Source organism: Bradysia coprophila, chromosome X (assembly GCF_014529535.1).
Source record: "Bradysia coprophila strain Holo2 chromosome X, BU_Bcop_v1, whole genome shotgun sequence".
Lineage (NCBI taxonomy): Eukaryota > Metazoa > Arthropoda > Insecta > Diptera > Sciaridae > Bradysia > Bradysia coprophila.
In genome coordinates this window covers 9,614,310-9,680,413 of record NC_050737.1, presented here as the reverse complement: position 1 = coordinate 9,680,413, position 66,104 = coordinate 9,614,310, and the positions used below count along the sequence as shown (strand labels likewise).

The 66,104-nt window shown below is 34.6% G+C and overlaps 4 protein-coding genes across 9 annotated transcripts in view; 3 read left to right on the top strand and 1 right to left on the bottom strand.

Annotated features, from left to right (window-relative positions):
- Nucleotides 1–2,828: 2,828 nt before the first annotated feature.
- LOC119080329 (serine protease inhibitor dipetalogastin-like) lies at nt 2,829–17,149 on the top strand. Its single transcript, XM_037188620.1, has 6 exons — nt 2,829–2,853; nt 5,995–6,132; nt 15,939–16,097; nt 16,163–16,531; nt 16,647–16,805; nt 16,883–17,149. The coding sequence occupies exons 1-6, from the start codon at nt 2,844–2,846 to the stop codon at nt 16,924–16,926; spliced, it is 879 nt and encodes a 292-aa protein (XP_037044515.1). The 5' UTR covers nt 2,829–2,843; the 3' UTR covers nt 16,927–17,149.
- Nucleotides 17,150–38,563: 21,414 nt separating this feature from the next.
- Nucleotides 38,564–60,888, bottom strand: LOC119080714 (transmembrane protein 47). Of its 3 annotated transcripts, XM_037189202.1 has the most exons (7): nt 60,533–60,888; nt 57,934–58,129; nt 57,755–57,830; nt 41,877–42,063; nt 41,629–41,778; nt 41,442–41,504; nt 38,564–39,552 (listed from the first exon to the last, which is right to left on the bottom strand). In XM_037189202.1, exons 3-7 carry the CDS (start codon nt 57,803–57,805, stop codon nt 39,392–39,394), a joined length of 612 nt encoding a protein of 203 aa, XP_037045097.1. In that variant the 5' UTR covers nt 57,806–57,830; nt 57,934–58,129; nt 60,533–60,888; the 3' UTR covers nt 38,564–39,391. The 3 variants fall into 3 exon arrangements, with proteins under 3 accessions (XP_037045097.1, XP_037045089.1, XP_037045106.1); XM_037189194.1 differs by lacking the exon at nt 57,934–58,129 and having other exon boundaries at nt 60,533–60,869; XM_037189211.1 differs by lacking the exons at nt 57,755–57,830; nt 57,934–58,129; nt 60,533–60,888 and adding an exon at nt 49,878–50,599.
- Nucleotides 60,889–61,954: 1,066 nt separating this feature from the next.
- LOC119080946 (single-stranded DNA-binding protein, mitochondrial-like) lies at nt 61,955–62,859 on the top strand. Of its 2 annotated transcripts, none has more exons than XM_037189577.1 (4): nt 61,955–62,120; nt 62,245–62,344; nt 62,398–62,506; nt 62,563–62,859. In XM_037189577.1, the coding sequence occupies exons 1-4, from the start codon at nt 62,103–62,105 to the stop codon at nt 62,774–62,776; spliced, it is 441 nt and encodes a 146-aa protein (XP_037045472.1). In that variant the 5' UTR covers nt 61,955–62,102; the 3' UTR covers nt 62,777–62,859. The 2 variants fall into 2 exon arrangements, with proteins under 2 accessions (XP_037045472.1, XP_037045479.1); XM_037189584.1 differs by having other exon boundaries at nt 61,956–62,120; nt 62,269–62,344.
- A 2,332-nt stretch (nt 62,860–65,191) lies between these two features.
- LOC119080488 (zinc finger protein 420) overlaps nt 65,192–66,104 on the top strand; it is a 5,360-nt gene continuing 4,447 nt past the window's right edge. The window contains exon 1 of one of the 3 annotated variants that reach the window (XM_037188902.1): nt 65,192–65,477. The gene's annotated coding sequence lies outside the window, so the exon portion shown is untranslated. Of the gene's footprint in view, nt 65,478–65,665; nt 65,807–66,104 lie in introns of those variants that run through there. The other 2 variants (XM_037188885.1, XM_037188894.1) reach the window with 2 other exon arrangements.

The window sequence follows — 66,104 nt, the reverse complement described above, 5'->3', positions numbered from 1 at the left end:
AGCGATGTAATATATATTATGCACCTGTTGCCAAGATTGATATTTTGACGTTTAGGACATTATTGCCCTAGCCGAAGGCGTGGGCCATAATGCCTACACGTCAAAATAACAGTCTGGCAATAGGTGCATATCATATTTTATCTGTCGAGAACAGAATATCGAGATAAACAAAAACCCGCTAGAGGGATAAGTCAAGATTATCGTTCTAGACAGATAATATATATTACACACTTGTCACGAAGAAGTCGAGGCTTGCCGAGACTGATAGTGACAAGTGTGTACTCTATTTTATTACATAAGCGAAAACGAGACAACACGTAGACTTTAAGTGTAACGTTTGAATTAAACTACTAGTCTAAGTAATTTTGACATCCGAACACCGCGCGTGTGTGATAAAATCCATTACATAATCGACTTCGCCTCGAATCAACAAACTTCACATTTTAAAAACTCTCAAAATCTATCTGACAAAATCCTTGACATTATGTCGAAAGAACTCTAGGAAATTAATTTTTTTAACCATAGTTCCAACCGTCGACTATATTGATTTAAACTATTCGAATTTTGAACGTTTTATTAAAAAAAAGTTTCGAAGCTTAGTTCAATATTTTATGGCCTGCCCCATGCGAAAGCTAATATTTGCCCACTGCGAAAATGATCCATCACAAGAAGAATATTTTCGGGTCATTTTACATGAATTCCGAGGTGCATTCCCTTGTCATATCAGATATGAGCAGGTCGGGGTTTTTTCAAAAATCAACCGACCAGAGTAAACTAATTTTGTGGAAAATACTTAAAAACAACTTTATAAGATGTTTCTTCTGGGTTCAAAAGTGAAAAAAAACCTAAAAAATTTTGACGGCAAGTTTATTACGATATTGCCAAATCTATTACTTCACCTAGTTTATTTACATCCAATCTTTTGTTTCATTAGTTTTGACACATATGTTTTACTATGTGGCGGAACACTAGACTCCATTGTTTATTTTTGTCATCAATGTTGATAACAGCTATAAGTCGATTTGTTCAATCTTTCTTCTCTTCTCTTCTTGCAGCATTGAGTTATGTATTTAGCTTTCAAACACATAAATCTCATAAACGATCACGAATTTAACTCAAAGTAATAATTCTCTCGTGTATGCTGAATGGTAACAACATGCACCATTTTTCTGAATGCGTGTATGACCTCCTTCCCTCTTAGATTCACTCCGAAAATAGGGACAACGTTTTGCTGTAAAAATGAACCTCTACCGTCAGCTTCAATTGAATAACGAACGACGGATTCTTGAGAAATGGTAAAAGCAAAAATGTTGACGCCCTCTTAACTTAAAAAAATAGACTAATGTGCCGTCCAATATATCTAAAAAGAGTATTAATATGTTCGTTTACAGATATTTTAACAATTGAGAAAATTTTACACAAAAATCCCTCTGATTAATTGGAAAACTGTACAGATTCATAAAAGGACGTCTCACCTTTTCAACGTACAATTTTTATGGAATGTGAGTTGCCGGAGCTACTACCGGCTCCCTAAAAAAATATTCACATTTTTAACACATTTACGAATCTAGCGTAAACTGAATTCCAGCAAACTCGACGTTGATCACGAACTCACAACAGAAAAAAAATACAAATTTTATGCTCGTTATATAAGCATCAGAGTTTTCCCCAACGATGCTAACCATCAAAGATTTCCATTGTTATTAAGCGAACTTTATGGAATTTGATTTTATTTTAGATCCATGATCGCTTGAAGGAATCTAATCTTTTATGGTTGGCATGAATATAGCCGATGTATGTGCATAAAACGTACATGCCGTAAAAAGAGAAGAGAAGATAGGAAAGTTCAGTCCTCAGTTCCTATTATATGTTGGTTTTTTTTTCTCTGCGCGCACATGGTAGCAATTTGTTAATTAAAGATTGATTGTACATAATTACAATAATAATGTTTCTTGAGAGATAGGTCAAAGAATTGAAAAATAACAACAACAGCAATCGACGTATGTTCAGTACATGTTATTATTACACAGTATGTAGAACAAGATTTTTTTAAAACTTTTATTTCTAATTTGGCAACTGTCCATAGTTTAAGCAATTTTAATTAACAAAATCAATCAATCGAACTGACCTAATAGATATTCAAAATATCGCGACGTGAGTAATAACGATGAATAAGTTTATGTAACAGAAATTTTCGATATTTAAACATCGGTCTTGTTGTATCGGCATATGCCATTTCTACGCAAAGGGTATATTTACATCAAACCGATCGCATTAATTTCATAAATAAATCTAATTAATCAACGCGAAGGAATGCCATGCCATATTTTTATAATAATATTTGTGCATAAAATATCGCCAAAATGAATTTGCAAATGAAGCGATACCATCGCTCAGTCTTATTATATCGTTCATTTATAAACGCTTTGTGATAATGATTATGATTGGGAAGCACCGTAAAACAACAATAAGAAAACAAAAAAAAAATGTTCGCATTCGACACACGCACGCATCACAAAAATACGTACACATGGAGCATATCCATACAATGTTATAATGTTGTGGGTAGCAAATCTGGTTGCTGATTGATCAAAAATATGCTTATTGTAGAGATTGGTGTATGAACTTGAATTGATTTTTTTTTTAAACGGAAGAGAACTTATTTTGATGACGTGAACCGGCTATAAAACTTTGCATTTTAATGAATGAAAATTTATCAAGAAAGCAAAAATATTTTGATCTTCTTTTTTTATAAATTAACATTTTTACGCGCTTCTTATTTAACAAACACGGCCCGGTTCGGTGGGTGTTCGTCGTTGTATGTAAACAGTGAACTTTCGCACATGGTTAAGAGTGTGACGATGCTGTATTGTTTGTGTGCTATCTTCGTTTTGTGTTGTTGTTGTTGTATAATGTTGTTTGTTAAGTAGCAATAAATTTTTGTTTTTAAACTGAAATGATTTATTGTTAATGTGTAGTCAATTATTACGTACTCGACCGAGTTGTTCCAATTAATGAATGGATTTTAGACAGCATCTTCTACTTCTAACAGAGTTTGTTAATCTATCAGGGAACACATTAACACTTTCACGTTTTGTTCAACATCTGAAGTGGGATACATTTCTTCATCGTTCTGATTACATTTTGATAAAGAAGATTTTTTATTTATTCAAATGCCAAGGTGAAAACTATAAATTCCATGTCACATTGCAACGCATTTTTCGAAATGATGATAAGAATATTTAATTAATTCAAATGAATTTCATAATAAAATTTAGTTGATGGAATTGCATTTTACGAAACTTTTTTTTTTTGCTTCACTTCGGATTATTGTCCCTCATTTGATTAATGCAAAGACTCTATAACATTTGTATCGGTTCCCTAAGTATTAATGATCTATTTAAAACATAGTAGCAAAAATATGCTTTATTGTGCAAGCGAAAGTACATAAATAGTAAACGCAACGACTATTTCATTATAAATCATAATATGCATGCCATCACGCACATCGGAAAACAATAGCAGCGGTGACAGAATTAATGTCAGATTAAATACCTGAAGAAGTGCATTTGGTACATTGCGCGTACACAATAAAATTGTAAAACATTGATACACCCATCCCATTCCATCAATTAGACGTTTAGCAATTACAGACCTTTGCGTTTTAGAAACCGAAAAGGGCAAATCTGGTTCCACCCTTGTTAAATGAACCGTGGGAACCACAACCATTTCTAAATCGAACTATTGTCATTCCGAAGCTGCGGGAATGGACCATAAAAACCCTTTATTACATTTCGTTTAACTTGAAGTGTACTGGTGAAATTCCAGTTGAGCTGAATGTGAAAGTATTTAATTTGTACAGCCATGCACATTGCACATTTAGAATAACTAAATTTATTATTTCTCCATTTTCTCTCATTTCTCCAAAGCGAGTGTATGGAGCAGAGTGTAGAGCCGAAAAATAAACGCCGGCGGCGTCTAGCCGTCCGAAAAAGCGGTGGCGGCGGCGGCTAAGTACGGCTTAGCCGTTAAAAAAGTTCAGGCGGCGACTGGGCCTAGCCGCCGACCAAAAAGGTCGGCTGGCGGCGGCTGGATGTCAAATTTTTGTAATTTTCACGAATTTTTGCGATTTTTTACGAATTTTCTAGCTTTTTACGAATTTTCGCTCTGTTCACAAGTTTTCGCGGTTTTAACGAATTTTTGCGCTTTTCATGAAATTTCACATCTGTTACGATTTTCATAAAATTTGGGATTTTCACAAACAAATGACCATGTCCATAGACAAGATTTTCTACAAATTCTTGAAAATTTTCTTAAATTTCTCAATTTGCTTGAAATGTCGTTTTGAAGAAAAAATAAAAAAAATACGAAAATCAAAGTAAAAATATCTTAAAGATAGGCATCGCAAGGGACATTAAAAGTACGGGTGTATTCTCAAGTAACGGTATTGTCCCAAAAAATTAATTTAATTTTGTTGGTTTGTGTCATCTTTTTGTCTTTTATGGATAAAATATGCACGAGCCGCCGAGTTAGCCGACCTAAACCTCTGGCGGCGGCGGCGGGTCGTTTTGGGCCTAGCCGCCGTTTTTTGGCGGCTGAAATTTGGCGGCTCTCCAGTCTGGTATGGAGAAATTAGCGAATTATAAGAGAAATGAAAGAATCATAAAACTTACTGACATTCTTAACACGTTGCCGGTTATTGCGACTCGTCAACCGGACACACCGGAAAGTGCTAAGGGAGTGCTAAGGTGACTGTTGATTTTTAGAAATTTATTTTGATTTTTCACCATGAAGCCGTGATGGCTTATTTTTGGTCAAATGGAGAAAAATGTAGATCTGATTGTGGTGGTCATATGATGGTAATTCTAAATGTGCAGGCTGTATATGGTGCTACTCTTTCATCAAAAAGAAACAAGCTAAGCACGTCCCTGTTTGCACTAAATGCATCACGCTAGAATGAATTATCATATAGTTTCGTAGCGCTTCAAGCTTTATCCTTTTTCATATGAAACTTTAGATTATTTGCAATTTTTAGCATTTTTTTGCATTGATCTCAAATTCCCTCAAATTTTGTCCTATTTCCTAGAGGTCGTCGGGACCCTAACAAAGAACCCCTTTTTGCTGAAATTGGACTACTAGACTATTATACTATTTGTTCCTTGAAACTTTCGCTCATATTTATCATTTTTATAGCCCTTTATGGTGAGCTGCAGCGCAAAAAAATTGTAAAATTTTATTTAAAGGTCTCGATGAGTTATAGACCTTTCCAACGAGCTTGCCCATGATAAAATCGGTAAAAATTTTCATGTTTTGAAAGAAATGAGAATAGTCGATTTTAGGAAATTTCCTATGAAGTCCTTACTAACTTCCTACACCTCACTTCATATCTCCTGAACGAGTGGTCCAAATGGCACCTAATTTATTCCTATTTCCTAGTGTTATTTTACAATTCAATTCAAAGCTCAATTGAAATGCTGTAGAGGCAAGAACTTAAGGATAGGACTTTTTTTATTGTCTGTGGGAAAGTTAGAAACTTACGCAAACTTCTCACTAGTCAAAATATTAATGTCTACACAAGGACTGAGAAATTATTTCCTGTGTGTCATCGTCTCAGCTACAACTCTCATATCGACAAATTTAATAAGAAAGAACACCATTTTACACTCTTAATTGTATGTTTATTGTATGTGTTCAAAATACCTGGACTGAATCACCATTTCACATTTCATGAGTAAGAAAGTGGCGGTGTCCAGACCAAAGTCTACGATTTGTTGTAATTACCAAAGACATTTTGAAGACATATGAAGTAACTTACACTTCAGATGCGATATAAAAATCTCATTGACAGACAGATTGGATATTTTCTGACATAAATAATGATTTAAGACATCAACACTTAACATCCAATCATATTATTAAATTTAGCAACAAATTAAATTTTTAGATTTTTCGAATGAACAAAATCGATAAATTTGTTTTTTTCTTTTTATATAGACGCATCCATCGGTTACACAACAGCTGTTAAATGTGTTCTTAATCCATATTATAATCCAATATGCGGCACAGATCACAAAACGTACGGAAATAAAGATTTATTAAATTGCTACAATCGACAACGACCACGACAACGACGTAAGTATGAACTTTGTTGTTGTTGGTATTTTTTTGAGAGGAAATTAATGGGCTAAATGTTACACGAAACGCAATCATTCATCATTTCAATTACTTTGTATGATAAAATTAATTAAATATTTCAGCATTGCAGGCCATCACATTAATACGAATACCGATAACATTAAATATTAATCAATCCGACCTAATTATAAAGTGTAATTAACTAATGATATTATGCGTTACTATATATTTGCTTGAAATTCTTAAATGATAATATTCACTTTAATCTCAGGTGTTTTTTTTCAAGTTCCTTGTTTAAATAACCAATAAAATGGATATCTGAATCGGTTTTTTTGAATTATAAATTAATTTTATGGATTGATCATAGCTATTTTTGATAGAATTAACCACATTAGCGTTTTCGTGGTACGAGTAGTAACTTCAAAGGAACACACTAATGCCTTATAGAAGATTCGTGTAGTTATCATATTTAGTTGTCTACCAAGGTAGAAAATCGACGTCTAGTGCGATAAAATATCGGCATACCTACCGTGGTAGATACAATGTTTGCAATTCAAGACTACACAAAAATCTTGTACCGAAATGGTGTTTCCACGCGATGTATTGTTGTCGATGCGAACAAAAAAACATTAAAAACAACTAGAAACGGAGGCACTTCAATCTATTGTTATTTTAGAGAAACAGATAAAACGTGACGGAAAAATAAGGGAATTTTCAGGAATTTATATCTCCTAAAATATGGGACTTGAGCGCATCCCAATCAAGGCTGTACACTGTCAGTAGGCATGGGCGATAATGATTATCGATAATTATCGATTGTCGATAATCGATAATCGTCGACTTTTTTATCGAAAATTATCAAAAAAATATCGACAATCGATAATTATTGATATTTTGATAATTATCAAGATATCGACAATTCGATATATAGATATTTCGGTCCGAAAATCCGATATTTATCGACATATCGGTATATTGTCATGAATTTTCAGATGAATATCAAAATATCAATATTTTGATATTTATCGAATTTCGATATTTTGATAATTACAGTGAACGACATCTCAAATGTCTCACTGTCATTTTTTTCAGAGAATGTCATTGTGAATTTGCAATGACACAATAAAATTCTCAGAAAAATTTGATAGTGAGACATTTGAGATGTCGTTCACTGTATCGATAATTATTAAATTATCGTTAACGATATGATCAATCGAATATCGATAATTTCTTTCGATTGATATTATCGATAATTTTGAACGTCTCCCATCCCTAACTGTCAGAGAAGTCACACAGATACAGATACTCGGGTGCCACACTACACTTTTCTTACAAAGGATTATCCTCCTGTGAAATCATCAGAAGAAGCGAGTTCCCCCATATCTAATGAAACGGTGATCTTGAGCCTTGATACCAATGATCATTGAGGGATTTGAGTCCTCGATATTTTGCAATATTTTAGCAATTGAATAATTAAAAACTCCACGAAACGGGTTGGCATGTTTCGCTTGGATACATCTCGAAAGTCGTAATGAAGTTCTATATTTTCATATATTTTATACGACACATGGGTTGCAATGAAACCGCCTCACTTAATAATCTCGATTAGAAGGAATTTCACTTTGGGGCTGTCGAAAAAAAACATTTTCATACCGAAATCGCACACGAAAAGTATAATCTCTTCAGAACCATACAAACAGATGGAAACGTACCGTGCAACACCCGGTTTGATGGACGTGAATGAGAGAAAATATTATTTATTAAATTGATCAATAAAACGTTTAAAGCCAAAATACACAAACCGTGTAAAACAATCACGGTGTTCGTATCTTAATTTGCATTTAATTAATAGCAAACTATAAAGAAACAAAACTATAATTGCAGTGCATTACAAATGTTATAAAGTCGTGTTTTTTTCAGTTATATTATGCACTGGAAATGTATGTGTACCAGGTATGAGTATACCCATAACAATGTTCAATTTGCACACGCAGTCTTGGAGCGCACGGCGAAAATGTTGTGAAAAATTTACTTGAGCAAACATAAACAAATATTTTTGAGATAATTAATGATGAATATTGTGTGTACTTGTTAAATTTACACAATTACCGTATGAGTCTCTTTAAGATAATTTTTCATGCAGTCAGGTCTGTTCGTGGATGGCAATGATATATTCGTTTTATTGCACGTTGCGATAAAATCTCGTGTCAATTTCTATCGTTTAATTCGATTTTATTCCTTTTCGTCACACACATAAAAGCACGTAGAGCCGATGCATAATGTTGGAATGAAAATTGTTCCTAGCTCCCTTCAAGCACTGTGAGGTCAGCATCCAGCACAGTGGTAACGGTAATCGGGAAAAGATTTGCATCAATTTATATTGTTTATCGCTGTGCTAATTGTATGTGCCCTCTAACCAATAATGTCTGACCTTATTTTAATGCTGCACGAATGCACCATTTCAAATGAATTACGAATCTGTAAGTCAGTCAAGCAATAGAAAATTTTATTTTTATTTTTTTAGTCTAAAATGACTTGTACATTTCAAATGTGAACCGTTTCTGAAGAATATGCGGATAAGTTAGTGGAGTGCGTAAGAAATTTGGCAGAGAGGTTCCGATTCAATAACTGCTATCAAACATTTTAGGTGTTTTAGTGTAGGCTTAATCCCTTTGGAAATATTAGATGTTAACGATACGATCATTGAATCTGTTACTCCTTCTGTTTAATGTTCAATGTTCTATTACTTCATTTGTTTTAGCATACTTTTTGCCACATAATAACACGTTAACGGGAGTATATTGCTATCTTCTGTCCGTGCTGTCAATAACAACTGTTTCTAAGATGTTGAATTTCAGAAATGTTGCCTATGAGGGATTCTTTTGAAAAACAGCCTACCGAAATCGGACGCATTTTCTATTGGAATTTTTTATATGTGCCTAGAAAGGACTTCGACCCTAGAAGCCAAAACCACTTTCAAAAAAATTCTTCGAAGTTTGTGTGGCTGGTCAAAGGTGAGCAAAAACCGAAAAATTGCAATTTTCTTACAAAAATTGCTCCAGTTACACGAGCCGTACAGGGTCGTGTGGGGTGTCATTAGAAAGGTAATCACATGTACTATTGAGCCGAATAGGGTCTTATTGGGTTTAGAATTCATCCACACTGAAATATGTGCAGATAAAGTTTTTAACCGAAGACGTACACTGTTCTTACTGAAATTTCTCGAGGTACACAAAATGTAATGGTGGTGTGGGGTATCATTTGAAAGGTAATTTTATGTGCTTTTGAGCCAAATAGAGACTAATGTGGTTTGGATGCATCTATGATGAAATATGGACACTTAAACATTTCAACTTCTTTTTCATCGCATATGTATCCAAACCACATAAAACTCTAATTGGCTCAAAAGCTCATAAAATTACCTTTCAAATGATACCCCACACGACCATGTACATTTTGTGTACCTCAAGAAATTTCAGTAAGAACAGAGTACGTCTTCGGTTAAAAACTTTATCTGCACATATTTCAGTGTGGATGAATTTTAAACCCAATAAGACCCTATTCGGCTCAATAGTACATGTGATTACCTTTCTAATGACACCCCACACGACCCTGTACGGCTCGTGTAACTGGAGCAATTTTTGTAAGAAAATTGCAACTTTTCGGTTTTTGCTCACCTTTGACCAGCCACACAAACTTCGAAGAATTTTTTTGAAAGTGGTTTTGGCTTCTAGGGTCTAAGTCCTTTCTAGGCACATATACAAAATTCCAATAGAAAATGCGTCCGATTTCGGTAGGCTGTTTTTCAAAAGAATCCCTCCTATACGTTCTGCTTCGATAACTGTTACGTTTAACATTTTAGGCGTTTTAGTCTTAGCTTAATTCACAATTTTTTTACTCTTTTAAAACTGCAGTTGTACGCTATATAATCATTGAATCTGTTACTTCTTCTGCAGTATCGTTCACCGTTCTATTACTTCATTTGTTTTAGTGTAAATTTTGTTGTGTATCAACATTTTAACCAAAGATCATCGCTTATTTCTGGGTACAAATTAGGTTGTTACAAGAATTTTAGTCATAAGATGCGTAAGATCAGTGGCTTACTTCAAATTTATCCGAAGTGTACAGTACAATGTCAAATCATAATCAAATACGGCCACCATCAAGCCAAGTAACGAAAGTAGTAGCGGCTTTTGCCCCACAAGGGATATCTTATGAATCTAATGTATTGCGAGTTCGGAAGTACAATCTATTCTACCGATACAATGTCCGATCGATGTGATCACAATACATAAAGGTGCATTTGAGTGATTCGATGAATACAAAACCAATAAAACTGAAATTCCATTTATAATTGAATTTAGAGGCGTATCCGTGTGTGACGTGTATAGAACAATACTTGCAGTTATAACAATGGCAATAGAACAATAATTCAAAAATTAATTGAGGCCTGTGAGATTTATTGTCTCTCATGGTAATCTGTTCAATCAACAGTCGAGGACAAAAAAGACGCTTAAACAAATCGAACAATCTCCGTTTTGAATTTTGTCCTTCGATGTATCATAATTATTTTCAATTTAATATTTGTGTGAAGTAGAATCTCTGAGACATCTTATAATCATCATCTCAAGAGTGATTGTCGTGACTAAAGTCATTACGACATAAAAAAAGAACACTTTTGCTATTCAATTTTCCATTCGAAAATGATGCGACATTGGCGTTGTGTTCTATTTTTCATATATACGAACGGACCGATCCTTAATTATTATCCAACTCAACATCCTGCTATTCTTAATTATTTACAGTTGTTACATATGCAGAACATTAAAAATCTAAACATTTCTGGAACTTCCGTACTAAATAACAAAAAATCTATAAAATGATGACGACTGCAAATGAGTGAATATACAAAAGAAACGCTTTGAGGAAAATAACAAAAAAAAATAATTTTTCGTTGAAGAATGCGATTTTGTTTACGTTTTATACCAAAAAAAAATGTTTACATTTTGTATGTAAAATAATATAATCTGTTTGGAATAGCTAACGTTGAGAACATTCGGATATTTCGTAAGGAATTTGAAGGTTATTACGATATTCTCGTATAAATTGGGTAAATTGAATCAGATCAAAAAGCGAACTAGAAAAAAAAATTGAAAAAAGAAAAAGTAACCACGAAAATTGAAAGATTCTAAGAATATTTTTTTTCCCAAATGTAAACCTTTTAGTCGCAACGGTTGACCATCCATAAACATCAAAACCGTATAATGTTAATCGAAATAATAAAAAAAAAATAGCATCTCGTTCCTATTGGCAAATCGTACGAAAACGACTGATTGAAACTCAACTGAGCTAATTTAATAAACTGAAACAATCAGAAACAACAGATTTATAACAGTGTAATCAGCAACTTATCTTCAACCCATAATTTACAATTTTGTACAGAAACAAATCACATGGTAAACATGATTCGCAATTTAAGAGTAATGATACCCTGGGGGTACGGTTTTTTTTTATTACATTGCATATTACATGGCATGCATTTTTATTGGGGGGGCATTTCATGTGTAAAGGTCAAATTTGGACATTATGATTTTCACGTTCGGTTGTTACGGTTTTAGCATCCATTCTCAGACAAATTCATTTAGCGAAGGGGCGTAATGTTGTTCAAGAAAATTTGGGAAAATGTGGAGCTATTTACTTTCACCAATTTATAAAATTCAATGAGTACCTTTCAGGAACGGCCAGTGGGCTAGTCATCAGGTGTCGACAATAATGACAAAAATTAGTAATAAGCTCTGGCTTTGTTAATTTATGTTAAAAATAATAAAGTAGCAGATTTTCAAAACAAAACAAATGAAGTAACCGATTTAAAGAGCTTATCGCGTTACGCTTGCCTTAACAGGATCATATGCATGAATCAATGAAATCAACGCAATGCAACCGATCGGAGATTTATTGAATTTTTCACATTTTTTACATTGTCAAAATTTGTATGGCACACTGTCCAGTTCAGGACCCTATTTTAGAGTACCACTCATGCTTGAAGTGCGTTGATGAAATGCTTATCGCTTACGCTAGCAATGAACTGCTGAATGAACATAAAAATGGTGTGCTAAGGAACCCCTGTATCGGCAATTTGTTCTGAGACAACTTAATCTCAATTTGTATTAGTTCTATATACGGTCTACACGGTGTTATGCATTACCAACGCCTCTAAATAAAAACGAGCTCAAACATGAATTCGAAATGGAAATAAAATATGAGAACGCGATCATAACAAAGATGTAGAGACGAAGATCTCGAACCATGGAATACGAGTGAAGAACTAATAAAAAAAAACGTTATGTTTACATAGCTCAGCTGATCGAAGCTGATCACAACAATATTTTATTTTAAATTGAAATATAACTTTGCGATTAAAAAAAAACGATAATTTTCTTGACAATTAGAAAAGTCCGCCTCGAGCGACATTTTTCGTTTGTTTACATTTTCTATGTTAAATGCCTGTAATTATGGTAATATGATTAGGTCTAATCGGTGTGTCGTAATAATAATATTGCATGATCTATAACGATATTCGCATACTTTTAATAATTATCTTTTTTTTACTTCTTCTCCTCTCTCTCTCTCTCTTCATTTTTTTTTGCTGTGCAAAAATCCAGCTCGGATTAACTGAACAGATTATGAAGTCATTTCAATGTAATGTAAGCTTGATAAAGTGATTTTTCCAGCCCATTAAGATGTGATGTGTGTTTTGAGGAAAAATTCTTTTACACATAACCGAGTTGGAACAATGTTATTATATATCTGTTTAAATTATCAATGCAACAATTTTACGGGCTTGACGTGATTGAATACCGTCAAGTTATTTTTCATTTAATTTTCTGTATTAATTTAAGATTAGGTAATGAAATTGTTGGCAAGTTCAGAATGGTGCTGCGTTAATTTGAAAATATTACATCGTTAATTATATAAAGCAGGACAGAGCGCCATTAGCGTTTATTATATCGGCTTCTAATTTATTAATTATAAATTGGATTTTAAATTGGTTTTATGCTTTAGATGAGTATGGAATTCGGTGAGAATCTATGGGGAAGCGGAGTGCATCACTAATTTTGGAATTGAAATAAATTTTATTGAGTTGAAAATCGTACAAATGCGTTGCAACGATTGATAGTTTCGATGATAACATTGAATTAATATTTAATTGTAAGCCCTCATTCTACGGGGCACTGCCAAAATATCTAAGCTATATATGTTGCTGTATACGTTATGTATTAGAGCAGTTGGAATTTCTATCTGGTTTCAAATATAACAAATTATCAATATCTCTTGATTACTGCCCAGCATCCTGAATGGACCGGGACCCACAACCAGAGTTATTGCAATATGTCAAAGAAACCTACTTTGTTTTAACATTCTTATTTTGATGGAGTGTGGAATAATTTCCCTAGAGTGTTAGGAGTAAATTCTTCTCAATCACTGCACCCCCAGATAAAGGATCATTATTTTATTCGTATAAGCTATTGGCAGGCCATTTCACCTGCAAATAGTCTTTGTAAAAGGAAAAATACTATTGGCAGGCGCCTGTGTAAAAGAGAAAATGATATTGGCACACTCCTGCCAATAGCCTCCGTAAAAGGGAAAACACTATTCGCAGGCGCCTGCCAATAGCATCTTAAGTAAAATTTTTGGCTATTGGCAGTCGCCTGCGAATAGTCACTACGTATTTTATTGACAAGTGCGTCGATAGTACATTGTGCTTCGATATTTTTATTTTTCACGAATGTGCCTTTTGCAGGTCGAGCCGAAGCCGGTGGATGTTAGCGCACAAATTTTAAATTACAATCTCCTAACCTTTATGTAGTACATTTTACTCGCATCAACCACTGAAAATGTGTGTTGACGCTAGTGTCCGTGAAGTAAAACGATTTTCCGTGTACCAAAGTAGTAACTTTATTTTTTGTGTGATCACAGTCCTTGCTTTAAGCTCGGCTTCAGCCCACACACTCAATTCAATCAAAATTTCCTAATAAGGACGTAATATGCTATGTGGTAGAATTGATTTTCATATAAATATTTTACAGCCATCGGGCTGCAATAGTAGATTCCAACATAGACACCTTGTGTGTATTGGGGTATGTTGAAGCATCTTTTACTGTAATAGGCGAGAGTGTGTTGGTATATTTTCCCTCACACCAATGAACAGTCAAGCTTTTGTCTAAATAATCATATCAGTTTTGCCTCGGATCGACATACTGCACCTGGAAAGATGTACTTTTCATCTCTAGTTATGTAAATAACTAGTGTGCTTTGTTGAGACTATATGAAGACAATCATTTTCCAAAACTCTTAATTATGTCTCCGCTTCACTACTACTGACCTTACGGCCTTACACTCACAAAACCCGCATTTATTGCGAACCGTTCATGCGTTCATTTCATTCTTTTAAGTAGAAGTTTTTTTTTTGACCACCCTATTGTGTTTGATTTTATTTCGATAAAATTGAGTTTCCCTCCGGTAATGTGATAATTGCGTATTGACAGAGACCATTACCACATCACAGCAATTAGCCAATGTAATTATACTTCGTGTATGTATTTACAATCAAAAGATTGAAATGTACGAACAAATATAGATTTAGTACTGGCGCCAAACAATTATAATTTCTTTAAATGGTCTTTTATTGGGATTCACTGTATTTATGTTCTGCAAATATTGACTGTAACGTTCATATCACCTAGGTACATGCTAAAAGATTAAATTCCTTTAAAAAATATGATATTTACTGTTTTCATTTAGATCCATAAATATACCGCATATAAAAGTAAATTTCATGCTTCTCTTGTGCAATATGGTATTGTATACGAAACAAACTGTGACGGCGTAATCCGATGATGACTTCAACACTTATTATATTTGATAAGATGTTGGCATAGTCAAAATATATAATCCAAACTATTTGGGGCTAATACATGAATGATGCTTACCATTTAAGGGTTCTTCCTACAATTTTGAAGTCACACTCGGAACAGGTTGATTTTGACCTGACGTGAAACAGTCGATCTGAAAGATTCAGGCCATGCTCAGGTTTCTCATTAAAATTACCTGAACCTGAGTTGACGCGGACCTGACCTGATTTACAGTTGACGTGACATGACCTGATCTAATCTGACTAGACTTGAGGTAAAGGTTTATTAGAAATTTGAAAGTAAAATGGAAAATGTTTCACTGATAACCTGCCAGGTATAGATTTTAGGTTAATTTAGGTCAGGTTAGGAGCTGATTCCGGGCCTTAATTTTAATCCAGTAGCTGTTGCTGAATTGAGTTGTGAAATTGAGAACCTTATGTTATGGGTGGTAGTTCGTCGCATCAATTTCATGGTTTGTAAGACCTTAGTAAGTTACTAAGGTCTCACAAACTATGAACGCAACGAACTAACTTAACAATAAATAGAGACGTCATTTATGAACGTCCCCCACGGTGCGCTTGAGACAAGTCTAAATAAAACAGAGAGGTAACTCGGATGTTTGAACAGGAAATTGTTTTTGGGACCAAGACAAAACGTTTTTGTTCTGGCACATTGGAATGTTGGCGGGAAAATTTTGTAGTATTGATGAAAATGGTGTTTTCCTTACATTTTCCAGAACTTCAAGAAATTTTTTTTAATAAATTTTCGATGTAGATGCGACTTTTATTTTTTCCTGTTAAACAACATTATTTTAAGCAAAAAAATTTCTTCTACTGTACGTTAGAAAAGATTGAACTTTTTTTTAAATCTATTTAATCTATTACATTTCAGAGGTCCGACCTATGTATCATCGAGAATGTGAACCACTGATCTGTCCCAGCTATCAAGATTTACAAGGAATGTGGCGAAGTTCTGTTCCAGTTTGTGCAAACAACGGATACACGTACGGCCACATCCATCAAGTTCGGTGTTTGAAAGATTTTATGCCAAGTATTTTAGTTGACATCAATTTTTGTGTTGGAAATTTTTTGTTATTTTTTTTATACAAATCTTAGACCTACAGGTACTACATGAGGGTGGTTGTACTTTATACGAAGTGCGCAAGGCACTCGGCCTGAATGTGAAAAAGAAGGCATGTGCCGAGAAGCGAATTACATTCGAACAAAATGCCATTTGTACAACGCATAATGTCACTTACGCAAATCCGTTCAAAGCGCTGTGTGCTATGCGTCCGAGATTACGTGAGAAAATCGGCGGTGTTTGTGGTTGTCCATTTCAGCGAAGCTGTGAAAAGGCACATGAACTGCAACAGTCGTTACGTTCGGCACCGATTCATGAGCGAACGAAGTTTGTGGTATGCGGAAGCGATTGGAGAACATACAGATCACAGCACCATTTGGAATGCACAAGGCGATACAATAGTTGTATGTTGTCAGCCAATCCCATTCTTGTTTTATGATTTTATATTTTTTTTGCATTTATTGTTATTGATATGCAAAGTGTAACAAACACTTTTAATGAAATAAATGTCCAATTTAGATTTGTATATGATTCATCGAGGACGGTGTAAGCAGCTCGAAGAACCTTGTCCTGAAAAATTGAAATTCATCAAAGCTCCGACACCAGTATGTGGTTCTGATGACAAATCGTATGTGTCATATGAAGCACTAATTTGTGCACAATTTAGAATCAGTAAAGGTTGGTGTTTTGTTTGGTGATGTGAATTGCAGACTCTGCGTTCTACATTTGTTTTTCCATTATTTTTTTTCATTTAGGATTGAAGTACAATCATTCGGGAGCTTGTGTACGAAAAACTTGATTTAATGGATCTGTAGACGACGGTGTGGATGATGAGTTTATTTTTTCGAAGTGAAGTTGGTATGGGAATCTGTGATATGAAAAACACTAATTATTTAAAGCCAACGTGAAAATATACAATTAACGAAAGAAAAAAAATATTTAAAAAATAAATGAAAATCGAAAATATTTATTCTCAATGTAAATTATTTATTTCAAAAATAATAAAATTTTATTCGTACAAATGCGGTGACGATTTATTTCTTTGATCGCCTGACAGACATTTAAAACTCAGACTCAAAGTTTGCAGGATCACATGCTCTAACATACTAGTCGAAGAAAAACTCTGATCCTGAAAATACAGATAATGTCAACTAAAGACCCATAGAACTTAGTGACACATTGTCGACCAAGATATTCTTCAAATCTATTTTTTACCACGAATCCATGATAGTTCATTTCTTGTGCAAACGTAGACCGTGGTGTCTTCTACCTACTTTTACATTTGCTCAAAAATCAGTCATCGTGGCTTCATGCAACACACTTCAAATATAGTACCATTTTGTATGATACACTGTCAAGTTTTAGTCCTCTACTTATTTAGAGCACCACTCATCCTTTAAGTGAATTGCTCCATGGCAAATTGTAGTCTAAACTTGTCCGAAAAATCATATAATTTCGTATCACCTTCTTTTCTGGAAAAAGTGAGACCATCGTTTTGTTTTAAGAATCGTTGTTTAAGAAACATTTATTGTGGTGATGAACAAAAAATGGGAATTTGTGCCAATTTTAGTGAACTATTGCGTTTTCTCGTAGTAGGTTACATCACCAACACAATTTTAACATAAAACGTGGGTCCTACTTTTTCCAGAAAGGACGCGGATACGAAATGATCATAGAAAATATATTATGTTTTCGCACCAATTTAGGCTGCAATTTAACGTTGTGATGATTCTTGTTAAAGAGTGTCTCGCGAGGTGTCTCGGCTTCAAATATGTAACTTAGATCTATGTCTACATCAGCTGGGTCTCACCGACTGGTCCACTCATGTATGTCTTAATATGTGTTTGACCCTGTGCAAATTTGTATCCGACATTTTGGGCGGAAAAATATTCGTTTTTTGATGATTTCAAAAATGTGTTACTTTAAAGGAAAAATTGGTTTGTGGATTAAGTTCGAGTGGATTAAGTTATGACTCACAAACCAATTTTTCCTTTAAAATTAACACATTTTTGTGTGCTTTAATGGTTTTACTTTTTCAAAAAAAAGATTTTGGTTCAGAAAAATCATCAAGACACGAATATATTTACGCCTAAATGTAGGCTAGAAATTTGAAAAGGGTTCATTCCTCTTAACTTTCAAAGTGACGTTTACGTCACGTCGACACAAACCCGATTGACATTAAGACGTACACATGGCTAAATTGTTGCCTACATTTCCGGGCAAAATTATTATTGTTTTGATGATAATTTTGGACGCGCATCCTTTTTGGAAAAAATACGACCATCGTTTGGTGTTAGCTTTCACTAAAAATTTAAATGTTTATGGTGATGTAACCTACCTCCGAGAAAACTCAAAATATGTGTCAATTTTCGTGAAATATTGAGTTTTTCAGACTGAGGTTACATCACCACAAACATTTAAATTTTAACTGAAACCTTACACATTTTAACACCAAACGATGGTCGTACTTTTTCCAAAAAGAATACGAATCCAAAATTATCATCAAAATAATAATAATTTTGCCCGGAAATGTTGACAACAATTTAGCCATGTGTAGATTCGTCTTAACTGCAGGAATTTCTACTAGTAAAAAACAAAGTCTCAAATGTATTGTCTTTTCAGCCATTATAATACGTTTTTTGAACTTTTGAAAGTTTTATTTTCACCCGGGTCTGAAATTTCTAAATAAATAACAAATATTAATTACGATAATTGAATGCGTTCTTATCAACGATTCAACAATTCAAAACAGTTTGCGAGGAAAATTTCGGTGTTTTACAAATTAACTTTTCGCACGCAGCACACATACAGTCTACGATGTTATCACTAAATCTAGTACTTCATTTACTTACTCACTTCAGTTTTAGATAATTGATTTCATTTAGACAATCTTATTTGTCACAGCTTAAGCGGAACGAACTTTGAACACGGTCAGACTAGAAAGTAAATAGTAAATAATAGCCTACAACAAGTCAAGTCGACCTGACAAAGATGGTAAGTTTCACCTGATATTCTCTGAACTTTTAAGTTTCAATAAAGGCTCAATTAGATTTAGATTTTCAAACTGTTTGAGTTGCAGCGTGGTGTTTACTCCACAAACGTTTCTTTAACCTAGTTCTTTTTAAAATTTCTTAAAGCAGTGTTGACTGTCCCATCCAAATTTAGAATTATAATAACTGACCACAGCTGTACAATGTTGTAATTAAGCTATATGTGTGGGCATTTAGATGTACTTGAATGGGATACCCGAAGTACATCCTTCGAAGTACCTTTGAAATAATAAAAAAATCATGAAAATTGGTTAGAATTTGCTAGGGATAATTATGTGCTTATAATTGCACAGTTGCACAGATGTATGTGAAAAATCTTGACCAGACCTGTAAAACCGCATTTTTTTGACATCATTTTTGAGCTCACTCAACCGCTTTGGTTTATCTTCAAACAGAGCCTTCCTCTTCCAATACAAAACTGAGAAAATTTAAATCAGTTGCGTTTTACTCAAGATGGGAACGTGGGGTGTGGAGTCAGACAGATCTTCTCTGATTCACAAAAATTTTTCGTCTCAGGTAATAGAATTCGCTGTATTACAAACGTATAAGCCCATAAAACCTCGACTAAGTTGGCAAGTATAAAAATCGGTGTAATCGGATGGTATGGTCCCAAATTAAACAATCGTTGCACGACATTGAACACAATAACGGAATTATTTATATGTTATCAACCCGTTGCAGTTAAATATGACCTGTCCACAATGATGTAATTTCTGATAACACTATGCATAAGAAACACTCTGTCGTCTCGTATCGAAAGTCGTTTGAAACGTTAAATGCCAGGAAATAATAATTTACCGAACTGGTATACAAATAGGTATATCAAGTGACATGGGATCTTCTGTTAAGCTTACATTGTACAGTTGTCAAGTGTGATTCACTTACGAAAAACTTGCAGTGCGTTAATGTTCAATTATCTTTGGGTGGAAAACAGAGAGATATACTCAAAGTCGTTTGACTGCATCATGAGTATTTAATTGTTGTAACGTGAAATTGGATTAAATTGATGTATATGCTCATGATTTATATACCCGCGCACATTTAATTTGATTGAAATTATCTGTGACCGTATGTGTGGCCAGAATGGCTCAGATCAACACATGACTGTATCATTAAACAGTATAATTCATACATCATCTCCTAGGAATCTTTGATCGTTGGTTGTTTTTTATTATATTCATTCATGGATTTAATTTCCAGTACACAATGTCATTCGCAACATATAATCAAGTGATTATTAAAAGTAATATTCTCCAGGCTTTATGATGCAATGCATAGGAAGTACACAAGACTTTGATTGTGTCACTGTTTACATTATGCACCATACATTAGCTATATAGAAGTTCCTTAAATACCTAGGTTCAAGTATTCCGCAGATAATTGCAATTTCATGTTCTTCAAGGCAATTATAGATCGAATTATGCATCATTTTTGCTATGTTTTTTTTTCTTCGTCTCTTTACTCATAAGAAGATTATAATTATGCATGTAAGTGTAGCATCATAACGAATAAATGAGTGAAAACCTGGTAACAAATCAATAGTAAATGGATGGGCTATTTAACCATAAAAGACGATAAACAATTGAATGGAGCTTTTTGTAGATTTCATTGAGGTCCCCTTCTCAATCTTTAAAAAAAGGTAAATAGCCTCTCGAAATTACCGAGGCATTTTCCGGTGGACTTCAGATACTAACGAAGCCTTTGTTTAAAGGTCGACGTGCATTTTTAAGGCAGAAATCACCAAATCAAAATTCAAATAATGATGAACGAAACTTTGATTTTTAAGATGAAAGATCCCTTGTACGATACTTAACTGACACACAAAATGGCCCAGTTATCTTCGCGACGAATGGACTTAAATATTTCAACGTCTATTTCATCGTAGATGCATTTAAATCACATAAGACCGCATTTTGCCCAAAAGCACATAAAATTACCTTTCAAATGATACCCCACACGACCATGTACGTTTTGTGTACCTCGAGAAATTTCTGTAAGAACAGTGTAAGTCCTCGGTTCAAAACTTAAACTGCATATATTTCAGTGTAGATGAATTTTAAAACCAATAAGTTTCTATTAGGCTCAATAGTACATGTGATTAACTTTCTAACGACTGGAGACATTTTTGTAAGAAAAGTGCAAGTTGTCGGTTTTTGATCACCCTTCACCAGCCACACACGCTTCGAAGAATTTTTTTGACAGTGGTTTTTCCTTCCAGGATCGAATACCTTTCTAGGCACATACAAAAAGGTCAACTGGAAAATGCCTCCGATTTCGGTAGGCTGTTTTTCAAAAGAATCCCTCTTAGCGTGTCCTAACCATCCTCCTCCTAATATTTGATCGAAAATCTTCTACTTCATTTATTTTAACATGTATGTAACTATATAAAATCAGTTCAGCCGTATGCTTTCGTTTATTTTTGTCGATGTTATCGTAACAAATGATTCGTTTCTGGTGGAACTGTCTACTCTAGACCAGTGATTATGTTCGACTTCGCGCTAGTTTTGGATTTTGTGTTTTCCGGACTGCGCTCGTGAGTTGTTAGCTTAATCGTCTTTAAATTTACTTGATCGTCGCTACCAGTTTCTTTTTTCACTTTTTTTTTTAATTTTCGTAGATTTTGCCGTCGAAGTCATTCTTTTACCAACGATCATTTGCTATGCTTTAGAATGAAGTGGTTCAACATAAAGCAGTAAGATTTTTTCCGTTATCATAGTTTTAAGATTTTACTGTATTTGTTCTTTCAAATAAATAAAGAAGCTTTAAAAAAAAGATGATTCGTTTCTACAATGTTAATAACTTGATCTTCAACTTGCTAGGTAGCCAGTCCGAATATGATTACAGTGAAATATGTACATGGATTGGGTGTCAGCTGTATTTTCAGATGCTAATTAGTCACCACGGTGAGCACATGATTTTTTTTATTGATATTAGCAGAGGGCAGCCCCGTGATTAAGAATCACGTAATATTAAAATCGAGTGTACGGCAAAATTCTTTTTTTTTTTTCTTTGTTTGGGACCCGGGTCAATTTTTTTTGCTCTAAATTTGTATTGCTGAGTTAGCCTAGAGTCTCACCTGTTCAACGATACCAAACATGCTGTGTTTCAACATGGCCAAACAAATTTCTTACGGACTTAAGCTACACGGAAAATTCGTGGATTTCGATAAAGGCTGTGAAACTTATAATATAGCTGCAAGATTTATAAAAATATGGCTACTGAAGGCATATTCTATTAATGTTGGTAATTTACGTGCAATATGAGTTACACAACTATATTATGGATCACACAGCTACATTATGCACCGACGACAACACATGTTATAGCTAGGATTTGCATATTGTGGCTGTGTACTCTATATCATAGCTGTGTAACGCATATTTGACGTATGAAAAATATAGCTGCGGGCTGCATATCAGAAAATGTATGGAACCATGCATTCAAGTCATCCGTGCTGATGTTCAATGTAAATAGATAAAGAAAAATCGCACCAAAATCTGTTCTAAAATAGCTTAGCTGATTATAATGAGGTTTCTTCATCAGGTTAATGGTAACGCCTTCAATAGTCAGAATCCATAGAAAAACAGACGAATGAAAATATCAGAAATTTCACTACATTAGAAACGAATTAAGTAATTAGGCAAGTATTGCTCCTAAAAATCAAAATCGTCATTTCACAGAAAATAATTGAATTGGCGATTCTTCACGCAGTTTCTATTCACTTTCTATCAGAACCTAAAACCATTCTCCAAGTGACAACTGAAAAATGCTAAATATAAAACTGCACACTTGAATTAGGCTGTGTGCCGCATAATATAGCTGCAGAATTTACATTGTGGTAGCAACGCTTCGAAATAAGAACGTGTTAAAGCACAAGCAAAGTTAGCACAACAGCAGCATAGGTGACGGTCGGATTCTCGGGTTAAGCATCAATCGGCGCGATTAGTACTTAAATGGGTGACCGTAAAATTCATGAAAGTTTAGAAAAAAAAATTTATCGTGATAGATTTTATATGCGGCTCACAGCTATAATATAAGTTACACAGCTATTTTAACTACAGTCTTCGCAATATGCATTACACAGCTATATGCCAAAAAATGGGGGTGCTAAGTCCACTTATTATTATTGGGATTTTCCGTGTAGCCTTTATTTTATATTTTAGCTTGCCCTTAAGTCCGTAAGAAAGTTACTTGGTTTTAACATGACCAAGCATGTTTGGTATCGTTAAAAAGGTACAACTCATCATCTCTCACACTTCATTCTCTTCTCTTATGAAAAGCCATGACGCCATGAGCCCTAAAATCACTTACATTACCCACTCTTTGCCTTGTGATCATGCCTTACTCAGGGAGTCCAATTCGACGTGTTACAAACGTATGCGTAAACCTATAACACTCCAGTACTTCATACAGGTCTAAAAATGCGCAAGGATTTTCCATTCGTCGCAAAGATAACTGGGTCATTTTGTGTTTCAGTTTAGTATCATACAAGGGATCCTTCATCTTAAAAATCAAAGTTTCGTTCATTATTATTAATTGAATTTTGATTTGGTGATTTCTGCCCCACAAATGCCGTGCTTTAAACAGAGGCTTTGTTAGCATCTGAAGAGAAGTAATGAGTGTAACATTAGGATCAGGTCAAGTTCAGGTTTCGATTTAGCCTTTATGATGAACTCGTTAAGTAGATCCATTAGGATAGTCGTAAACCATTTAAAACGTGCTCATGAGATGAATTGTCTTTAAGTTAATTAAATCTGAACGGTTTGAATATAAAATTGCAATGAATTTATATGTTTAGGTTTCGCTTATAATGACTCGATCGTTAACACAAATTGCCTGGGTAACAAAACGTTTGTGGAAAGATAATAAAAAATCAAATAAACTCGAACTAATTGATGGTTTTTACGATTTTTTTTTTTTTGTTGTAATCTCAATTCAAAGTCAGATTTGTTTTTCAAAAATATTTCGTAATCGAAACCATTGGCGCCAGTATCAAAGCTTTGAAGATAACCAAAAATAAGTTTTTCGGAAAATAAAACAGAATTTTCATAATTCAAAGCATAATCGCATGAAGAATTAGGATAAGAAGTTTTATTACTGTAATTTGTTTAAAATTTTTTTTCCTTATTTTACATGTAATTATGATGTACAGGCGTAGCGAAGATGTTGTAAGCAAATAATATGAATTTCATAGAGTAAATCATGTAATGAACTTCAGCTAAACTATTTTTCTATATTAAACTACAATTCGTCGATGCCCTCTGGGTACCGGTAACATGTATATTCTGTATTTTTACGCCGATGCTTGATCAGATTAGTTAAGGTATTTTGAATCATTGAGCTTTTATTGAAACGGCGAACCAAGGTCCTACTGTAGGTGTTCAGTATCAATCGATATCGAATTAAAACTTTGACATTGCTGACTATTTAATAGATTAGAGTCTAATTATTAGGCTATCGTCGTTGCATTGTAATTTGATCGGTTTTCAAAATAAAAATTTTAACTTTTGTTAGCAAGCATTCGAACCATTTGTATAACATTCTTAGTGTTTGTACCGTATAATTGAGCTTACGCACGTTTATTTGAGCTGTATCGATCAAATTATATTGCACCGAATTTAAGTATTATTTGTTGCAAATTTTGCGGTTGAAATTATTTAATTACAAATGAACATAATACGTTATTCTACCACATCAAGCGAACGACTATCTGAACCACTCAGATTTCAATTGAAAATTTAATAAAACAAATATTGGGGCACACTTAGGCCTGTTCATTTTAGAGAAATAGTCTCAAATTCATCTGGCATGGTGTCTATCTGGTCCGGAAGGCTAAAATATTGGACCCGTATTTTTTTTAGAATTTTAAAAAATAGTTTAGATCTGGGGAGCGAAGCATTTGTTCATATGTACGAATGCGTTGGTTAGAAGAGTAAAAAAGATATACACCATCATTCTCCTCTCTTCTAACCAACGCTTTCGTACATTTGAACAAATGCTTCGCTCCCCAGATCTAAACTATTTTTTAAAATTCTAAAAAAAATACACCATGCCAGATGAATTTGAGACTATTTCTCAAAAATGAACAGGCCTAGCATACTACTACGCAGCTTCTTATTTTAATATATGGGTAACTCCATGGTCAGTTGCGTTAGAAATTTCGTCATTTCTGAGGCATAAAGTGAGCTGTGTTGGCTATGTTTTGCGGTAACAAATCAGTCTATAAATGTTCTAATACTCAGGAGACCAAGTGCTTTCATAGCAACAAGTATTAAAATTTTTAGCCTGCGAAGTGCGACTTGTGTGATCGCAAACGTCGGTGATTAGTTGTGTTGCACGTTTGTGACTTTTCGAAATATTTTAACCAAACTGATTTCTGTAAACCTTTTTCCCTGAAAGCTATGGTCAAGACGCGCAGTTTAAGCCCAATATGAGCCCAAAATTTGTGGGAGATATTTTTATAAAATTGATATTTTTCGGTGGTCATTAATAATGGTTTAAAAAAATTCGAGATAACCTCGACGAGGCAAAATTCGAGGATGACACGTATGACCACTGGGACGCTGATTTCACCAAAATCACCCAACTAACCTGATCGAGCCAAAGTTATTTTTCTCGTTAAGTAATATGTGTAGCTATCGAATGACACCGATCTTCAGTTTTTAAATGAAAAATTGTAATTTTGGCAACGTTTGTGTCGAGGTGATCTTGTTTCGAAGCAAAATGTACCAAAAATCTTCTAAAAATTTAATTTTGTGTCATTTGGTACAATTGTGGAATTATAGCGTTCGCATCTACAGGAAAACAAAATAAAAATCATTTGAGATTTATTGAGAATATCTCGGAATGTCGAATACAAACAAACACTTTTTGGTCATATCTCCCCGAGACGTTAAGCGAATATTGGTGTCAAACTACGCGTCTTGTCAGCAAAAAAAAATTGAGTGGAATCGGTTCAGGTTTCGTGAAAAAACTAGAATTTTCAAAAATTTGCTAAAAACAAGCATGAATTTTTATGGTGGCATCTCCCCGAGATTTACGGCTACCGACCTAATATGGGGCTTAAACGCGTCTGGACAACAGCTTTCAAGGAAGAAAAAACAGTTTACCGAAATCGGTTTTCATTTGGTGAAAATAATTCGAAAATTCACAAATTAGGTGGAATTACCCATATACGTTTGTTGAACATTAATCACCATATAATCACCATATAATCCCGTATAATCCTTGTCATAAAATCAGTGATTTACCCCTCGGTTACATAGGGCTGTTGGGAATATTGAAAGATTTCAATTTCGACTGTAGCCTTGGAGACGAAACTGGCTTTCGCGTTTGTTTTTTCGAATAACTGACACACAATCCAATCCTCGATTAATGACAAGGACTATTTATGGGAAGATATTTTCCCAAATTTTCTCTAGATTTCCTAGAATTTCCTAAATGTTCCAATATATTCGATTATTTTCCCAAATAGAATTTTCGGAAAACTCCACGATTTAGGTGATTACAAAACCGAATGTTTTTTGTGTTAATTTTAATTATAATTCCATGGCAAAGATGATGCATCTGTTCAAGTGTATGATAACAGGGAGCTTTCTTTTACCGAAACTAAACCTCAAAACGAATAATAGGTTACTGTAACTGAGTCAACGGAAAGTATATGCATTACACAAATAAAAGGCATCGCAGAAAACACGCGATTCGTTCCACTGCAATCATGTAACATAATTTCTTTTGCTATTTTTGTTTTCGAATTTATATTTTCTGAAAAAGTATTAAGTGTTGTGGTTTTGAGTTAATGGACATGTCATAAGTGTCAGCTCAATTTGATACTTTATACTTAATAGCATCAGACGACATTGCTGGTTAACCGCAACTTACTTTCCCACTATTATACGCTACGATAAAAACTTAATCTGATTTGGTATCAATTCTTATCCGAATAATATTTGACAATAAAAAGATATCCATGCCAATAGATACGCATGACTGACTAGATACACCTAGATGAAAAAACAAAGAATCTCCGAAGTTATTTGACTGCATTGTTTGTGCTTCGAGATATACTCATACTCATAGTGATCCCGCATTTCGTTTCCAGGTGAAAACAATTCAGCCTTGGTAAGTGATTAAGGATTCGCTATCAGACATTTAAAAGTAGTTGACATATTACCATAATAACTTCAAAATACTCAGTTATTTGTAATAAGCCGATTGAATGGTTGTTGTGTTGCTGGTTTCTAACAAGATCAACTTGGTTGTGTTGCTTGACTTCCACGATAACTAAAGGCACTTCGTTACGATACAAATTAATTTTATTCCATGCGTTCGGTCTAGCATTCCATGGTGGAAGTCAAGCAACACAACCATTAGAAGATAATATGCCATTTCCATACGCCACTACATCACAAACATGTCACAGTCTAGTTCTACGCGTATAATAGTAGATTTCTAGTCCAAAAATGCGTGACGTAAGCCTAACTAAAAAGATTTATTTTAAGTGAATCCTTAGTTTGACCAATGTTACATTATGTACATTTGTTTTAGGTAGATCAAATACATCAAATTTGACTATATTCGTTACTGCAACTGGAAACTTGAAGCATAATTTTCGGATGTTAAACTACTAACTTTGAACGGCCGTAAAATTCTACAGGGAAGTCGAAGCATAGCAAAAATGGGGCTTGTTTGAAAGTTATTGGTATATTCCGATTAATACCAAACACGATAAAATTCATGGACGATCTAACAAATGGGGATGGTGTTCGTATTTTCGAAATATTTTTTGACTTTGGCCTAGTGCCGGCGCCGTGACATTGGGGGTACAGGACTTCTTTGTACTTTATCTTATACTTTCATCTACTCCTTACATAACAAAAAAAAATCACGAAAAATGGTTGATTTTTCCCTGTGGTTTTACTCATGCCGTTTTTCGGATTTTTGTAATACTCTGGATTTATCATATCAGAATGCATTGCCATTTATTCTTTATAAAGAATAAACGATTAAAGGTAGAAGACTAGTCGTTGCTAGCTTCTAATGTAAGTATAACGAAGTGCTAACACATCGTGAGCAGCTGTTTGAGAAGCTAGACTACTACACTTATTTCACCTAAGAGAATGCTCTGATAGAGTGGGATTGAACAGATTGCGATGAGTCACTCTACTGACGGATCGATAGCTTTTAGAAAGTGTTTGGTTATTAAAGAGATTGCGACTTCGCTAATAAATATAGGGGGTATTTAAACCGATAAACCGAAAATAGGAAATGACCGCAGCAAATGAAGAATTGCTCACTAGAAAATAGTACAAGGGATCGCTTACGTACCTTTGCGATAAGCTCTCCATTTTCCTTTTACGAAATGTTTACGAAATTTATCAGTTTGATCACATGCCGTAAATATAAGATGCCAAAAATCGTAGGTTAGTTCTCCATACAATGTATATGCGTACGTGTAGTGAACTTAAATATCAAACGTTCTACGTTTACTTATATAATAATTACAGTCGCAACGTCTTTACTAAAGTTAGTCAAAAAAAATTGAAAAAAACGTTCAGTCTGGTCTACTGTTATATGAGACAATCCATGTCCCGTGTCTAACGATATTTTAAACTAAAATAGCTCGAACTCTATTGAGCTTTTCTTAAAGCTTCTTGGATTCTTTGGAATTCATTTCGCTAATAGACTATGTAGTTAATTGTAATTTGCCTTCTCGAACGTGTCACTGCATTTTTGCATATGCGAATCCGAGGTCAATAAACACACTAAAAAGAGACTTTTCATTTTATCCCGAGTTATGTAAAGGATTTTACATGCTGAGGGCGTCGAATGTTGTGCTTCAAACATGAAAAGTACGGTTTTCGACGCATGTAGCATGTAAAATGTTTTTTGCACTACTGCCGTATTAAGCAAAAACATCGCATGTCTTTTCGCATTAGCTTTTAAGAGCTTTCGAAAGATACTGTGAGCTTTGAGTTTCTTTTAGATTCCATTCAAAAAGTGGAACATTCCATTTGAATTCAAAAGAAGCTTAAAGCTCACAGTAGCTCTCGAAAGCTCTTAAAAGCTAATGAGAAAAGACATGCGATGTTTTTGGTTAACACGGCAGACTAAACAGTGGTGAAACCTCCAGGACATTATTGAATTTACAGATAATTTACCTAAGTTTACGAAAAAAAATGCAATTCCAGTAAATAGTGGGCTGCGTTACTCGGTGATAAACGCTTCTTCATGCACTAGATGTGTAATTGTCACTCGAAGTCGAGGCCCGACGTTTTTTTCCTCCGTTTATGACATTTTCATACCGAGGAGTAAACTGCTCAAGTAACCAGACGCCCTTAAAGGAATTGCCGGATCATCCGGTAAATAATAGTAATTTAAAGGAAATGCAGCCTGGAATTACAAGGAATCGACTGGAAGTAAGTGAAATTTATAGTATTTGAAAGTAATTGAGAGGAAATACGGATGAGTATGATGATCAAAAGAATCAACCAATCCCAAAAAAAAAATTGTTCTTCTCACTCGTTGCACGTTTTGCGAATTGCGATCATGTCGATTTGGCTCGTTGTGCATTTTTGAAACGCTAAACGGAATCTGATTATCGGCTTTGGTATTTAAAATAAAAACCAAGAGAAAACACAGTTCAGTCGCTGGTTGTTTCGTTCATCATATGTATCCGTATTCCCTTTAATTTACGTTCAATTCCTATCAATTTCTATTATTTCCAGTTGATTCCTTGTAATTCCATCAATTTCTAGAAACTACTCGAAACATCCAAGGAGCATGGTCATCAACACAGCGAAGGCATTTATTCGCCGAGTGTTCACTCTAAGCCATGCACCGTTCCACCAAGAAAACAGAGCCACCATCAAGAGGATTCTGGGGAGAAACAACTTCCCTGCCGAATTGACCGAACGTCTTCTACACCAAGTTGGCCAGATGATGTTTAACACAAGGTCCAATGGAAGTTCAAGTTATCCACTGATCAGCAGAACAGAACTGACGGAAGCATCTGGGGTTGCAGAAGACTTGACACTGGACTGGGGCTCAACGCCACTGAGAGCTAATTCGACGATTATTGACACTACGTTAACGCCGGCAGCTCCACCACCAAAAAAGACTCGCTTCGCAGGAATGACGTACGTTCCAGGTTTAAGTGAAACAGTCTCGAAACAAATTGGAAAATATGCACCGGACATAAAGAAAGCTTCTCGTCCTTTCAACCAAGTTAAGAGCATGTTTTCCAACATGAAACAGAAATTGCGACCGGGCCAATGCTCTAACCTAGTCTACAATATACCTTGCCGAAACTGTACGAGAGGCTACGTGGGCTGCACGTGTCGTCGGCTCGATGATCGAACGAAGGAACACAAGACGGACTTGGTTAACATTGGGAAAAATAACAAAAAAACAGCACTGGTTCATCATGTGTTCAAGAAAGGACACCAGTTTGATTTCGGTCGAAAAGAAATTCTCAAACAAGTGCGATCAAAAAGAACAATCAAAATACAAGAAACAAATCACATCATCCTGAAAGGCAACTCAGCTGTTAATTTTAGAAAAGATGCCATTCATGTATCGCCGGTCTTCTATAACTTGATTAAAAATAGTGGAAGAAGCCGAAGTGTCAACCCTTCTCGAGAACATATGGAAGTGGTGAATTTAAAGTAGATGTTTGGGTGACAGGTTCAGGTACCTGTATATGACGGAAAAGTAAACAAAAAAAATCTCGATCGCAAAAGCGACGTGGAAGGTTTATGTGAACCAAAAGGAAAAGTTTTGCAGTTTATGGTGTACATAGTAGTAAAAGTGAGTTTTACGAAAATATGGTTATATAATAGCTCTAAGTAATTGGAAGCCGTGTATCTGTTTGTTACAGCCTTGAAAATAACCGGTGAAACGATCGAAAGCTCGGTATAATAAATACACGGCAAAACCATCAATTCTTGGAGTTTCATTTGTCGTTTCCAAGCGAAACAACCAACAATCAATTTCTAGTATTTCCTTTAATTACGATTATTTACGGGATGTTCCGGCAACTACTGCAGTAAATTCGACTGTTTTTGTTCATTTTTTTACATTTGAAGGAAATTATAGAAAATTAAGGGGAAAAAAAATTAAAGAAAATTTGTGGAAAACTGTTTCTAAAAAGTAGACAATGAATTGGATAGCAACAGAAAATATAATAGGAAATAATAGGAAGCAATGACATAATATTATTATGTCATTGGTAGGAACTGAACAGCGAAACCGCCAAAACGGAATTAATCCAGTAATTAAAGGAATTGAAAGAAATTAGTAATTGCCACTATTTTGGCCGGTGAGTTCCTCCTCGATTCATACAGATTGCTTTTGCACTACTACAATATGTTTCGACTAACTATTTTAAATGAGAAACCAATTTTTCGGAACAATTCGATAGCTGATAGACAGTTATAAAAACTAGAAATTCCAATGTTGAGAGACTTGACTGGCACACCGGAAAGAAGACGCAAATTACTGCGAATAAAATTTCTATTTTAATTTTTAATTTATTTGAATTATTCGATCAATACAAAATATACAATTTATTATAATTATCGTTAATCATGACTAAATTATGTGTGTGTGTAGCTGTACGATCATACAATTATAACATACTCGTTCTTGTTTTTTTTTTCTTCATTATTATTAATATTTTAATATTTTATTACTGAAATACACTGCCTTTCTGAGTTGAAGTCGTTCGAAATTGTGGAATTTGAAGTATAAATTCGAACCACAAACACTTACACTTTCAGTTCCAAAAGTTTTTATGATCTGTAAATATTCTAAGTTGGCAAAAATTAAAGTTTTTTTTTGATTTTTTATTTATTTACTGATTATGGAGCTATATGTTTTTCTTCTTTTATTTTAAACCATGTGCAGCATTAAAGTTTTTTTTTAATATTTTGTAAAATTAGAAAAATTCAAATATACCAACAACAAAAAAACTATTTAAAATTTGATTGATCAACCATAAATTATTAAAGTGGTTACCTCTATCTCATAGATTGAAACTGGTGACAAAAAGTAAAAGAAAAGAAACGAAATTTACAAAACATTTCACCACTTTTGTGCACATATTACATTCAGGTAGTCAATTGATATAAATATTGATAATAAACTGGTTATTGGATTTTGTTGTATTTAATGCATTTATGTCTGTCAATTCGATAAAACTCGATAAAGATAATTGTGTCATCTTTTAAATATATAATTCTGTATCTCTATCTCTCTCTGTCTCTTTTGTTAAACTACAAACAAATGTAAAAATTCATTGAATAAATATAATTGTAAAATGTAATAAAAAAGGGAAGAATCCGTTGGTTTAACATGATATTTATAAATAATTTCTGTCTATTCTGAATTTATATAGTTTAATGTAGAATGTACACAAATATTTGATTGATAAAAAAATATTTTAGTTTACAGTCGGAAATTTATTCGGGATTATTCATTTTCTTCGAATATAACGATGATCGAGTGAAGTGGCGAAAGTTAAACATCAAGGGCACACAGTGAAAAAAAAAATCCAAACTTTCAGAATGAAATAATAGAACATTGTAACCAGCAACAATAACGGAAATATGTAATTTCATTGCTACTGTTCAACAAATTAGCAACGGTACCGTTTTGAGTGTTTTGCTATTCTATGGAGTGCATGCGTACATTTCTTATTGATGGTTATATACGAGGACTTTGATAGAAAAAGAACTGTTTTTCATATTATTGTTAAATGTTCAATGCTGCATTACCTTGATGTTTAATTTCCGCTGTTTCTATAATTCTCTGAAAGTCTGGAAAATGTTATTGTTAAGAACTGATGGACTTTAACGACAATCATGAATGGAGTGCAATTATAACAATTATCAACAATACCGAGGGTTCGATGTCATTACACCAATCATCGGTAAAGAGATTATGTTGTAAAAGGTACAGTCCGTCTGATCTCTTCCATGGAAACGTTTCGAGTATTTTATGAAAAATGTTCCTCTTTGTGAGGGTTAAACATCGTGCTGCAAATCGCGGAATTTATTTCGATAATTTGATAATTGTTACGTCACCAGTAAAATCTTTTTTTTTTCATTCGGGACGATTGTTGGAAGCAAATATCCGTATTCAATACAAGTCTTAAGAATTAATTTGCTCTTTTCATTTAAATGAAAATGTTTGCATTGATCCATTGTAATATGTTTTCATCGTTCACAATTAGCTCGTTCATTTTCATTTGATTACAAATTATGATTTAAAAAAATTATCGGAAAATTTGTTGTGAAACCAACTTTTCTGTTTGTTAGACGAAAAACTAACAATGTCCGTTACAGCCCTTAATAAAAAAAATACTCGCAACTGTTTTGTTTCCAAATGTATACGGTTCAACCACCGCTTATTTAGCAATTATTCAAAGTAACTATCATCTGTGTCGTCATCATTATCATCATCACCATCACTTTTAGTCGACAATGTTGACTACGTTTTCTTTTTCAATAAGTTCTTAATTTAAAATCATTTAAAACGCGAAGAACTCAATTCTAAATTGGTCTTATCTTAGTCGGTGAGACGATATGCGCGAATTTTCATTTGACTACTCACCATGTGACTATTTGGCGCAACTGGTAGCGAGTCTGATTCCAGATAAAACGAAAAAAATCATAACGTTGAGTGTTCAAGTCACGTCGGGGGCAGTCACCTCTTTTTTATTTTATTAACCAAATGGTTATATTGACAGTGGACCTAGTTCGGTCGGAAGTATTTACCAGAAACGTGTTGATTATGTGCCCAAACAGGCCTGTGGCGCGGGTAGTTCAAAACCGATGGCACATGGAAAAATATGTAAAACAATGTAATGGTGAAGGGGTTGCCTTCTCTCCTCATAAAACTTGATGCGATGCTTTAACTATATTTTGTCGGGTTTATTTTTGTAATGTTCTCTTATGCAATGCACTTAAATATTTATACGAAACTTGTACCCTTCTTATGCCGAATGAAAATGGGATGTATAGCTAAATTTTACCGACATGAAAGGGTTCCGAGATGCCACCCCATTGGTATAGAAATAATCGTAACACTTCAATGTACAGTAGCAATAAAATTCTAATGGTAACGGAAAAAGTAAAAATTCTTTTTTTTTACTGTAAATTATGAATGGAAGTAAGTAAATATAAAGTGTTCGCAAAAGTGAATGATCTGTCTGTGTGACTACGGTAAAATTCATTTATCAAGCAATGTCCGAGTCAAAAAAACAGGTCATTTGCCTTTGAATTGATTTTGTTTTCATTGACAATACCCAGACGATTATCTTTTATAAATATGTTAAAAAACAAATTAGATTTACAATAAACTAATGCGCTCTCCTTATAATGTAATGCGTTCCTTTAATAAAAACGTTAATTTTAGTGGATATTTTTGCCATCGCTGCAGTATTTCAATGCCTAATTTATGTACACGTTTATCTCTAAATAAAAATCATCCAGCAGTACCTCCTAATTAATTCAATTTTCGTCAACGATCTTCTTTTATGCTTACAAATTAATTGGAAAGAAATTCCTTCTTCTTGTTCAATAAAATCTGTTTAATTGTTGAGTAGTAATTATGTTGATAATCTATAATTGAGGTTCAGTTCGATAAAATCAATGAAACTTGGAGAAAACGAAAAACACCAGATAATGCCATACCGACCTTACTTTCGTCTCGTGCAAACTCATTTCGATTGAAAAACTTCAGGACGAATTTACATTCACCCAATAAAAGTACTGAATCCACCATACGAGACTATGATAGTTTGTTAAAATACGAAACTCAAAGGTCAATTTTCCGTCGAATTGATAAAGCACCTTCCTTTCTGAAGCGAAGAAATACGAGTTAACTTGTGCAGTACAGTAGCGTAGCGACTGAAGTTTTTTTTACTCAACTCAACAATCGGAAGTGCTATCCCGCTTAGAAGTAAAATATCAACGTGACAAATTATAGAGTTATACTCGAAAGAAGCCAAGGTGGCCCTGTCATTTTAAAACAATTGTTGATTGCCGATTAGCATCAGCGTCACCGTATCACCTCTATGGGACAAATGATATAAATGGCTGCTTGTGACTATCGTTTGAGTCAACGATGATAGTTCCCCTCGTTTAATGCCATTGACAGTTTTAACATTTACTAAAACAGTAAAATAATTGTATGTCTTTTATAAATGCAATTTTCTCAGTTTTCTTCCACGAGAATCGACTTAAAAGGAAAAGTCTGCCAACATTCGAAAACAGAAAAGAGACGCTTGAAAGAAAAGACTTTAAAAATTTGAATTTAATGCGCCAATCTAATACCCTTAAAAGCGAAGTTTCATTGCGGATTTCACGCACACCACTAAACACGCATCTTCTGCCATAAATTGAGTTTTGTTTTTATGGTGCTTCTCAATTCTCATATTAATTCAATGGATGAATTGAAAATTTTATGTTGAAACTTTTCACTGGAAATGAGTTTGTAATAGACGATAATAAGGAAGAAGCCGCATGTCGTCATGGGCACTTTCTTTTAGTTTCATTGAATACAAAATTTTGTGTTTTTTTTACGTGAATAATTTTATGTACAAAATGAATGCAAAGGGAGGAAAAAAATGTATGAAAATTGTGGGATCACCAATGAGTCAGTTAATTATTTTTTTTTGTAATTTAATTTTAATTGTTTTTTTTGCATTTCATTTTTATTTACTTTTAATAATCAGTTAATTAATTAGTATTTCTTCTTCTTTTGATATTTCTTTTTTTAATTAAATTTCTTGTAATTATGGTTTAAATATATATGCAATTAATATTTTATTTGTAGTTTTTGTTTTTACATTAATTAATTAATTAATTAATTTTTTGTTTGTTTGTTTTTATTCTTATATTTACACTCCGCACGATCCTGCCTACGCATTCACTAGAACTTTTTTTTTTGATGTGTTTAGATTTTATTTTATTTTATTTTCATTAATTTGTTACAATTTGTTAATTTTGGTTTGCCTAAAATCGTTTCTTCGTGTTTTGTATTTCTTTTTTTTACATTTAATAATCAAATTTTCTTCTTTTTTTACATATTGGATTTTCATATCTTGTTTTTGAATTTCTTTTTTTTCACATGTTTACAAAACTGATGTCTATTTTAGTTAGTATTTTCTTTACTCACATTTAATATTTCCATTTTTTTGTTGATAAGTTTTTTTTCAAGTTTTTTTTTTGATTTCATAGAATACTGTTTGGAATTTTGAACGGTTTGCTTTTACTTTCCATGATTGATAAGGAAATGAAAAAAAAGATCAATTTACAGTGCAAGAAAATAAATAAGTCACATTTTCAACGAATACAATCCAATTGATGTCAATCCACATGCAATATACACGTCATAATAGCCATACACATACGTAAATGTCGTAACATTGGTAATGCATGTGGATTGAAAAAGAAGAATTGGATTGTAACTTCTTATTTTCCCTCGACTGTATTGAAAAAAAATCACTCGGAAGAACGGGAAATGGGCTAATAATAATTTAAACAAAACAATGAAAATATTCGTGTCATGCCGAAAAATAAAATTCAATTTTATAAAAGAAGATAAAATTGTCCGATTGAGGAAATGACAACAAAATATGTGTGCGAGTGTGAATAACCTTATTTTCTCCGCTCTACTTTGACAAATGGGCATTTGGTTGACATTTTGTTAAATTTGTTGTCAATTTCATTCAGGTAACGTCATTGTTTGAAGTTAGCTGGATGAATTTGATAACTAATTTGACACTAACGTCTCTTTCTCTCTCGTGACACAGTGTTGGACATTTCGTATTTCGTACGGAAAATATTGAAATAATTATGGATGTTGCTTGATCATAGTCGACCTGATAGATAGATAGATAGAATAAGTGGGTGGAATATAACCTGCACCTAAGCCTCAGATGGGCCTGTTGTGCTTCCCCACAGTTACTTAAATTCTTTTGGATTTATTTATGAATTTAAGGATGTCTGCTGGAGCAACACTCCAAATTGAGTTGTAATTGATTGTATACGGCCTAGATGTGTTGCTCTTGGCTTGATATACGCTGGACAATGGCAAAGGAAGTGTTCTGTAGTTTCAATATCGCCGCACATGTCGCAATACGGGTCAGTCGATATACCTATCGTGTGAAGATGTTTTTTCAAGGTGTTATGACCTGTTAGAACGCTTGTGCGCCTTTTAATATTGGATCTACTGAGCGACAAGAGATACTTAGTATTTTTGTCGTTTATTTTAATTGGGTTTCTGGCTTGTCGCGCGGTGTTCAATGAATTCCAGTGATTTTTGAACTTTTGGGCTTTCCAGTCCGATATTATTCGTTGGAGGGTAGAAAATGATACTGCGGTTGCTGGTTCGGGGCCAGTGAAACCGACCAGTAGTCGACCTGATACCCACATCCGAAATAACACACAAAATTACGTAAATACAAAATATCTTTTTTTATTCAACGAAATCCAACACTGAGGTGGGGAGAAAATATATATTTTCTCGCTTAAATTGTCACTTTGTTTTTGTTGTCAAATTTTTTTTTTATCAGATCAATGTTTTCGTTTCATGGAAAAACGGCTAATCACACCACGCACACAATGAAAAACGTTGTGTCCACCTCGGGGAAAAATATATAATTCCAACTCGAGCGATAAACGGCCATCGCTTCGTTCGGACTACAAAAAAAATGACGCTCTTGTTGGCATATCCTAATGTGTTATCTCGGTAACCAAATAACAATTGTATGTGTAAACTCAAATTTATCCGTTGAATTGGAACTATTGTCGATCAGTGATATTCGATTGGTATTCGTGCATATCGGGCATTTATAGCCCAGGTTGGATTCAGAATTATTCATAAACCATTTACGATTGAAATAGCAATAATGAACCAACATAACCAAAGATAATTTGGCTGTGGGGCATTTCATGTATGCAACATTATGTGTTCAAATAGTGATGAGTGCCGAGATACATCAGTGGCGTGTGATACTATGTCGGCGCAAGTTGAACGCCAAATGGTACTTTGATGGAAGTCGGTTAACTCAGTATTGTGGACATTAATTTAATTGCCGGTGAAGCGTTTAGGGTGTGACATAAATTTTGTGTGATATCATGTAGGAGAGGCGTCTCGAAATGTCCAGAGCTTTCGATTCGACTCGATCGCCGGCGGCTAGATTTAATCGGCGCCCTTGTCGAGACATCGCATTCGAAATGGTTCGATGCGTTTGTGTGATGAAAACTCTATTGTTATAACGTTGTAGAATATAAGCAGTAGATGATATTACCGACATGGAAATTATTTTGGAAGAGAATTTCATTCAAAGGAAAACATTTCTGGCGAAATTTTTTCGTGTGCTTCGTCAATCGAATCCAATTGTCTGTTTATGTTATGGTATTAAATTGAATGTTAAAATCATCGATAAAGTGCTATCAATCTTAACATTGCGGGGACCATAATGCAAAATTATTTCAAAGCTCTGCTTTTCATTTCATCTGTGATGTATAAAATGTAAAGGTTAACGTTCAAATGTGTCCACAGCAGACATATTATATTTTATGTTTTGGCATCATTGCCTAGTTTTCACTTGGTCGCATTAAGCCAATTAAATTTCAAAAGAATCACAATCGAATATTTAGATCGGAAGGGAGGGGAATTTTGAACAAAAACATAAAAAAATTGTTGCTGAATTCAAGTGATAACGTAAAAAAAATCATTTGTGCGAGCAGTGTAAATGTCTAGTAAGATTTTTAATTACTAAAAAGTGTATATGATTGAAGAACATAATTTAAATCAAATTCTTAATTTCAATAAGTATGGTGAGAAATATAAAATTAATTTATAAAATCAAAAATGCAACTACGTCCTAAAATAAGTCTTCGAATTGAAAATATGAGTTTCGATTCCATTACATTTTGGTTCAGAATTGAATGTTTGTAATTAATGTTTCTTTCTGTTGTTCTCTGATTTGGTTTTTTTGGTTTTTTGTATTCGTATTTTTCCATTTTTTGTTGGTTTTAATTTCTGTTAATATTGACGGAGGTTTTTGTTTTTTGTTTAAATTAATTTGATTTTTTTTTCTTCATAATTTTGTGTTTTGAGTTTTTCTTTTTTGTTTATTTTTTTCTTTTTATTGTAAAAAATAGTCTAGAGAACGACATCTGGCAGGGCGTGCGACCTGGCCTAGGCTCGCATTTGTGTGTCGTGCACGATTTTCCGTTCTTTGTAGTAGATCTCTTCCGATTCTTTGTCGCACAGCAAGAGCACAACAGCACCGAATAGGAATATTGCTGAACCCCAGCCGACGCCGTAGGCCCAGCCGAATTCCCACGTAGGACGATTGCCTTTACATAATATTTAGATTAGAACATGCAGATCAATTGGAATATAGGAGAGAGATTAAAATAATTCGGGCGAATAGAAATTCAATCCGAAGTGATGCTACCGGGGAAGAAAAATCGCCAGTGCTGCGTCGCATTTTTATTAGATCATGAAACGTTTCTGGATTTCTGATCCCCGTAGTGTGTTTGACGTGTCTGTGTGGTTACTACTTTTTATTTAAATATCAATCAAAAAATTCAGAAAATATTTATCGGAATTTTAATGGAGAGCTCGTTTAGAAATTACGCAATGTACAGCAGAACCAGACTGGCCACACAAAACTGGTGCATTCTCAATTCTGTATGACATGGTCTTCAAATTAGTTTTTTTTTTGCATGCACCTCTCAGTGCCCCCTTTGATAGCCGTGACGGCCCTGAGTCGCAGTCCTACATTCTTCATAGATTTTTTCCAAACCATTCCACCCCTTTCAATACCATAAAAAATCACGACCCTCTTAAAAATTCCCAGCAACATAAAAGCTTTCAGGTAAGGTTGGTCTTTAAAGTAGAGTGAGTCCTAATAACTAATAAATCGAATTAAATCAAATAGCTTCGAGTGGTATGATTCAATTCAATCGTTCGTATAATAGCAGATTACGTATTTATAGGAGAAGTGATGGAAAATGGAAACGAGGGTGATTGTGTTATCAAGCCCTTGGGCAAAAGATACATTCACTCAGGTAAATCCATTTTCCTTCATAATCCCATAGATACGTACGCTATTTTGCTCAACAATGCAAAACAAATTTTGGTAGCATGAAATAATGTCTATTGCCTCTCTCTAGGGAAACACTGTGCTGAGTTAAAAAATGTCATCGCATCACACAGGTTAAAATTGAATCTCGCCCCTTACGAAGCAGCCTCTCTTTCACTGAAAAGAAATCAGTTGGTCGCATCGTAGTTTCTATTTTTCACGTAATCTGAATTGTATTGGTGCTTCATCTTGAAAGTATACCGACCCAATTGCTTCCATTTGAACGATTACTCAAGTCGCCATAAACTTGTTCGAGGAATGTCGTCACCGCAATAGGTAGGTGAAGTTTTGTGGTATGTCCTACATTGAGTGTTCCTCCTACCCTCTTACTCTATGTGAAATTAGTCAGTGGTTTTTGTCAATTACTGTTACCCATGTTTTACCTATTAATCCCGTCGACCGAATATATTATCCACATTTTCAACTTTTCCTGTGTTAAAATGTATAACATTCCAGAAACTCTGCCCTTTCGATCCGAATAAAATATAAAATCGGTCGAACGATAGCTATGTGTTTTTTAGAAGCGAGGTGGATTTTTTTTTCTGCTGCTTAGGATATTACCAGCGATTTTTTCATGACGTTTTCTGGATTGTACAGCTCAAAACTTTCTGCAGCTAACGCAAGAGTGCATTAAATGCTAATTCTGCGATACTATACGAACTCAATCATAGGAATTAAGTCTCTCGTAATAATCTACAAAAAACAACCATCCCGTTATGATCATCGTATAAAAAGTTCGAGTGCACTTCAAAGACGAAATGATTTTTTTTTATATAGAATTCAACTTCGTTAATTAATAGCAAACGAAAGTTGTTGCACATAATTTTTGTATTTACGTAAATGGGAACGTTGTTCATCGAAAGAAAGTTCGTTACCAGGTCGTGGCATAGGTAAAATTAAAATCTCTGCATTTTAAAATTTAAATATTAATCAGTGACCTATATTGCATATTTATTCGCTGTTCAACCCTTTCTACCGTTTAAGTGAAATATATTTTGCTATTCGAAATCTACGACTAAACTGTGCTCCGAAAAAGAAAGAAATAAATTCGAGTAAAGAAATGGGAAAAACATTTTTTTTGTTGTTGTAACAACTCACCTAAATTAAGTTCGGCTGCAAAGCAAACGGGGTACAGAATCAACGCAACTAGAACGGAAATTACTGCAACAGAAAAAAAAACGGAGAGAGAAATCAATTAAGAGAAAAGCAATAAATTTTTCCAACAAAAATACCAAATTAGTGGAATTGACACAAAAAAAAAGGAAAATGGAAAAAATTCACTCACATGCGAGCAGCATTACTAAAACTGCATATCTATAAAACCGATACTTCACATTGTGATTTTGCGATCGCAATCCTAGACCAGTCAGAAGTGTGGCTATTGCATCCGTTATTAAACTTATAATACACAATGCGGCTGTGGCTTGAATATAAACTGAAATTCAGACAGGAGAAAAAAAAAGTTTCGTGTTAAAAATTGTAGAAATATAAATCATATCAAAAATTGTGCCAAACCCGGAATGGTCAACTTACAAACATCTCTACTTGCGTAGCAACCGGGTAGCCCGCCTAAACCAAATGGAAGTGGTGGAATGGCATCGTTTTCGATACAATGAAGGAACAGTCCTTCTCGAAATCCAGCTGCCATTAACCAGTCGGTGGAAGCTAAAGCCAGCACCATTAGTATGATAACAATGACGCCACAGATGAAGGCTATAACCTGGAAGCAAACAATGGAAATATTTGTTAGTCAAATGCGAATATTTATAATAAAAAAATAAAATTGTTGCAATTATGGCATCGAAATGAATGGAAACTTATCCGAAGCCGTAATTGACCGTATTTTGGTATAGCGAATGCATTGTCTGCCTTAGTTTAAAATTAATTACACCGTACGGCTTTCTGCGTTATCGTAAATATTTAACGAGTCCCGTTATTAAAATATTGCAGCCGCTCAGCAGTAACAAAATTATACTAATTTGTGCAGGCCTGTATTTATGGGGCGCTGTGGGTGGTCACTTTTTTTAACTTTCCCATTTGCCTTTACGAAGGACTGAGTCTTAACTTGCCTGAATTTTCGGTAGGTAGGACTGGGTGACGTAACATCATTTTAAGCGGAAATAAAATGCTGGAAAATCATACGATGGTTCTAGATCCGAAAACGACTTCAGTTGTTTTGGAACAGTTTGAGTCCGAAAACGTTTCAAACAATGACTTAGACTATGTCTTGCTAATCAAAATAAAACCCACGTATTTTTCTCGATGTTTTATAACAAAATCTTGTGAAACTGATATAGAATGAGTTTGGGCAAACAGTTTATCGAAAGAGTTCCTATAAATAATACGAACAGTGAAATGCAGAAAATGCTTCGCTTCAAATAGTCATCTTATTCGAAACGAAGCTATATGATTGAAATTTCATTTTTCTTATAATTTCTAATAATGTGACATGTCCCGTTTCTGCATTTAAATATTCATTAGTTCAATACGAACTCTTACGTGAAATTAGTACCAGAGCAAGTACTTCTAAGAGTCTTTGTTGACACAGGCCATCAGCGGAATAGGCCTACAGTCAACGTTCGTAAATCTATGCGACATAATTAAACTATCTAATGAAATGTTTGCGTTGCCTTTGAGCTCTATGCGAGCCGCAGAAAATAGTTTATTAAAACCGCATAAATTTCAAATATTGGCCTTATGAGAAAACTGATATGCATGGCTCCTGGTCTAGAATCTTTACGTCTCATTGCGAAGCAAAACCAGTTCAACAATTTTTAATGAACATGGAATTGGTATTTGCATCCTTTCATTGCTTGTCTTTAAGTTTGCCAGCCCTCTGAAAGCATTCAGTTTTGTTATTAAAAATAATAAATTTGAAGAAAAAAAAACGAAAAAGCAACGAAAAAACTTTTGTTTCACCTTAATTTATCTCGTTACGTGAAATATCGTCTATTGTATTTTACTCCTGTACACATTTTGTTGTCATGGCTTGTAATTCCAAAAAGTTATATTGTAATGGAGAAATTTATCCCTCTTTATTTTCTCTATTATCTGATCACAAGCGTGTGTTGGAACCGAGTCGTATAAAATATACCACAAAATAGTAGTATCATAGCTACTATTAATAAATGGCAATTTCACGGCTATATGTACGTACACAAAAGATATAGGTATAGACATAATATATGAGCGCATCGCATGAAAGGAGATTTTATTACTCTATTGTTTTATGCTTTAATTAAATTCAGATGAAAAGTCAATCAATAGTGACTACTTGGAATAGTTGTAAATATTTTGGTTCTTTCATAAATATTTTCACTAACAAACGTATTACAATATACATATTACATTAGATGGATCTATTGTTCAATTATTCATAACATGATTTCATGTTTTTATGATATTGTTATGTTGATAGGATGATAGCGTAGCGATGATAACGATGAAACGGATTTGAGCAGTTTCCTGTTCGAGGATGATTGTTGCGTTGTGTGGTGAGCGGTTGAATTTTGCATGAGATATTTTCGCGCATTAGCACATGACGCAACAAATTTCCAAGTTTTCGTTAATCAGTCGTAATAGTCTGTAAGATCTGTAATCCATTTTAATAGGACAAAACTTTCGAAACTTTAACGGTCTACAATATCATCGAAAGAAACGTTTTGGTTGATGGTGAAGGGCGAACAGAAATTGCAGGAGGGTGTTTTTTTTTAAGATTAAACGTTTTGTTTGCCTAATCCTAGGCTGAACCTCCCAAAGAAAGTTAGCCTGATCTCTTAAAGTGTCAAATTTTGAGGCTTAAGAGCTATCGCTTAGGATGTATTGTATTGTATGTTTCAACTCATTCAAGGAAAACATCAACAAGAGAAACATAGTGCCAGCCTATGAACAATTTCTACATTCGAGCTAGGAGAAGTGCTGACACACTGAATGACTCGATTGACGTAAATACGATGAATTTGTGTGAATAGCATACAGTTAGGCGAGATGCCACTTGTGCGCCTAACCAACTTCTTAGATTATTTGCATACTTTGAGGCGTTGTTCGGAAGTCACATAAGGCCGATAGTCCAGACTGAACTTGTTATTGGCAGTAAAAGGCTGCTATGGTGACCTAGGTTCTTAAAACCAACATTTGTGAGAAAAGTATGACGAAAAAGACCGCAAACGAACCCTGATCAAATAATAATTGGAAGATAAAAAGAATCGAAACACAGAAAAGAAAATCCGATCGTTAAGCATATTTGACAGCCGTGGTGAACCGAACACACAACCGGAAAGTTTTCAATTCAATCTAAAGTTAAGGCAGGAGGAGCTCGTTAAAGTAATGTCACCACATCAGGTAATGTACGAATGCAACTCCTTGAAAAACGGAATCGTTCGTTTGTTGCGATGAAAAGCAACAACTTTAATTACATTTTATTGTCTACCTGACTACCGTCCATTAAATTTTCATCTTAAATATTTATAATATGACGTTTGGTACTATGTGTGCACCACTAGAGACGAAACTTGAAATTTTATTGAAACGGCAATAACCCAACAATTAAAACTTTCCAAACTATAATTGTGGGTTAACATTTAATAAGATATCATATCATGTCATGTTTCTTGCCATCACAACACTCCCCTCGCCTGATAAATCTGTCTGTACTGTGTATACAAAACTCTGTTTCTTAAAACAAAAATTATGTAATCAGACGGTTGATGCTAACTCAATTTCTGGAGAGAGCGAAAAAAGAGCGTATTACTAAACACGGAATGTTTCAGCTTCAGGGTGAACCACATTTAATTTCATTAAATTCAAAACTATGTCAACCCGCGCCAAACAACTTTTCATTTTGGTATATTCCTCTTTCATGTCACGTATCTCGATTAGCAACTCCTACAACATGCTAGCTAGTTAAGAAAGTTGATTTTAAACACCATGCAATACATTTTTTATCTCTGAAAGAAAACCCAAGCATTGCAGCCGCAACCGGGGTGAAAAGAAAATTTCGACTGAAAACTTTTTACACTAATTTGAGGCGGTCGTCGTCGTCGTCGTCAAAAGCTATAAGGAAAAAAATCGCCTTGACATTTTGAAGAAATAAAAATGGATTTTCTTCGTAAATGATTGTTTACTGTATACGACTGAGATAGCGGCTTCAGTTTTTGTTTGGGACATTCAACGCATGTATCTGATACAAAAAGCGGTGAATTGAGAGAAAACAAACGTAATTTCGTCAATTATTCAGCAATTTAGTGAGACATATTGGCTGCCCGAAAATACGAACAACCGCTTTCGGTTGCTATTACTTTATCAGTTTATCAGTTTACATAAGTCTAATGGACAGTGTTCAAGATGTCGAACATGTATACAAATACAATGTCAATATAAGTACAATAGAAACGGGGTTAATCGCTTAAATGTTCGGATCTTAAGCAAAGATTCCATATTTTAGCATATAAAGTGGAAAGTTTTCTTCTTTCTGTTATTTAAGATGCTGGATAATAAACCACTAGCATATAAGCAAGCGTTTCGACAACACACTCATTCTTATGCTTATGCTGCATGTTTCGGTTTAATCTTCTTAAGAGAAAAACTTATGTTTGGTTAGTTTTTTGTTGTTTAAACAGTCCTTGACATTAAATTACACGTACGTACAGTGTGTTGTTTGCTAAATAGACAAAGTACTTTACTCGTTGAATCTAATTTATTGTACCGAGACACTATCCGCACGGTGTATGTTCGGTAATGTGCTTTATGCACTAAAATAAAGGAGAAGAAGAACAACCCATTTTCGAAACGTTTTATAGTTGTCTATAAAATATGTTTTTCTGGCGCTTGTGGATGTGTTACACCAGCCCTATTCATCATGTGAGAAAAGCTTTTAAAATCTTTCAAAAAATATAAATATTACAAAGTGCTTTGTTCTCGGATAGATGCTATATTTGTGGAAATGTTGTGGAAATGTATAACATAAGAGGCATAAGGTGCTTTCGATGCCACGTCATCATATACTTATATTATGACTACATTGTGAAAGATTGGTTGGGATGCAGAGTTTTCACTTTTTTGATTTATAAAGGAAAAAATTACGTTGACACTTGACTTTTTCTGTTGGTACAATGTTGCATTAAAATAAAATTGCAGCTCTTTTCACAGAACGATTTACAGAAAAAGTGATACAGAAATGTAAAAAAAAAGGAAAATGGTTTTATGGGCAATGAGGGCAGATATCATCTTAAATATCAAGCTGTAAATGAGAGGATGAATTATCGAAGGGAAAATGTAGCTACTGAAATCGAACGTATTTTCCAGCGGACTTTTTTATATGTGCCGTGCCTAGAAGCCAAAATCACTAAAAAAAAATCTCGATGCTTGTGTGGGTAGTGAGAGGTGGTCGAATCTCATCTCGAAAAAGTACACTTTTATTATGGAGTCCTTTCCAGATACATTAAAGCTGCATAGTCTCGCGAAGTCTCGTTAGAAAGGTAATTGCATGCACTTTTGGGGCAAATAAGGTCTAATTGGGTTTAAAATTCATCCACACTGAGATATGGATAGTTAAAAGCTTTCCATTGACACCATTCGTACATGGGTAATGACGTCACATGTATATATCAGCAGCATTTTGCAATAACCATGTTTAAAGACATTTTTTAAATGGTAGAAACTTGGCTTTTACAAAATGGTGTCCATGTCCCTCATAAGGTCATGGCTTTATACCTATTCCATATTCTTACAGTATATAAGACGAGGCAGGCCCACTGTTTACTATAGTCTATGACTAATGCGGTCTTCTACGGCCAAAAGCATGTTTAAAAAATGAAGTAAAAGATTTAAAATAAATCTCTTTAAAATACAAATGCAGTAAAACTGTTGATATGTTTGTCGTCTGTGTAAGCTTCATAAATTTCATTGTTAATGATGTCATCAAAAATTCTAACTTTACTTTTCAGCACTATCCGACCAAAGTTTAAAAGCTAGTTTAAGAGTTTGGTCTGGATTTCTACGAATCACAGACGGGACGGTATCTTATGCAAAAAATAAAAGTTTCAAACGATGTGAACTGCTCCGTTTAAGTACGTTAAACAAGAGTCAACGAATCGCCAAAAAAATCCCAGAATGTATGTGTATATGTTTATCCCCCTTTTACATGCTATACTTTAAATGGTTCATTATATGAAAGACGGCAAACGTTCTGTCTGTGGCACCATGTAGAGATAAATTCATTCAACAGAATAAAATTGGTAATCGATCAAATATATCATATGGGAAAAAGTCTTTCTTGATTTAAACCTTTATGTACGTATACGTACATAAATATGAACACAAATCCCACCAAATTGCTCTATCCGATTGTTAGTGAAATATTTGTTCAATGTGACCAACTTTGTCGTTCCATCTTTTTTTTTCTTCTTCGTTAACAACTAAAAGTTCCTTTAAAGAAAAGTTTCGGAAAACCTCAACATACGTGTTTCGTGTAGTTACCTGAAACATCTAACAAGTAGAAAAGAAAAAGAAATCATTTTCAAAAGTGATCAACACAAAGTACATAGAAGAGTTTCTGGTGTGTGTACCTTTTCCAACTTCTATATCGAAAGTACGTGAATCGAAACGTAATGGAAAATTAGACGAAGTACGGGGAAATTCATTGGAAAAAGGCAAAACATTGTCAACGATTTTATGCGGAAAATAGCGATTTGTTTAGTAATATTTGCAGTGAATATGATCTTAGCATTTATCACATTCAGACTAGTCACCAGTACTCCACGGCAGTTTTGAATTCTACGGATTTTATTTTTGAGGCCGCCAGGAAGGCCGTAAAGAGAACCGGACTTTATATTTCAGCCGTCATCGGATAAATTGGGGCAAAATGAATGCATTGGTCTCAAATGACGAATTAGAAATACAACCTGTATTGCCAGACAAGTCAAAAATTCTCCATTACAGCACCAATTTATATTGGTGACGGCATACGTTCGGGCTATTCTAAGGCTCAAAAATGAAGTGTTAAACTCAAGGTCGGGTCGCACTGTCCTCTGTTCTTTTGCATTCAAAATAAAATTGAAATTTGCTGCAAATTCAACAGATTTTTTTTGGTACATGGCATAATTCCCGACATAATTCCAAATATATTCAAGTTTCGAGAAATATGAACGGAGCACGAAATTCTCTCAATCATTGTCAATAATTTTCAATTGAGCTGCTTATAACCAACGGATCGATGTATGTAATTTGGACATAAAAACATTTCTACCCATGTCGAAGGTTTCCCATTCCACTGAGTGAAACTCAACATTAAACCCACCTACGGATAATGCAGAATTGTGGTATTTTTGGAATAGAATAAAGCAAACTGAATAACATCTTCGGTTTGAATTAATTGAATTGTTGTCTTGTATCTCGTGTAAATGTACTTAAAACATTCGTCAAACATTTCAGTCGCCATATTTATAGTCTGCGTACACAAAGCCGCTGCTCAGTAATATTTTATTTTCGAACTTTTCTCTATCCAAACTTTGGAGATTGATCAATTTTTCAGCACGTCGACGACTGGATTTTTTTTTAGATGCTCTAACCAGAGAGAGACTAATTACCCACGTGGGCGAAATATTGTTCATATGCTGAATGCAAAATGTCCTGTTGAAATACGGCTTTGAATATTAAGGACTTCAAGCCCTCGATTTTCCTCGAATTTACCATTGACCAATTTTTTCTGTCTACCAACCGACAGACATTACATAGGCAATTATGGAGAGAAACATTAAAAATGCATCAACAATCCACACAAAGAATCGTTGAATAATTAAATTTTATGCGACAGTCTGGTAAAATAATACATCGTCAAGGTACTCAAGCGTTTAATCAAAATTTAACAAACGGATAATAGACGTTCATTTAAACGTGATGCTGTGGCTGTGAATTATAAATGAAGTTGAAATCGTTCAGGGTTGTTGTTTTTTTTTGTCATTATCTTTTAGGTGCCGCTGCGAATGCGAACATTCCGAAATAATCAGTTTGAGCCAAAAGCATCAATTCCAATTAATATCCCGTGTGTTTCAATTACAACATTAATTGTAATTGTAATTATATCCGACATTTTAATTCTACCGAAACTATCACTTTTCTGTTTTTCATAATCACTCAACGACAAAAACAATTTCATTTCAATTAAGCATCCCCTGCAAATGGAACTTCCCATCTGCAGACAAAGGCTATTATATTCATTACAAAATAAACAGACACAAAAAGCCATTTTCTTCACACATAAACTAGACGGAATTATGTGTGCACACAACAACGCACATATATATTTCATATTATGTAGGATAACGTTTTAAAACGGGAGACCTGTTATTTGGGAAAATCTATATAAAATACGGTAGGTACGTAAACACCATTTATAATTATAGAGGATGTTGTCAACGTTTCAGATTTTCAATAATTCATGAATGGAAAAACACAAACACATCCTGATATCATGTACGAGATAATAATAACAATAAAAAAAGAGTCATTCAATGGTAACTGTGTAATCCAATTTACCTGAGCTATGTGGTTGGCAGCCATCGAAACCAAAAATTAATTGGTAACTTGTGTCACATTCACATTAAACTCTCTCCGATATGTTGAAAAGTGGAATATGTTTCGGGGATTTTTTTTTTAATAATAAATGATTTACAACGATTTAATAGCATTCGAGCGCCATAATAATGTTTTTCGAAACACATAAAAATTGATTATTTTCTTCCCCCGTTCGTCGCGTATATGTAGATATATATGTTCGAACAACACTTGTACACAATCACCTTTCTTTTGCTTACTTTCTGGAAGGAAAAACCACACCAAACATACAAACAATGCGAACGCACAAAGTGTCTGCTGATACCCAAGCCCACAACAAGAGAAATATATCTAAAAATTTCTTAAGTCTGTTTCTGGGTTGAAACTCATTGAGAAACGAAATATATTTTTGGTGGCGCTTCTATTACTTCTTTCGTGTGTTTCTCTCACAATTCACATTTCCACAGAAATTTTCACACATTTTCACGATTATCGATGGAACTGATGCTGGAAAAATGTTTTGTTTTTGGCAAAATGGAAATAAAAAAACTTTTTTTTTAATGTTTCTTTACTAGAATAGTTCGATTCGAATGATAATTTTCATGTCAAGAAAAGGAAAAACTGAATGGTGGAAAAACATAAAAGAGAAATTATATTGTTTCAAGAGCCAGAGTGGATACTTGTCGCGATGGAAATATGACTGGTGGATGTGTTTCAGTATTTCTGTGTATATATTCCGTTGTGGGGGCGCAATTTTTTTTATATTTGTTTAGTCTATAAGGGTATGGTCGGCGTTTGCGCATATAAATGGAACTTTCATATCCATGGCTATTTTACGTGTGTATAGACTCATTTGCACAATAATAAAATGTCATGTGTTGGTGGTGGTGTGCAAAAAATATAATTCTTAGACTCGTGACATGTTCAATGTTGCAGAGTGCTCCCGTCGCAATTTCTTCCACGTGAGTTTTTTTTTTTTTGTCAAAGCAAACAACGTCAATCGACTGATGACGATGATAATAATAGCATACAGCTCCTGAAATCTATACCAATTTGTGAAGGTTTCAGCGATTGTCATGGGATTTTGTTTCAATTCAGATTGTAAAATTTCTTGCGAACATTAATGGTTCGAGATTTGGTAAGCCTTGACAGTGTTATTCACTGAGTCTACAACAAGGCAAGTTTTGTCCTTCCTCTCAAAGAACTTTGATCAATGAACGAAGCTGGTGTTCTTGACCAGTATAGAAACAATCTTGATCAAAAATAAATAGTGCAAGGATATACCGTTCCCCCAATCATATTAGGCGCAGAATAGCTATGCTCAACTGGCACAGATTCACGTTCTGCAACACTTTTCGTACGGGTTCATTTTATGCACACAGGCCAATTATGCTTGTAACTAGTTTTCTTATTATATGCAATATGCACAACGGGGGTGAGATATTTGGCTGTGATTTGTTTCGCTTTATTTTTTTGGTTGGTTTTTCAAGGAAATTTGATGATTAATGAAATTAATTTGGCACACACGAATACATAAAGATTCTGAAAATGTGTCGTAAGACTTCATTTTTCATTTATCGCTGAAAAAGCTGTCAACTGCAACATTAATTACTTTTCTCGTGAACTGATTCTTATGATGATGATGCTTTTGCATGAATGGCGGTGGTGGATAATAAAAAATCTACAAACTGTTTATACCATTAAGCCATTTAATTGCGCTTCCTTGATCGTAAAACAAATAAAAATAATAAAGAAAAGAAAATCCATGTAGACATGTCTGCAATTTGTTTGTCTTATCGTCGATTTTTGTATAGTTATAGCACAAGCTATAAGGTATATGTTACGATATTGAGTGGTACCACGAAGAAAAGTTTTCTTCGTAAGGTCAATTAATATGGTCGAATAAGCATACGAGTTGGGCGGTGAATATAAATACAACAAAGACGTTTGTCATAAAAGCATTAAATCAAACCAATTTTTTTTTGGCAAGATGCTCAAAGTTAGACGTAAGATAGTAGGGCTTAACACATTAGGCAAACAGATTAAATCTGATCTGTATTTAAAATTAGTTTCCTTATTGTGTTATTAACGAGGGAGGGTTTCTTCAAGAATCTTCGCTACATGGGAACAATACAAACTGTTCTTCCATGTGATTATTATGTTAGAGATAATAAGCGTCTGATAAAATAGTTTTTCTAACGATATCACTTAACATGAAAACAGCCGAATAAGTGAAACACACAAGTGACCTGCCAAGTCTGAGGACAAGGATTAATCTTAAATGTGTGTAAATCTTGGACTCGTTTTTGAATCCAGCTAAAAGAGACTTTCTATTGGGATTGAATACACTAGCAGCTATGAAACAACGAGAACAAAGTCGCTGTCGAGTCGGCAGTGCCGAAAATTAGTTCTTGTTCAGCAGATACGAAAACACACTTTTCTCGGAAATGGTTTCTGTTCAAATGCAAACTCCACACTTTTATAATTAACGAATTTTGCCAATAGATTTGCATCAACAGTTTTTGAAGGTACTATTTACCACATTATGCTACTTTCTTGTTTGCTTTGTAGTTATTGTTTAAATTGCAGCCCCATACATATGCTGCTGCTCTGCGTTCCAATTAGTACAGGCTTTTGTAATGGAAATGTGCAACAATGTGAAAAACATATTTGCTGTCTGTCATTCCGTTTTTGAGATATTGTAAACTGGGTTGGAAAAAAAAATAATTGTGGAGGTGGAGGTGTCGATTTTCATCAGAAAATTTATGTCGATGGTTTTAGTTTGATGGGTACGAGATGAGATTTTTGTTTTTCATTCATGCGGTGGTATCGATAGCACACTTCGCTTTTTGCACTTGTGTTATCAACAGGAAATATTCAATAAAACTTGAAATTCGAAGTTCTTCGATCTAGAAGTTTAGATAATACCCGCAGCAAGTTGGAAGTGTCAACTTTTCCTATACATCGCACATGCGTTAAGGGGGAGGGGTGTTCGAGGAAACGTGACAGTTGTTACAAATTTGGGGTAATTTCGACCCTTTTCGCATGAGAATCGACGACTGAAGAAACGGCGACTATTCGTTCAGGAACTCATCGTTTCTTCAGAAAGTTCTTCAGGAAATCGCTGTTTCCTCACATTTTGTAAACATTTTTTGGAAAATTTGGTAAAGAAACGGTGAGAAGAATCAACGACTTCCTAAAGAAGCGAAAACTTTCTGAAGAAAAACGGCGAGCTCCTGAAAAAACGACGAATCGTCGCCGTTTCTTTAGGAAGTTGTCAATGCTCAGGTCGCCAAATTTTCAAGACGATCTTCATTTGTAAACGGCCCATAGTACTCTTTTCCCAATAAAGGTTAATTTCGCTATATTTCGTTCCTAAGTTCGCTTATCAAATTTCCTATGCTCGTTTCTTGACTTTTCGTCATTTTTTTATTTTTGAAAATTCTCAAGAATTTATTCCTTAAAATTGGCCCTGAAAGATAAGCTAAAAATGTTTTTTTGGCTTGAGAATTGCCAATACTTTCTCGTAACAGAAAACCAACGAATCTGCACTGACTCGAAGACGAAAGCTCTAGAGAGTTACGATACGTCGCAACGTTCTCGTCTAAACATGAAATTTCCTTACCAACTTCCTGTTGCTATGTAGGCGCTCTATCACAAAACTGGTTACCGTGTGTAAGTTTTGATATCAGCATTTGTACAAAAAAAAAGTCGAAGTGAAGACTTTGCACAAAACTAAACGAAAAATTCCATTAAATATGTTAAATTGGAGCAAGGCGGTTCTTTTGAACTAAATGCTCACGGCAATATGTACATTTCAGATAAGGGTATCAGATACCTTCCACTCGATTATTACGGTGGTTGTATAACATGTATGGTATACAACGGGGGATGTAGTATATGAATATCGATCGCATATGGTATCGAGATAAATCCGCACAGCAAAAAAAAAGAGAGCGTCAACAAATCAAATTGGAAATGTTTGAATGACCATCAGTTCGGTTTTAACAATGTCAGAATCAATCGTTTCAAACGTTATGCATAACGACCCAAACAAAAAACAAAAAAAAAGCTAACTAACGTTCAGATGCAATGAAAATGTACATTTTTGGGGTGATACCAAAAAAAAAGAGAAAAAAATTCATCATCACATATCCACTCCTATGCGGACAGCCTATATATAAAACGAGTTAAATAAAATCCCGAAATTTTTGCGAAACAAAAACTTTTACATTCTGTAAGCCACATTTGAATAAATTTAAATAAAAACTATACAGAAAGGTATTTTAGTGTCATTTTCTGCTTTCATATTTTATGAACGCTCATTGTTTTGACTGTACAACGTTCGATGTGGTGGTGGTGGTGGTTTACGTATCGCTCATTCTTTTTAAATTTTTTTTTATTATTTTGGAGGTAGATTTATAATAATTTCCAGTTACAAAAGACGGCTATGTGCCCGGAGACATAAGGCATTGCCATGTATAGCACACAATCGTATAATATAGAAAAACCGCGGATTCATAAATAATTCAAAAATGAAAATGCAAAATGTTTGAATTTTGCATAGCAAAGTACATAATTTCCCAGCTTAATGTTTGCTGAAATGGTTATTTATGTGAGCAATGAGCACTGCTATGTTACGACTATGAAATTCCCGTTATCTGACCAACAAAACCCCGGTCGTTGTCTACCTTTCGCCGAGACAGAAATTCAAAATCTTCAATCCCACTTGGCCGATCAAATGGACTCTCATTGAAAATCATTTTAATTCGAAATGGGTATAAATAACCGTCTCTGATGATTTATATTTTTGCACAAAATAAGAGATAAAGGACAGTTCCAAGCATCCAGTCTGACACAATAATGTATAGCAGCAACATTCGAACGAGAATTTCATGTCCGGCGAACGGAAATGAGAAAATGGAAAAATCAGTTAACAATTTGTTGACAGTGTTCGAATTATTGTGTTTGCTTGTGCTGGACTGCTCGTATGCTAATGGGTAATTGCCCATATAGATGTAGTCTCACTCGTTCCAGTGACATTAGGCGTTAGGAGCAGAAAATAGTCCGGTTCCTTTTTCTATATGTTGAATTACTACAGAGGGAAAGTAAAGTAAGTCAAGTGGAACAACTTCTTGATGGTCACATGTGGGAACAGGATTTCCGGTTAATTTTTCTGTGATCAGAATGTAACCACAAAACTCCCTCCAACCGGGAAGCACACTCTCTCTTAACCGGCCGGGTAAAGAATGTTGTAAAAAATCAGCTTATGCCAGGTCAAAGCTGAAATATTTACATGCGATGTAAGGCGCTTTAGCCTGGTCTTACAATGTAAACATTTTGGTTTTTGCTGCAATTGCATCTTTGCTTATTGCACCCAATTTCGACAATTTTCATGTGCATATCACGAAAGCTCAATGTATTGTTCAAGCTCTTAACAAAACCATTTACCTACTGAAATATGTATTATGTCTGCATGGCACTGTTGCTAACTCGCTTGATTATTTTTTCAGAAATGGATGTTCTGAACAGAAGAAAAACAATAATACAAACAGAATGATAGCTGCCACAGTCGGAATTGAGCTCAATACACCCACGTTGAATAGCAAGCACGCTACCGAACAGTGTTTTGTAGAGCAAATGAACAACACATCGAATTTCTGGCACACAAAACACCCTCTGCTGTGCTGAAATTGAATACAATGAAGCTGCAGCTATTATCAATATTCTCATTTGCACATTTTCATAGGAATACCGTTTTCGAGGCAACCGGTAGAGCTGTGCAGGCCACCTGAATTTTTATCCGGTTAGACTGCACTTTGAAATTATCGAATTTGGTAAGGTTCGGACTTTTCTGTTTAAATCCAGCTTGAACTCCGTTGCTTTAGATTATTATTTTTTGTCTGCTCCGAAAAAGGAGATCGAGAAATGTCGATCGCCTTAAGTGAATTGGAATTTTTAGTTTGTGTACAGAAGATGTTATACCTTATCACAAACGAACGAATTTTCCATTTGTTTGGAGTCGACCAAACTTATCTCAAAATCAATATTTTGGTTTTCTAAGCATTCAATTCGGTTGGTGTTTCATGACTTTTTATTCCAAACACAGCGTAATTGAAGGCACAATTCAAAATTATTTCTCTCTGTTTGAATTTTTTGTGAGAGTGAAATTGATAGCCTCATATCATCAGAGTCAGATGTAAGCCAAAATTGACATCTCATGCTTTTGTTTAACATTTTTTTAAAAATAATTTTCGTTAACATCAATTGAATGAATTGATCGATACAGTTTGGATCGCACTTCGAAAATATCGATTCGAACCGGTCCCTTGGGCCTGTCGGTTTTCGAAAAACTTTCGGCTCGCGCCGCTCTAGCAAACGGTAACTGCTGCTGATCGGGAGTTTTATATATGAAATCCTGATGAAATGAAACGGGAGCGAAAGTTTACTTTCGTTGCCATTAGTAAAAGATAAAGTCACATTTCGAAGAAATTGAATAAAGTTCGACGCCCCCTAATTTAACGAAATTCCGTGAATATTGAGCTAAGTTTCTCGTTATTTTACACTTCGTGGAAGTAAAAATACATTTTCCTATTCGTATTCTGCCTGGAGAACAAAATCATCTTTGCACATGCTAACAAGCATGGAATTTTTTTTCCAACTGATGATGCTGTTGCTATCACTATAACATTCTTTTCAATGCGTCAATGGTGTTATATATACACACACAGTTAAAATTCATTAAATTGGAATACTTGAGATGAGTAAAATTTTCTAATTTTCTACACATTCAGAACGGTAGACTTGAACTTTACAGCGTTCCTAATAATTTTCATTCTTCCATCTATTTTCCCTTTAAACTAAATTGGAATTTACTGAATTTCTTAATTGAACGGTAGTGCAGCGCATTTTGCTCGGCATTTTGCTGGTGCAGGTTCTCTAAATGGAATTATATGAAGTTCACTTCTGAAATTTCATCACTATATCCGATAATACGATATAAACTAAGGTAACAGCGTTCGTTCGTCATTTCCGGAACAGATTTGTGATAACTTCGAGAGATTCTCTACACAAACTACAAATTGACCATTGTATTATTGTGAACAAGAAAAGGTATTCCAAAGAACGGATACCTAAAATTATTAATAGCCACTAGAGAAACAGTACGGTGAACATTTACCCATTCAATACACACGCTTTGTAGAAGGCCCACATTGTAATTATGCTTCTTGGAGCTTCAGCGAAATTTGAGCCTCATTTGTATTCAAACGGAATGTTTAATTTATTATCGGAATTCGAAAATTGGGCTTACAGCTCGAAGTACTTTCCAGCATCTAATTTACAGAAGAGATGATTGTAGTGAAAATGAATTTTGTGATAGGAGTTTTAACTCTAGATGCAATACCAAAAATAACCCTCATCTAGAGTTATGACTCTCGAGGAATTGTAACTCTCAAGAAATTGGAAAACTCGAGTTGTTGTACCTCTCGAAGAGTTGTAACTCTTAAAAAGTTGTAACTCTCCAAGGAGCTGCAAGACTTCAGGAGTTGTAATTATCTAGTTCAAACCCTCGAAGAGCAGTAACAGTAACTCTTAAGGAGGTTCAACTATTGAGGACAACAGAAAATCACCCTACCTCAACAAAACAAGAGCAGACGAAACTGCCCTATAGTGTTCGAGCTTTTCGTCCACAAAAAGGCGAATAAGAATCAAAGACTCAACACCGAGTAATTGAGTAAAATGTGGGGTCTGAGAAGACGTTGATGTTTTTATTGAAAGGTCCATAATACGGTACCCAGTTATTTAGCCAATAGTTCCAACTCTTACATCAAATGGTTAATAATTTTTGACAAACTTACTTTTAACGGTCTGGTTATTGTAACTGTTTCTATAGTTGTCATCGGTGCCATTTTGGACGGTGACGGTCGTCTAGAGCTGTAGTAGTGTAAAGAACGAAGAAGGAAGAAAAAAAAAACGATAAGTTGCGTTCACAATCAGCAGCGACATTAAAATGCATAAATAGGTCAATGGTACTCACATTCAATGATAATTGCAGATCCTTCGAATGTATTTACAGTTTGAAAAAAGAAAGAAGGAAGGAGAAACGACTTCCTTTTCTCGTTGTTGGCTTAAAACTCAAACAAATAACTGTTGATTGTAAAACTTGTAGCTGCCGTTTTACTTATTGCAGTATAAGTAAGCACTTTTGTTATTGACTTTTTCCGGATTAAGGGCTTCAGTCCAAGCGTATATGAAAATGGCACACACAAAAAATAAAACGAAAACGAAAAAAAAGAGAAAAAAAACGTTTGTTAGTTTCACAAATTAAAGTATTTCCAGTGGGTGAATTAATTCATTCCAAAACTTTATACTGTACACTCTAATGAAACTGCATAAATTACATTCTACGTCTACCGCTAAAATCACATTTACTCGATGGGAAGCATTAACCATTTTTCTGACGTACAGCAAAAATCTCAAGCGAACATACCAAAATGTATAAATTTGTGTATACGAGTCCCGATTATTATTTTTTTCCTTCTCTCATGCGGTAAGGATGTGATTTCCATCATGCTACATCTACTTAAGATGTTAATGCGGAGAAATACTCTTATCAACCGCTTTACATTAAATATTGCAACTTGTAAATTGCTTCACTTCCGACAGGTTTTCTTACATTATTCATGCAGCGCTGTGCAAAGTAAGAAAAAAAAGCACTTTCAGCTATTTCCCGGTAATAAAAAAAAAGTTTTGCTACACAAAAATGCTCTTGCAAACTTTAGAGATCGCGGTGAAAAGAAGATACAACTGGAAATACCAGTGCGGTTGATGTTGTTGATATGCACGAGGTAATTCAGCGACATTACGTTATTACGTTAAAGAAAACTGTAGAGTTAGTGGCTGTTTTTGTAAGTGTTGTGGAATTCTGAACCTATTCCTGTAGCGTCATAAAAACATCAGAAATCTACTATTTGTCTACGTGCAATTTTCGAACGATGCATTACGTACGGTTTCCACTCAACAAAAAATAATCTGTTTGAGAGCCGTGATAGAGCGAGCTGTCAAGTGAACAAAGCAAAAATTTTAAAAATTCAATTTTGTCTCTCAAAAGGAGTACTTTTTTGGTAAGTGGAAATCAAGCCTTGCCCAATACAGTTGACAAAGACATGTACATAGGACTGTCGAACCCTAAGTTTCCTCATTTTATTCTGATAAAGCGTTGGGTAATTTGCACAGAACGACATGAAAACTCCTCAATTTGAAATTTGTCTATCAGATAACCACGGGAAGAATAATGGTTATGAAAAGAGTATCAAAGGATTTTAAAAACGTTTATAATTTACGTTCGTGGAAATCATAAAAATGGAAAAAGTCTATGAACAAAAAATAACGTTGCAAGCAATGGTAATATCAATAGCAGTAATAAAATGGCCGCATGTAGCTCCAAAATGAAACTCGATTTCATTACGCAAGGGACTCACGTAGAATGTAGTGAGAGTGAACTTAACGAACTGTCAAACACACAAAGGTCTAATGTCAGCCCCGTCAGCCCCGAATGTGAAAAGACCCAAAACCAGAAAACCTTTCTAGGAATTTTATCGATCAGCCGATCTAACAAAGAAATTAAATTACAACGAAACTGTCGACCAAGTTAAGGGTCAATATTCGTCTAGTCAGATCGCGAACTGGTCATTGCTGCAGTGATTTTTTTTACTACACAATATCTGAGAATACAAGTCGATTGGGCGTTACCCGAGGAGCTGACAGTATTTTTATAAGGATTTAGGCCGACTTGTCGATTTTTGTGTGGGCCGCCCGTAGTGCCGATAGGTATCCAGTTCGCTCCAGACATTGTTTGACTGGATATAGAAATGACGTCGAAATTTCTTGAAATGACCTTAATCTATGCACGGACAACGGAAAATAATTATCAACCACTTGGACCAGTTTTGACTGTAGAGCTACCATTAAGCGACGACTAACTTTATAGACAATATTTTCTCATCCTTTCTCACAGACTGCGTTCTGAATTTTGAATCTCAAATGTAATTGTTCGTTCCCGCTAATCAATATCCAGTAGCTCAATACACATTGCTTCGCTCATAAAACAGGTAAACAAAAACACAACGATCCGATGTTTTTTGAACGTCTGCTATGATTTCTGTATTGGATTTTGCTCTGCATGATGCGAAATTGGATGTCTCTAAATCGTAAATGGTTTTTGAAATATTTTTGAATTCAATCAAACATGAAAACCGCAAAAATGTGAACCATTGCATAGCAAGCAACGTTATTTACAATGATACTTTTGTTGACAAAACATTTGTTGACCTTCAAGCACAGCTACAATATTCTGTCATCATCATCGTAATTGATGTTCGAATTCAATTTTTTTTATAGACTCGATGACACAAAAAAATCAGTTTTGTTATTAAAATAATTAATTAAAGAGCCGTGTGTACAAAATTACAATTGAAATTATGGCTAGAGTGTGAATAAACCAGAGATTTTTTCAACTATTTTTAGAAAGTTGTTCATGCTGAACACATCACTCAAACATCGGACACACAACATTCATCAAACAAAACGGGAATAAATCCAGTAAAATGCATTAGACCACAGGCAAATTGTTATACCTTTCCTTGTAATAATCTAGTGTCACCGAGTCTGTATCAAATTCACTGTAATCGGGCAGAGAGTCCCCTTCGAAACTGTTGAATCCTCCGAGAATATTTTGTTGATGATATTTTGCAGCCTTTTCACTCCTTGGAACAAACGAATTCGACATTGCAATTTTCGACTCAAAATCACTTTGTTGCGGACGGTTATTCGTTGACATCCAAATAATTAAATAAAAATAATTTTGGTAAAAGAAAACAATCGAGAACTTAAGTTTAGAAACTAAAACTTCACTTATGTTTGACTATATTTGTACAAAATGGTTCACTGGATGTTCACTTGTAGATTTTGTTCATTCTTTTCTTTATGACGGCGAGATCGTATAACACGCGTGTGTGTGTGTTTAGTAGAGAGCGCCGCGAATCATCTGCCAAATTATGTACGCGTTCACTTTTAATTAGTAAAATTTTGTATAATCATCCACAGAATCTTTTACAGTTCAGAGGTCACACAACTTAAGATGAGTGCACAGTATTCACTGATGAGTGAAAAACGTCTGAGAATTGAAATTGAAAAATATATCCTCGCAAAATGATTAAAAAAATGACAGAAAATGAATGAGCCAAATGTCATTTTTTTTATGTAAACTTTGAATAGTTTCACGAACTGTTCTAAACTACTAACTTTTAGAACATATTTTATTGTCCCCTGGGCCCAGTTGAGGATGCAGTTCAAACTGAATTACTAAATTTCAAGAAATCACCAAATTTAGTCAAGAATGATTTATTTAAAAAAATAATACTTCTATTCACACCGTAAGTCCGCTGCAAATTCAAATTCCTTATTTTTGACGTTACGCTTTGGTCACGGCCGCAGTATGAGTGAACCCTGAAAATTTTTCTTGTTTCTTTTTGTATGTACCCACAGTGTAACAGTTCTAAAAACTTGTATAAACTGTGCTAATGGCACTCAAAACGACCATGTAACTTATTATATACTCAGCAGAGAGACGAAGTGTTCCAGTTCGCCATAACACAATTGGTTCCAAAACTGCGCTAGATACACACACTCTTAGCACGACTTATAACGGTTTTTAGCACGCAGTTAGTCTGCGGGTAAACAGAAACAGAACAAGACCCATAGGTCTGCTTAAAAGCCATACGAATTGTCAAATTACTGTCAATTTATATGAAAACCGATCTCTGTGAATCAAATCGTGTTGGTTCGGCCATTCAAAATTCGTGTTTACAGTTAGTAAAATCATCAAAAGTGATGTGTATCTAATAAAATTGCGATGTGTGACCTCCACAACAGTGCACAGTCTTTATAGCACAAAATAAGGTATCAGAAAATTCGTTCAGTTTTTGACATTCCAAATGTCATGAACTACTTTTTTTACGTTAGTGAATCAAAACGTGATGAATATCGTGAATGAACGTACTCGGCAATAAAGCGAGATGAACCATATCATTGTAAACATTGTAGAACTCTACGTGTGTGGTTATCATCTTGCATTAAATTTGGTTTCAATAAATAAACAATTTGTGATGCAACCATCTGTAAAACTAATTTAAATACACCGCCGAAATGATTCGTAATCTAATGGTAATTTAATTTGGATAAAAGTATAGTAAACTGCCGTGATAATTCCTTATTTTAGTAACGCATCCTCTAGTATTGCGAATCTTCATGAGTATTTACCACCTGCATTCTCTTACCTTCGTCTTAGCGATTAATTCCGTTTACATTTCAGTTCTCATCAAATATATTGCGCAACACCAGCCAACAGTTGAGACGTTATGCCAGCAATCAACCTACCTACGAAAAGAGTATGTGTTTCATTTCAGTTCTCTACTAATCTACCATTACCATTTGCTCCCAGGTGTCGTTAATGTAACACTGCTCGGACGAGCTGGAAAAGATCCCGAACAACGCGAAAAAGGAGATCGTTCAATTGTGACATTTTCGGTCGCTACCAGTCACAGTTACAAGTGAGTGTTAGCAGCGATGTGATTTGTTTCATTAACTCTAATTCCACAACAAACAGAGACGAAAATGGTGAAATGGCAAGATGTTCTGCCTGGCATCAGATTGTTGTATTCAATGAATCGCTGGGGCGTTTGGTTTTTAATAATCTTAAAAAGGGACAACGAACGATGGTTACCGGTAAAATGGCATATAGAGAAGTTGTCGATGAGGATGGAAATCCAAAACAGCTCATAAATGTTGTTGCTGACGATGTAATAGTAATGAAAAATTAGCGAAGCTAAGTAGTTTTAGTATCCTTGTAAATAATAGAATTACTCTGGAAGACTGAAAAAATACATTTTTTTCGGAAATCTCAGACATCTTTCGATATATTTATATGCTTCCTACTGCGGGACGAAAGAAAAAAATGTAAACCCACGGGCCGAAAGTGACAGATATGTTAGCCCACGCGCCGAAAGCTTCCGCCCCTTTGGCTTACATTTTTCTGTCACTTTCGGCCCTTGGGCTTACATTTTTCAACTTTCGTCCCCAGTAGGCAGCATATAAAACTTAATACGTAACTCTTTCGACCTCCTCAATCGATACGTAAATAACTATTGTAACTATGAATGAATTTGAAGTCATTAAGTTAGACCTATCAAATTTGAGAAGTCACTTTAAGCACAAAACACACTTCACTCAGAGTTTACTCACCATTTACTCTAAAATAATGGCAATACAAAGAATTCTGGCGAAAAAGAAAATTGAGCTGTCGACATTGATTGAACGTCTCAGTAATTTGAAACATCACGTCGCTTTTTATATCCTGAAACACTGCTTCGCGATACCGAAATTTTGAATTTTGAAGAACATCTTTATGACATGGACAATATGATTAAGCTTGTTTTGGAAAAAACAATAAATTCTTGTCTAAATGATGAACAGTGGACAATTGCCAGTCTTCCAATACAAAATGGAGGCCTCGGGATCAGAAAAATCAAAGATATCGCACTACCAGCATTTCTAGCTTCCGTCAATTCGGTGGCCGAACATGATGTTTCCACAAATTTCGGATGAGTCGGTCATTGCAAGTTACATGGATAGCTTACGCTTGTGGTCAGCGATATATGACTACAACTTACCAGAAAACCAAATGATCCAAAAAGCATGGGACATCATCTCCATTGAAAAAATCGTGAATTCATTAACGCTGTCAACCGAGGAACAAAAAGCACGATACAACGCTTCAATTGCAAAGGAATCTAGTGCCTGGCTAACCGTATTACCATCACGACAATTTGGAAGTCTACTCGACAACAATACTTTTCGTATCTCGGTTGCATTGCGTTTAGGATGTGACATTTGCATACCACACAAGTGCAAATGTGGAGTCCAAGTGGACAAGAATGGAATTCACGGCCTGTCCTGTAAATATAGTGCTGGAAGACACGCCTGTCACAGCGACATGAACAACATTTTGTGCAGAGGTCTTCGATCAGCCAATATCCCAGCAAGACTCGAACCGCAAATTTTCAGAGACAGTGGAAAAAGAGCAGATGGCGTTACTCTGGTCCCATGGTACAATGGTAAAATGCTCGTATGGGTTGCTACAATAAGAGATACGCTCGCGCCTTCATACGTACATTCATCATCGTTAAGAACTGGCAGTGTGGCGCGACGAGGAGCAACAGAAAAATGTAATGACTACAAAAAAATCGTTGAAGATAATTACATCTTTTTACCTTTTTCATGTGAAACACTGGGACCATGGTGCGCGGAGGCTTTGGACTTTATTGGAAAATTGGGAAATCTTCTTAAAATGTCAACAGGAGAATCACGATCATAGCAATACCTGACGCAACGCATAAGCCTCTCAATACAAAGGACAAATGCTGCCCGTATAATGGGAACATTTGTAAACGATGAACAGTTGGATGAAATATTTTATATTTTATCAAATGATGTTTAATTTTAAGCTTGTTTTGTTTGATTTTATTAAATGTTGCAATACATAGTGGTAGAGCTGCAGTTATCATTAATTTCGAAACACTTGAGAATATCGCAGTGATTCGAAGTTGATAAATGACTTTTTAGCTACGGTCGATCACAAATCAATTTATCTATCTTTCTATAAGGAAACGGGAAAACCATTTTTTGCGGATTTCAATTTGTCTATCTTTCTTTGAGGAAACGGGAAAACCATTTTTTGCGGATTTCAATTTGTCTATCTTTCTATAAGGAAACGGGAAAACCATTTTTTGCGGACAACACTGTTGGTGACTGTCAAAACCAATTTCGTAAGCGGAGAACAGAAGGAAAATTGTTTGTTAACACATTATTTAACGAATATGCACTCTTAGACCCACTGGTTGGAGTTTCAGGTAATTTATCCAGTTCATGTCCCGTTCGTAATACATTTATTACTTGTTCTTGGTAGGCTGAAGTAGGCTACAAAAAGGCTAGTACACAGTTCATGAGACCATGCAAAATGCAGGATTTTCTGTCAACATTCTGAAAGCATTTTTCGTGGTTCTACATATTTTTCAAGCATTTTTCACCAATTATGTGCAGTGATCTTAAACATCAAACAATCAAAAAACCAAATCGTATCCGGTAGTGACAACCTCGTTGTTGTTTTTTTTTCGAAAAATTGTTAATGCCTACAAGTGAACGCGTCATGTGCATACCACACTTTGTTCATTTTCGTTCATCGTTGTCAAGTCGAGAATCCTTTTTCATGCCATCATCTTTGCATTGCCCTGTCAGCGGCAAAAACTTTTTTTTTCGTTTTTATTAAAGTTTTAGAATTTTGCGTTCGTTGCCTTTAATTATTTAACAGAAAGAAAACATAAAAATGTTGCTAAATGCCAGTGCCAAGTGTCTGAAGAACCATTAAATTCGTGTCTCGTTCGCAAGAAATACAGTGAATGCACAATACAGTGAATACACATTAAGATAAAATTAGTGTGAAAAAATGGCGTTTTAATTTGATACGTAAGTTTTCGGCATGAAAAAATGTGTTCAAATGAAATCGAAACGATTGTAATGAAATCGAAAGGGTCGGTCGAGTCAACCGATTGTTTGTAAATTGATGATCTTTGAGTTGTTTTGATGAATTTAACCTCATTCGAGCATAACCTCAACAAATATATATACGGCCTTTACGATAATTTTGCCAGAATCAAAATGAACGGTCACCATTTTGGTTGACAGACCATTTTGAGCCTAAAACCGTGTTAGCGTTACGAAATATCGCCAGCACATTAACAGTGTTATTGTTTCGTGCATTACTGTTGTGGAAAGGAACAAAATTAGCCAGAAGAGTAAATATCACCTTGATAGATCCTTGAATCCTTATTTAGCGTGTCGGCTATTCACTTTGTGACACAACTTTTATGACCAAGCAGTGTGTACGGAAAAAAGCCTACTTGCCAAACAACACTTTTGTGTGACCCAAACTCATTCAATTCAATTTCTAAAGTGCATTGATACCCACTATGTGAAGAAATTTGTTATGTCACTTAAAATGGATATCGCTTGTAACAAGGTGATGGCATTCATTAATCGTGATATCAAATTTATATTGTTAACGTATAAGTTCGTCGATAGTTTGAAAATCCG

Coding starts and splice junctions, on each gene's coding strand:
- LOC119080714 (XM_037189194.1), bottom strand. CDS start 60,735: ATGTCAACGAATAACCGTCCGCAACAAAGTGATTTTGAGTCGAAAATT. Junction 41,779..41,876: donor CTACGCAAGTAGAGATGTTT/GTAAGTTGACCA, acceptor TCTGAATTTCAG/TTTATATTCAAGCCACAGCC. Junction 41,505..41,628: donor TTTAGTAATGCTGCTCGCAT/GTGAGTGAATTT, acceptor TTTCTGTTGCAG/TAATTTCCGTTCTAGTTGCG.
- LOC119080946 (XM_037189577.1), top strand. Junction 62,345..62,397: donor TCAACCTACCTACGAAAAGA/GTATGTGTTTCA, acceptor ATTTGCTCCCAG/GTGTCGTTAATGTAACACTG. Junction 62,507..62,562: donor GCTACCAGTCACAGTTACAA/GTGAGTGTTAGC, acceptor CACAACAAACAG/AGACGAAAATGGTGAAATGG.
- LOC119080329 (XM_037188620.1), top strand. Junction 16,532..16,646: donor CACAAGGCGATACAATAGTT/GTATGTTGTCAG, acceptor TGTCCAATTTAG/ATTTGTATATGATTCATCGA. Junction 16,806..16,882: donor ACAATTTAGAATCAGTAAAG/GTTGGTGTTTTG, acceptor TTTTTCATTTAG/GATTGAAGTACAATCATTCG.